At 42.5% G+C, this 71272-nt stretch overlaps 4 protein-coding genes and 3 long non-coding RNA genes across 7 annotated transcripts in view; 3 read left to right on the forward strand and 4 right to left on the reverse strand.

Moving 5' to 3' along the window:
* The first annotated feature begins 1783 nt into the window (after positions 1-1783).
* LOC125885489 (uncharacterized) lies at positions 1784-2633 on the forward strand. The gene is made up of 4 exons (XR_007448905.1): positions 1784-1848; positions 1949-2022; positions 2121-2165; positions 2281-2633. It is a non-coding gene; the product is annotated as an uncharacterized LOC125885489 (long non-coding RNA).
* A 5909-nt stretch (positions 2634-8542) lies between these two features.
* On the reverse strand, positions 8543-26052 carry LOC125883449 (uncharacterized). Its single transcript, XM_049567734.1, has 4 exons — positions 26023-26052; positions 9297-9370; positions 9142-9198; positions 8543-9019 (listed from the first exon to the last, which is right to left on the reverse strand). The coding sequence occupies exons 2-4, from the start codon at positions 9351-9353 to the stop codon at positions 8543-8545; spliced, it is 591 nt and encodes a 196-aa protein (XP_049423691.1). The 5' UTR covers positions 9354-9370; positions 26023-26052.
* An 18291-nt stretch (positions 26053-44343) lies between these two features.
* LOC125885490 (uncharacterized) lies at positions 44344-45199 on the forward strand. Its single transcript, XR_007448906.1, has 4 exons — positions 44344-44424; positions 44513-44586; positions 44685-44729; positions 44845-45199. It is a non-coding gene; the product is annotated as an uncharacterized LOC125885490 (long non-coding RNA).
* Positions 45200-51342: 6143 nt separating this feature from the next.
* LOC125885492 (uncharacterized) lies at positions 51343-52074 on the reverse strand. The gene is made up of 4 exons (XR_007448910.1): positions 51959-52074; positions 51798-51871; positions 51643-51699; positions 51343-51520 (listed from the first exon to the last, which is right to left on the reverse strand). It is a non-coding gene; the product is annotated as an uncharacterized LOC125885492 (long non-coding RNA).
* Positions 52075-53915: 1841 nt separating this feature from the next.
* Positions 53916-71272, forward strand: part of LOC125885483 (collagen alpha-1(XVI) chain-like) — an 18616-nt gene continuing 1259 nt past the window's right edge. The window contains exons 1-8 of the mRNA XM_049571037.1: positions 53916-53966; positions 57068-57114; positions 68550-68632; positions 68724-68795; positions 68885-68983; positions 70804-70896; positions 71127-71147; positions 71246-71266. Of these exons, the coding sequence (XP_049426994.1) occupies positions 68564-68632; positions 68724-68795; positions 68885-68983; positions 70804-70896; positions 71127-71147; positions 71246-71266 (375 nt within the window). The 5' untranslated portion in view covers positions 53916-53966; positions 57068-57114; positions 68550-68563. The remainder of the gene's footprint in view (positions 53967-57067; positions 57115-68549; positions 68633-68723; positions 68796-68884; positions 68984-70803; positions 70897-71126; positions 71148-71245; positions 71267-71272) is intronic.
* Positions 61990-62807, reverse strand: LOC125885484 (uncharacterized). Its single transcript, XM_049571038.1, has 4 exons — positions 62767-62807; positions 62604-62676; positions 62397-62444; positions 61990-62290 (listed from the first exon to the last, which is right to left on the reverse strand). Exons 1-4 carry the CDS (start codon positions 62778-62780, stop codon positions 62006-62008), a joined length of 420 nt encoding a protein of 139 aa, XP_049426995.1. The 5' UTR covers positions 62781-62807; the 3' UTR covers positions 61990-62005.
* On the reverse strand, positions 63205-67685 carry LOC125885482 (salivary glue protein Sgs-3-like). The gene is made up of 4 exons (XM_049571036.1): positions 67651-67685; positions 67491-67555; positions 64182-64244; positions 63205-64054 (listed from the first exon to the last, which is right to left on the reverse strand). The coding sequence occupies exons 2-4, from the start codon at positions 67545-67547 to the stop codon at positions 63374-63376; spliced, it is 801 nt and encodes a 266-aa protein (XP_049426993.1). The 5' UTR covers positions 67548-67555; positions 67651-67685; the 3' UTR covers positions 63205-63373.

Consider the following 71272-nt stretch of genomic DNA (forward strand, 5'->3'; position numbering starts at 1 on the left):
TCTCATCGTCTTCCTAAACGTAGACCATAGCTTTAAGGCAGTGGGAGTAGTGGGGGATGGGTCCAACAAACACCAGCTCTCACCTGGGAGAGCGGTGTTTGCGTCCCCGTAAGATTATAAAGCCAGACCCTGTTCTTTTTTCCTAAACCTAACCACGCATGTTAGTTGTTTGAGGGAAAAAACAACAACATAAATTTGTAGTCTTGTACTGACATAGTGTGTTCATTTTGAAAGAGACCGTATGAGAACCTAACCTATGTAACTTTACTTGCCTAAACTTCTTAAAGTCTGACAGTCAGAAGAAGGCTAAACGGGACAGTGATAGGGCTCGAGCCCAAACGCATGTAAACCTCAGTCAGGCATTCACCAAGTGGAGAAAGCTGAGAGATTTGAAAGGTTTTAAAACTGATCTCGAGTTGGCCCTTTTCCTAATCGACAGGTATGTAATTTTTGTTTTTATTTAGAGAATATACCGCAACTTGTTAGACGTCGTTTCACGTCAATATATGACAACATGGAAGTTATAAGCAAGTTAAATGTAACGTTAGCTGATGTGAACCGCTTTTGTCTAGTAATGTAACAACAAACGCCACAAAATTATCTGTGACTGTGACCATGAACACAAATATACAGCAGGCAGTTGCCCTCAGTTTATAAGAAATTCAGAGCTACACCAGAACATTTATGATTTTCCTCTCGCTCTCCAAAACAAATGCATGCGGTAATTGCCGGTTGCAGTTGAGATTTTACGAATGAAGCCGAATGCCGACTGCATTTGGAATTTTACGACACCAGGCTGTGGGTGTCATACTGCTTCGACCAAAGGGGGCGCTATAATCAATGAAAACGTAAAGTTCCGCACAGCTGCTTTAACCTACCTGACTTCCCTTTCCTTGTTAACCTACCTAATTCTAAGTACCTCTAACGTGACAACGATGACCATGTTTCTTTTCCTAAACCTAACCTACCTAACTTCACTTGCCTTAACTTCAACTACAAAACTTTACGTTAAGTATGTAACATGAAAACGTCCAACCATTTTTCTATTACTAAACCTAACCTATGTTATTTTGTTTAACTATGTTTGTAACTTTTCGTTAAGTATGTCATTTCTTTAAAAAAAAAATTGTACGTAAATTGTAAATTAGTACGCAGGCCTAAGCATGTCAGGTAACACCAACTGAATCAAATTTTGTAGAATTGTAATACTCAACATTACAATTGTACATTTGACTTGTCACACACACATTACTGCTGTATAATTGACCCTGTTACATGAGGACACATTGTTCTGCAACATTAACTGTGAGACTGTGCCATCCATGCAATAAATGACTGCATTAATTTTCAGTGTGACTGAATCTTCATACTAAATAGATAAATAAAAGATACCTTTTAAAGACAGCAGTGATATATATTGCACTGCTATCTGTTGTTGGTGTTGTTTAACTTCGTTGTGTAATGAGTGATAAAGTGTTACTGCTGGGACTGTTGTCAGTGTTGTGGCACAAGAGCTGATCCTGAGACTTATATCTAGTGTTCTGGTTGCACTGGTGCATTTTGGATGTGAGATCAACTGCTGTGCTGATTAAACCAACTGAAGAAAAAACAATACACTGCAACTGAATGCCACATACCATATAATCCAGGTGTGGTTTTTAATCCCTGATCATTAATCAAATCTTGACATGTGGAAGTAGAAGATTTCCTAATGTTTACAGTTTCCCAACATTGCTGTATATCAATGAGGTGACAGCCGCTCCCGTAAGTATATATAAGAAAGGCTCAACATTCAGAGCACAACAACCTCCTCGACCATCTGTGAGACAGTCAGCTCAAGACTAAAAGGTGATTATATTTATATATATATGGTTTCTGCATTTTCTGTGTGAGGATGGTGGTGATTTTGCTGTTGTTAATGAAGTCTTTATTATTTCCTTTTCAACAGGTGGGATCACTGTAACCATGCTGAAGGTAGCACTTGTGCTTGGATGCCTCCTGAGCCTCGCTCTGGCTCATCCTGTAAGTGTAACACTGTCATACTCGATACCAGCGTTCTGACACCACTTTAACTGTGATAGTATAATGTTGGTAATATCAAACTTGTGGATTTTCCACAGATGGTGCACAAAGCAGTTCCTCGGTCTATCTCTCACTCCAGTGAGGTGAGTGCTCTCACTATCCCTCAACATACAACACACCTGAATGTCAGTGACTGTAAAAACCATTTAACATCCTCTTTTGTATATTTGACAATGAATGTTTCTGATTTTCTTGAAGGCTGCCGGGCTACACCCTGCGCCTGCGTCAGCCCCAGGCCCGTCTTTCCGGGCCCTTCTTGATATGCTCACCAAACTAACTCAAACTCCTCCTCCTAAAAAGTAAAATCTGAAATGTAAGCAGAGATTGATGAGTACAGAAAAAACAGTATTTAATGAGACAGATGTTTGACATCAGCTTTGTTTTGTGTCAGTTTGTCAAGTCAACTGTTTTTTCTACCTTTCAAATTGTAAGGATGTTATCTTAACCATGATGTTGTTACACTCATCATTGTAGTTCACTCAAACATGCGGATCCAAATCACTTCATTCTCTGTACTATCTGCACAATAAACTTCATAAATAGAAAACGTGGACCAGATGTGTTTGTGTTTGTTTCTCAAACATGAATGAAGCTGTATAGGAAGGTGTGTATCATACAAATGATTAGATATGTGCATCATAATAAAGCAGCATAAAACAGAGCTCAGGAATCACATCCAGTTTCAACACCTTCACTGTTTCCCAACACCAGTGAGTGTCTGACTCTTTGAAGGACTGTGGTCAGAAGGAGCCACCACATGAACAGGTTTCATCAGATTATATTTGTACAGCACATGTTAGGTTGTTGTTTACTCTCCATTGAACAGAATAAAATCAAGTGTGGGAGGTAAAGCTGACTTTTTTCAGTTATTAGTCCATATAAAGGTCTGTCAATTAATGTCTTTTTATGAGCTGCAACTTGCTTTGAATAATTAAATCAAAAAAATTTGAATCAGTAATTGGGATGGAAGATTATTCACTGATGTTTTATCACATGTCCCATGTAATGTTCAGTGTTTGCCACAAAACGTACAGTTAATCACAGTAAGTGAGAGTACACTGCTGTCCCTTTTCCCTCCCTTGTAGATCTGCCCAGGTGTGCTGCATTACTTAACGAGGTGCAGTGCACCTGGCATGGAGGAGGTGCTTAAGAGCTGCTGTGCCAGCAGCAGAGGAGAGAGGCCTCTGGTGTGGAGACTGCTGGTCCTGCTGCCTCTCAGCCTGGGATTTTTATTGTCTTGTTTGCTTGTTCTACCTGTGATAAATCTCATGGATTTGAGTGTTTTTTGAGGTGTTAATGTGGTTATTTTGGGTCAGTGTTCGAGTTTTGTTCGCCCCATAGGGCCGCCTACGGGTGGTGCTCAACACTTTGGCAGTGACTTGCTGCATCAGACAGGGACGAAAAAAGCCTTGCTTTAACGTAAGCATAATACACTGCTGGTCACTGTTATAGTTTAAGGGCACTCAGTTTCCCAGCTTTTACCTGGGAGAGTGGTGTTTGCGTCCCGTAAGATTATAAACCAAACCCTGTTCTGTTTTCCTCAACCTTACCATGTTCGTTAGTTGTTGGAGGAAAGAAAACATCAATTTGCGGTGTTGTACTGACGTAGTGTGTTTTTATTTTGAAAGAGACAGTACGAGAACCTAACCTACCTAACTTCACTTGCCCAAACTTTAACTACCAAACTTTACGTTAAGTACGTAACATGAAAACATCCAACCATTATTCTATTCCTAAACCTAACTTACATTATTTTGTTTAGCTATGTTTGGAACTTTCTGTGAAGTATGTCATTTTTTTTTAAAAAAATTTTTAATGTGCATTATGGTAGGATATAATATAAACTGTTTGAGTGTAACAAGTGGACTCTAGTGATGTCTGCGTTGTGTAGATACAAACAGGCCCAGACCGTGGATATCTTCAGAGGCGAGAGAGTATGGCAAAATGCCGCCTACCTACTTGTGTTTATACAGAATGCGCCTTTTTTGGGGCAATGGGGGGCGTGAAAAAGTAACAAAACGTGTAGCTCAGCATGTGACGTAAACACTGACATGGGAGGGAAGCCGCGGCTGGTCAGTCCTTCGGTGATTCTCTCGTAAGTTGGCCCGTCCTTCACCGTTCCCGTCATCTGACGGTTAATGGACTCTTCGTTTGCCAGGACAAGGAGGGTGCACAATTCTTTGTCTCCCCAGCTGCTCATCTTTACAGTGTCTGTCAGGGTTGCATTTCCCTCTTGCTACTAGCTGCTCGCTAATTCCTGCTATCAGCTGTTTCCTGTTTATACACCGCCAGTGGGTCCTACGTGCAGCGTCATCAACAGCTCCTCCCACAAGTCATCAACAGCCCCTCCCATTGCGGAAGGCCGCCTTGGGCTTTTTAAACTAAAAGGGTTCTGCCAATGTGACTACCCTACGAGGCGGAAAATTGGGCACCTCAGATCAACTCGCCAATCTGGCTCTGTGCGTCTAAATGCTCGCAGCTTGCCGGCAAAACGCCCCAACATTTGCGGAAAATCTGGCAGTGTAAAAGGGGCTATTGAGCACGGAGGCCTAAGCATGTCAGGTAACACCAACTGAATCAAATTTTGTGTAATTGTAACACTCAACATTACAATTGTACATTTCATAGACAGCGGAACCGAGGGGGCCAGGGGGGCCATGGCCCGGGTAACTTTTGTACTCTGACATAGAGGGCTGCATTGGGACCCAGCGGGACCCAACGCAAAAAGTAATAGTCATTTTGATCCACACTCCACTAGTTGGTGGCGGTAATGGGCCAATTCGCTGTTTGCCAACCGCCATTAAACAGTAGAAGAAGAAGAAGAAGAAGAAGATGTAGCCTAGAGACAGGATGTCAACACAGGAACAGGTGCACATGCATGAGCGTTTCCACTCCATATTTATTCATAAGTGGACGAATATGCCCTGAACCAGCTTTCACACCAGTTTGCCGCTTGCTCCACCTGTCTGTCTGTCTGTCTGTCAGCTCCATCTGTCATGAGACAAACATGAAATAAGATGTGCAGTTTATTGTGTTTCACCGGCGACGAGCTCTCACTACGAACGACTATTACGCACGTCTGTGCGCTCTTTATAACTCACTGTGTGAACCCATGTTGCATAGGCCTAATAAAAATTTGCCCCCTCGTAATTTTTAACCGCTCCCTCAGAAACTTCATCCTGGCGCCTGGCTTGCCTTAACCTCAATCACTGCGTGATTATATAAAGGTAGAAAAACAGCCTAAATAAATACAGAGGAGGAGAATAGAATATGAAACAGCCTTTATTTCATTAAAAACTAAATGAAAACAACGAAATAGGAGCGCTATTCTTGACCAGTGCCTCAAAATACATGCAGGCCACGGAAACGAAACAAACAACCCCATGAATCTCTTTATTAATAGCCTATAAAATGACGTGTTTTCTCCTGCGGGATGGGAGAAGACACAAAATCAATGCGTCTCTGTTATTGTGCGGGCGGGAGCGGGCGGGAGTGGACATACACACTGCGGGAGCGGGCGGTAATGGTCAGAAATTCAGCGGAGCGGGCAGGAGTGTGATGAAGAAAACAGTCCCGCGCAGGGCTCTACTCTGACAAACTATTTTATATGAATAAAAGCCTAAGTTATAGCCTATCTGTGTTTTTACGAGCCAAGTCACCACACACCTTCACTCACTCTCACCAACTGCTGCCGATAAAAAAAAAAAAACTCCCACTGACTGCTGCATATTGATTTGATATTAGTGTGCCTATCAAGTGCATTGTTTATCAATAGCCTACGTCATGCATGAGCGTCGCGAGCTAACGGCGGGCACCCGCGCTGGCTGCATCTGGGAAAATGAAGAGACAGAAGTCGATATCTGATTTTCTTCAAGTAAACAGAAAAAACAAAATGATCAAATTACTCCAGCTTCCACTGTGGCCTCATCTGTGCCTTTATGTGTAAATAGGCTTGGCCTGTTGTGTGTGAATGTTAGAGTGGGATCAGAGGGGTTAATCTGAGCAAGCATGTGTTCGTGTTCATGCGTGTACTGTAGATGTGACTGTGTGGCGTCGAAATAAAAAAAAAGTGCTCCGCAACGTTATTTAATACATCAGTAATATTGTCTGTTTCAATGCATATTCCCCCCCTTGTTCAGATGCGTTCCTCGGTCCATGGTACATTTGACTTGTCACACACACGTTACTGCTGTATAACTGACCCTGTTACATGAGGACACATTGTTCTGCAACATTAACTGTGAGGCTGTGCCATCCATGCAATAAATGACTGCATTAATTTTGAGTGTGACTTAATCTTCTTACTAAATAGATAAATAAAAGATACCTTTCAAAGACAGCAGTGATATATATTGCACTGCTATCTGTTGTTAGTGTTGTTTAACTTCGTTGTGTAATGAGTACAAGAGCTGATCCTGAGACTTATATCTAGTGTTTTGGTTACTCTGGTGCATTTTGGATGTGAGATCAACTGCTGTGCTGATTACATGAAATTCTTTTATCAGGATAACCCCTTGAGATGTACCATCTAATTTTCGAGGGGGTCCTGAACAAAATACCACAAAAACATTACACTCATACAGCCAAGATAAACACAACAGAACAGAAACAAACAACCAACCAACCAAACAACAACAAAACACAAAACAAACAACAACAAAAAGTCTCACAGAGCCTACAGTTACAACATAATAAATAACAGGGAATAATGATCATTAAAAATATAGCCAAGCGTGACTGTAAAATGTAAAATGTCAGTTAAATTGAGTGGTTCAGTAAAGACAGAAGAATGAGAAATGAGATCAAATTGGAAATGAGATCAAATTGGAAAGGTGTTATAGTCTACATGTACAGTTGGTATGAAAATGAGTTGCCAAGGTATGTTTAAACAGTCTGAAAGAAGAAATGGAGCGAATATTTACTGGTAAATTATTCCAGTCAGAAGGTGCTTTAAACATGAAAGCTTTTTTTGATGTGGACTTTGAAACATTAGGTACTGAAAAGAAAAGACTGATTGGGCTTTCCTGCAAATTTGCACAATTCCTATCTAATATGTGGAACGTTTGACACCCAATTTTTGCACCCCTACGTTCACCTCTGGGGGTACCCCACCTATAAAGGGGTGTCTCCCGCCTTGCCTCTCCCCTTTTGCTGTTGCAGTTTATGCTGACATAATCTTGTGTGGCTTAATTTGTGTAGAGGCTGGAGTTTGTATGGTTGTGTTTGACGGAGGATTTTGTTTTTGCCACCTGGAGAGGAATGAACGGAGATCGCCTCTGAAGATATCCACGGTCTGGCCCTCTTTGTATCTACACAACACAGACATCACTAGAGTCCACCAGTTACACTCAAACAATGGTTGATATTATATCCTACCATAATGCACATTAAAAAATGTTTTTTAAAAATGACATACGTAACAAAAAGTTACAAACATAGTTAAACAAAATAACATAGGTTAGGTTTGTTTAGTAATAGAATAATGGTTGGGCGAGCAAAACTCAACACTGACCCAAAATAACCACATTAACACCTCAAAAAACACTCAAATCCATGAGATTTATTACAGGTAGACAAGCAAACAAGACAATAAAAATCCCAGGCTGTGAGGGGCAGCAGGACCAGCAGTCTCCACACCAGAGGCCTCTCTCCTCTGCTGCTGGCGCAGGAGCTCTTAAGCACCTCCTCCATGCCAGGTGCACCACACCTCGTTAAGTAATGCAGCACACCTGGGCAGATCTACAAGGGAGGGAAAAGGGACAGCAGTGTACTCTCACTTACTGTGATTAACTGTACGTTTTGTGGTAGACATTGAACACTACATGGGACATGTTATAAAACATCAGTGAATAATCTTCCATCCCAATTACTGATTCAAACTTTTTTTGATTTTATCATTCAAAGCAAGTTGCAGCTCATAAAAAGACATTAATTGACAGACCTTTATATGGACTAATCTGAGAAAAGTCAGCTTTACCTCCCACACTTGATTTTATTCTGTTCAATGGAGAGTAAACAACAACCTAACATGTGCTGTACAAATATAATCTGATGAAACCTGTTCATGTGGTGGCTCCTTCTGACCACAGTCCTTCAAAGAGTCAGACACTCACAGGTGTTGGGAAACAGTGAAGGTGTTGAAACTGGATGTGATTCCTGAGCTCTGTTTTATGTTGCTTTATTATGATGTACATATCTAATCATTTGTATGATACACACCTTCCTATACAGCTTCATTAATGTTTGAGAAACAAACACAAACACATCTGGTCCACGTTTTCTGTTTATGAAGTTTATTGTGCAGATGATACAGAGAATGAAGTGATTTGGATCTACATGTTTGAGTGAACTACAATGATGAGTGTAACAACATCATGGTTAAGATAACATCATTAAAATCTGAAAAGAGAAAACAAAACAGTTTTTCTGTACTCCTCAATATCTGGTTACATTTCGGCTTTTACTTTTTAGGAGGAGTAGGTGGAGCTGCTAGGCTGGTCAAGAAATCAAAAATGTCCTTGATCAAATCTGGGATGGCCGGGGGGGCCGGAGGGACTGGGGGTGCTGGAGGGGCCGGCGGTGCCGGAGGGGCTGGGGGGGCAAGGGGAGCTACTAGTTTGGTGAGGGCATCAAGAAGGTTCTTGACAAACGCCGGGAGGGCCGGAGGGGCTGGGGGGGCTGCGGGGGCAGAGGGAGCTACTAGTTTGGTGAGGGCATCAAGAAGGTTCTTGACAAACGCCGGGAGGGCCGGAGGGGCAGGGGGGGCAGGGGGGGCCGGGGCCGGCACTGGCACAGGTATTGGCAGTGGCACTGGCCTAGGCACTGGCACTGGAATTGGCACTGGCTTAGGCACAGGCCTAGGCACTGGCACTGGAATTGGCACTGGCCTAGGCACAGGCCTAGGCACTGGCACTGGCCTAGGCCATGGTCTGAAAACCTTTGAGAAAATCAGAAACATTCATTGTCAAATACACAAAAGAGGATTTTAAATTATTTTTACAGTCACTGACATTCAGGTGTGTTGTATGTTGAATTGAAGAGGAAAGTGAGAGCGTTCACCTCATGAGAATACGAGCCAGAGTTAGAGCTAGACCGAGCAACTCGTTTGCGCTCCACCTGTTGTAAATCCACAAGTTTGATATTACCAACATTATACTATCACAGTTAAAGTGGTGTCAGAACACTGGTATCGAGTATGACAGTGTTACACTTACAGGATGAGCCAGAGCGAGGCTCAGGAGGCATCCAAGCACAAGTGCTACCTTCAGCATGGTTACAGTGATCACACCTGTTGAAAAGGAAATAATAAAGACTTCATTAACAACAGCAAAATCACCACCATCCTCACACATAGTCATTATATTAACATAATCACCTTTTAGTCTTGAGCAGAGTGTCTCGCAGATGGTCGAGGAGGTTGTTGTAGTGCTGCTCTGAATGTTGGGCTTTTCTTATATACAGTTACAGGAGCACATGTCACCTCATTAGCATTCAGAATTGTTGGGAATTCCTCTTTCTCCATATTTCAAGGTGTGGCTACTGATCAGAGATGGAAACCACACCTGGATCAAATGATGTGATTCATTTCAGAGCTATTTTAACAATGGCTCAGCACAATTCAACTAAACAGCCAACGTAATTACTTTTGGGAAAAGCAGAAATATCAAGGAAAAATTACTAAATCAACAAAATCAGCAAGTCTACAAAATTGGGCAGGCGAAACGCTGATTTTCTGAAACACTCCTGTCGTGGTTTGATGCTGTGCAGCAGACAGAGTAAAACCTTGTCACAGCTGCACCCAGCAAAATGTCCTTCCTGAAAACAAAAGACTGCAAATGTGTATTTTCCTTCAGCTTTTCAAATTTAGGAAAAGTTTTGTTTTTCGTTTGTTTTTTAATTTTATTAATTCATAATGATTCAGGGGGATTTACTTTACTTTACTTGTTTGTTTTTTCCAAGGAAAATCCTCCATAATCGGCCATATCGTTCAGACTGGAATGTCAATTACCCTTTTCATGCACAAGTATAATCTTGCCCATGTCATCACCTTCTCTTGCCAGAAATGGTCAATAAATATAAAGTTGCCAGAAAACAACAACATGAATTTATAGTACATAATGATCATCACTTTTTAAACTTTTGTCATTTTTAAAACTGCACTCATAATATTAATGACAAGTAAAAATGCCAAGCTGACATCTGATATATTGATTCACAGACTAAGTGGCGACCTGAGATACAGTGTGTGCTGTACAAATACAATATGATGAAACAGTGGTGGCTCATTCTGACCACAGTCCTCACAAGGCTCAGACAGACACTCAGAGGTGTTTGGAAACACTGAAGGTGTTGAAATGATCTATCTATCTATCTATCTATCTATCTACTTCTAGCCCTTTTTAGATAGGAGTTGTGCAAATTTGTAGGAAAGCCCAATCAGTCTTTTTTCAGCATTGGCAGTATAAAAACAAAATCAGGGAGTGCAGCAAAATGCCGCCTACGTACTTTTGTTAACACAGAATGTGCCTTTTTCAGGGCAATGGGGGTGCATGAGCAAGTGACAAAACGTGTAGCTCAGCGTGTGGCGTAAACGGTACTCTCTCGGTTCTCTCATAAGTCGGCCTGTTTTTCACCATCCCCGTCACCTGATGGTTGATGGCCTCTTCATTTGCAAGGGCAAGGAGGGTGCGGAAATAATAAAGATTTCATTAACAACAGCAAAATTACCATCCATACGTTTTCATTGATTATAGCGCCCCCTTTGGTCGAAGCGGTATGACACCCACAGCCTGGTGTCGTAAAATTCTGACTGCAGTCGGCATTCGCTTTCATTCGTAAAATCTCGACTGCAACTGGCAATTACCGCATGCATTTGTTTTGGAGAGCGAGAGGAAAATCATAAATGTTCTGGTGTAGCTCTGAATTTCTTATAAACTGAGGACAACTGCCTGCTGTATATTTGTGTTCATGGTCACAGTCACAGATAATTTTGTGGCGTTTGTTGTAACGTTACTAGACAAAAGCGGTTCACATCAGCTAACGTTACATTTAGCTTGCTTATAACTTCCATGTCGTCATATATTGAAGTGAAACGACGTCTAACAAGTTGCGGTATATTCTCTAAATAAAAACAAAAATTACATACCTGTCGATTAGGAAAAGGGCCAACTCGAGATCAGTTTTAAAACCTTTCAAATCTCTCAGCTTTCTCCACTTGGTGAATGCCTGACTGAGGTTTACATGCGTTTGGGCTCGAGCCCTATCACTGTCCCGGTTAGCCTTCTTCTGACTGTCAGACTTACTTCTGCCTCCAAGTGCCGTATTCTGGTTTGCTGACTTCCGCTGTATCCGACCCGACCGAGGCTACCTAAATAGCCATATAGAGAAAGGCTTTTGTCGCTGTTGGGTTCAAATAAATATGCATCTTCAAGGGAACGAACTAGGGACAGTTTTATAAATGGTAAAAAGTTCCGCACAGCTGCTTTAAGTTTAGGCAAGTAAAGTTACATAGGTTAGGTTCTCATACAGTCTCTTTCAAAATGAACACACTACGTCAGTACAACACCACAAATTTATGTTGTTTTTTTTCCCTCCAACAACTAACATGCGTGGTTAGGTTTAGGAAAAAAGAACAGGGTCTGGCTTTATAATCTTACGGGACGCAAACACCGCTCTCCCAGGTGAGAGCTGGTGTTTGTTGGACCCATCCCCCACTACTCCCACTGCCTTAAAGCTATGGTCTACGTTTAGAAAGACGATGAGAAAGATTTGAAAAGAACATTCCCCCCACACACACACCCCTCCCTCTGTGCTTCATGATCCCTCCCCTCCGATCTCGTGTCCCCCACCCCTCGGAGCCTCGTAACCATAGACGGATTATCATGACCATGGACCCTGGACACAAACTCGTCACAGGCCCCTGCTTACACACGCAAACAGTGCGCGCGCAAAGGCGCTCTTCCCATTACGCACAAATCAACACCAGGCAACACACAACCACACAAAATTACTGTCATTTTAGGTCTGTTTTGTTTGGCAACTGCCATGTACAGGACAATATACATATTTTGAGGGGAGGGACAGCAAGCTCAAATAGCCAGCCAGCCCTTGCAGTATTATGGAGTAAAACACACCTTAATTAAAATATAAGCACCTAAAAAAATCGTCAAAGTAATAAAGGCAACATGAATGAACATCAGTAAAGAGCCACAGCTACGACCACACAAAACCACAGTGTAACAAATGTACTCAACTAAACCACCGGCTTTTTTCTGGCCTTCTTCAAGGAAAAGTCCTTGATAAGGTCATCAAAGTCCAACTCTCGGACCAGTTCGGCCTCTATGGCCATGAGTGACAAACTGTTAAGGCGTCTCTGGGTCATTTTTGTCCGAAGTTCATTTTTATCCTGGCCATTTGAGAAAATGACCGTTCTCCTCGCAGTTTGTGACAGGAAGCGTCAGGTACAGTCTTACGGCAATGTACACATTAGGAAATGTTGACTGTAATCCACAATCAAGTATTGTTTTAAGACATTTCGATGGAGGCACATTCTGTCCGTCTGATCTGATGAAAGATCTGAAGTGAATCAGTTCATTTACAAGATTGCTGTCCAAGTCAGCGGGATAGGCGGAGGCCAGTGTGTTCGCTTTGTCAATTAACTCACGGTCAGATGTGTTCTCCGGCATGAAAAGAACACCAAACAGATCACACAGGTGCTTGTATGCATCAATTCTGTGGCTGAGACAGCTGACTAACTTATCGATAGCCACACTGAATGTTTCTATTTGGAATTTGCTTTTCCCATCAAATACCGCATCTTTTCTGCGCTGTCATCCTCAAATCGTTGCGCTTTCTGGTGCGCTGAAGGTCATATTTGTCGCCTGGCACACGCCTGGCACAGCTAAGGCTTCCTTTTCAAAGTCTGTGAAAAGATCTCTCTGTGCTGATACAAACTCACGCAGAGATCTGAGAAGGCGCACAGCTGTCATGAGCTCTATGTCCGCTTTTTGGAGCTGTAAACTTGTCAGTTGGAAACGAGTCAGAATGGTATTCCAGAAATTAGCCATGAATGCAGTTTCCAGTTTATTTAATTTTACTGTGAGTGTGCTGGCCTCACTGGGTGTCTCTTTTCTCAGTTTCATCTTCAGCTATGCTCTCTAATGCCTCCCTTATTTTAACGTAGTTTTGCCAAAGAGCTTTAGTCGAGTCAGCTCGGCAGCTCCACCGAGTGTTAGACAGTGATTTTAAAGTTAAGTCTATATCAGAGTTCAAAACTCGCTCCCACCTGTGAGTGGAGGCAGCGCAGAATGTGTACAAGGATTGCAGTAAATCAAAATACTGTCCCACTTCTAGACTGCTTGCCTCTATGCCGTTTACACCCACTAAATTTAAAGAATGGGCAGCACAAGGCACATAGTGGATTAATGGGTTTCTTTGCTTCAAATGTGCCTGTAGTCCGTTGTACCGGCCCGACATGTTGCTGGCATTATCAAATGATTGGCCTCTACAATTAGATAAGTCCAGCCCAAGATTCTCCACCATGGCAATTACACAATCTGCCAGACTTTGGCCTGTATGGCTCTGAATTGGCTCAAATGCCAGGAAACGCTCCACTATGTTTTGTTGTTTATTTTAATATGCTCTGCCAGAAATGGGTCAAATTGGGATATTAACTCTAATATCCCCAAATAGTTGCCGTTATGTGGCGATCCAAGGAGCTCGTCATTCCTCTGAGTGCCAGTCCTCTTTCTCCTAAAAACTTGATCACTGCCACTACGTGCAAAACACCCTCCAATATTCCTCGCATCCAAGTTTGCTTTCTCAGGGCTGAGTCGGCGCCAGTTCCACTCATCCTCTGCATCAGTGTCAGCATGTTGGACATGGACTGGGCTCCTCTCATGTTCTGAAATGCGATGTGGATGTTTCCAGTCACAAAACCATCCACAAATGCATTCTTTGTCACCCGAAAAGTTTGCAGGCAAAGCAAAACACATGTCCAGTTGATGGTGAATACACCACCCATTCTCGTGGTGCTAGTTGTCCATTAGGCAGTCGACTGCACATCATGTCATTGGTTAATGAGACCCAACCACCTAGACCGCAGTCTCTTGTCGATGCAGGGTATTTTGCTCTTCTGTTCTGAAATGAAGAGGGCCCTCTTTCAATGAGAACACTCTTTACTTTGTCACTGGATATATTTCCCCACAGCGCAGGATCAGTAACAGTTTCACACCAGGAGTCTTCATCATCATCCCTCTGCTGTACGGCGCTCTCAGGTTCGTTCGGCCGCCAACATCTCATCCTCCGCTGGCGTGAGAGGACTTAGCTCAGGCTGACCTGGCTCGGCAGCCCGGCTGCTGCCCGCCGTAGTACTGCAAGCATTGTCCGCTCACGGTGTCCGTGGGAGGCAGCGCCGCTCCACCACTACTAAACATCTCCGGTGAACTTGAGCTAGCAGTGTTAGCATCCTGCAGGTCATCCCGGTGACTTGTAGTATTGGCACCGCTGCTATGAGCATCATAATCTTGCCCCACTTTTCTGGTGAAAAATGTTGAGATGGATGGAATTTGCTGCACCAAAGCGGCATCTTTGGCTTCTTTTTCTTTCCTTTGTTTTCGTTTAGCTGATCCACTGTGCGCCTGCTTCTCCATTTTGAAAACGCACTGTACGTTTGACCCCCAGCGTACATACGTATGTACGTACGTCATTGTGTCATCAAACATTACTGATTTAATCTTATAATTTCTAAAACATTCAAATGATTTTATCATCATACTACATTTTCAAAACCACATTCATTCCAATATTTTTTTAAATTGTACAAAAAAAAAACAACAACTCTGAAGGCCAAGGGCCCCTATTGGCTCTGGGGCCCTGGGCACACGCCCACTTTGCCCATGCGGTAATCCGTCTATGCTCGTAACGACACATAAACACGCTGATGTGACGATGTGTAAACATGATAGCAATTTTAGCTTACAATGCTAAAAGTAAGGCTAACGTTTCCGTCGAACAAGTAAACAAGTGTTGACAATATTGCAGACAAAAAATGTTTCAACGCCGTCTAACCACACAAAAAATTAATGGCAGCTTTCACAGTCATAAGCCAGCATTGGCATACAGTTATCTATGTCACAACATCTACAATATAAACGAAATATTACCTGCTCAACAAAAACTCCGTTGTATCAGCTTCACTTTTCAGGCCCAGGTCTTGCCGGAGCTTTCTCCATCGGTCAAAGGATGACCTGATGTTTACTCTGCTTTGAGCCCTCAATTTGTCGCATTTCCTCTTCGTTTCTGCCTTTTCAGAGGCAGACTTACGCTTCCTTTTAGCCGTTGCGGGTGGGGCAAGCAGAGGCTGCTTGCTGCTGTCGCTCTCTTTATTTTCCATATCGAAACTCGTGTAGCTGAATCATTCAGGGAGTAGCAGGAGCAAAGCAGTGTCAAAATGGAGCGAGGGGATTGGACGAAGGGTAAGAGAGAGAGAGTGCAAATTTGAACAAGGAGTAACTCCCATGAGGACCAGATGGCTGTGATTGGTCAATTTCTTTGCAGGCCTGCAGCCGCCAGACAGAATGGATTTTTTTGGTTCCTTTTGCTCTTCACATTGTGTAGCTAGCACTATTGGGCCATAACCACCATCTAAATGATGTTAATAATAGTGATCTTTCTAAACGTAGACCATAGCTTTAACTTTTGTTCTTGCCCGACTGTGTTTCCCCCCGATGTCACCGAGCGCTGTCAAACTATAATAGCGACCGGCAGTGTATCATGCTGACATTAAAGCAAGGCTTTTTTCGTCCCTGTCTGATGCCGCAAGTCACTGCCCAAGTGTTAAGCCCCACCCTTAGGCGGCCCTATGGGGCAAACAAAACTCCAACACTGACCCAAAGTAACCACATTAACACCCTCAGAAAGCACTTACAGGTAGAACAAGCAAACAAGACGACAAAAATCCCAGGCTGAGAGGCAGCAGGACCAGCAGTCCCTACACCAGAGGCCTCTCTCCTCTGCTGCTGGCACAGGAACTCGGATTTTGGCTGGCAGTCTGAGAAAGGCCTTAAGCACCTCCTCCATGCCAGGTGCACTGCACCTCATTAAGTAATGCAGCACACCTGGGCAGATCTACAAGGGAGGGAAAAGGGACAGCAGTGTACTCTCACTTACTGTGATTAACTGTATGTTTTGTGGCAAACACTGAACACTACATGGGACATGTTATAAAACATCAGTGAATAATCTTCCATCCCAATTACTGATTCAAACTTTTTTTGATTTAATTATTCAAAGCAAGTTGCAGCTCATAAAAAGACATTAATTGACAGACTTTTATATGGACTGATAACTGAAAAAAGTCAGCTTTACCTCCCACACTTGATTTTATTCTGTTCAATGGAGAGTAAACAACAACCTAACATGTGCTGTACAAATATAATCTGATGAAACCTGTTCATGTGGTGGCTCCTTCTGACCACAGTCCTTCAAAGAGTCAGACACTCACAGGTGTTGGGAAACAGTGAAGGTGTTGAAACTGGATGTGATTCCTGAGCTCTGTTTTATGCTGCTTTATTATGATGCACATATCTAATCATTTGTTTGATACACACCTTCCTATACAGCTTCATTCATGTTTGAGAAACAAACACAAACACATCTGGTCCACGTTTTCTATTTATGAAGTTTATTGTGCAGATAGTACAGAGAATGAAGTGATTTGGATCCGCATGTTTGAGTGAACTACAATGATGAGTGTAACAACATCATGGTTAAGATAACATCATTACAATTTGAAAAGAAGAAAAAACAGCTGACTTGACAAACTGACACAAAACAAAGCTGATGTCAAACATCTGTCTCATTAAATACTGTTTTTTTTCTGTACTCATCAATCTCTGCTTACATTTCAGATTTTACTTTTTAGGAGGAGCAGTTTGAGTTAGTTTGGTGAGCATATCAAGAAGGTCCTGGACAAACGGATGCTGTTGCCCGGCAGCCTTCAAGAAAATCAGAAACATTTGTTGTCAAACACACAAAAGAGGATGTTAAATGGTTTTTACAGTCACTGACATTCAGGTGTGTTGTATGTTGAGGGATAGTGAGAGCACTCACCTCATTGGAGTTAGAGCTGGAGCTAGACCGAGCAAGTTGTGTGTGCTCCATCTGTGGAAAATCCACAAGTTTGATATTACCAACATTATACTATCACAGTTAAAGTGGTGTCAGAACACTGGTATCGAGTATGACAGTGTTACACTTACAGGATGAGCCAGAGCGAGGCTCAGGAGGCATCCAAGCACAAGTGCTACCTTCAGCATGGTTACAGTGATCACACCTGTTGAAAAGGAAATAATAAAGACTTCATTAACAACAGCAAAATCACCACCATCCTCACACAGAAAATACAGAAACCATATAATCACCTTTGAGTCTTGAGCTGACTGTCTCACAGATGGTCGAGGAGGTTGTTGTGCTCTGAATGTTGAGCCTTTCTTATATATACTTACAGGAGCGGCTGTCACCTCATTGACATACAGCAATGTTGGGAAACTGTAAACATTAGGAAATCTTCCACTTCCACATGTCAAGATTTGATTAATGATCAGGGATTAAAAACCACACCTGGATTATATGGTATGTGGCATTCAATTGCAGTGTATTGTTTTTTCTTCAGTTGGTTTAATCAGCACAGCAGTTGATCTCACATCCAAAATGCACCAGTGCAACCAGAACACTAGATATAAGTCTCAGGATCAGCTCTTGTGCCACAACACTGACAACATTCCCAGCAGTAACACTTTATCACTCATTACACGAAGTTAAACACCAACAACAGATAGCAGTGCAATATATATCACTGCTGTCTTTAAAAGGTATCTTTTATTTATCTATTTAGTATGAAGATTCAGTCACACTCAAAATTAATGCACTCATTTATTGCATGGATGGCACAGTCTCACAGTTAATGTTGCAGAACAATGTGTCCTCATGTAACAGGGTCAATTATACAGCAGTAATGTGTGTGTGACAAGTCAAATGTACAATTGTAATGTTGAGGATTACAATTCCACAAAATTTGATTCAGTTGGTGTTACCTGACATGCTTAGGCCTGCGTACTAATTTACAATTTAAGTACAATTTTTTTTTTTAAAAAAAATGACATACTTAACAAAAAGTTACAAACATAGTTAAACAAAATAACATAGGTTAGGTTTAGTAATAGAAAAATGGTTGGACGTTTTCATGTTACATACTTAACGTAAAGTTTTGTAGTTAAAGTTTGGGCAAGTGAAGTTAGGTAGGTTAGGTTTAGGAAAAGAAACATGGTCATCGTTGTCATGTTAGAGGTACTTAGAGTTAGGTAGGTTAACAAGGAAAGGGAAGTCAGGTAGGTTAAAGCAGCTGTGCAGAACTTTACGTTTTCATTGATTATAGCGCCCCCTTTGGTCGAAACGGTATGACACCCACAGCCTGGTGTCGTAAAATTCCGACTGCAGTCGGCATTCGGCTTCATTCGTAAAATCTTGACTGCAACCGGCAATTACCGCATGCATTTGTTTTGGAGAGCAAGAGGAAAATCATAAATGTTCTGGTGTAGCTCTGAATTTCTTATAAACTGAGGACAACTTCCTGCTGTATATTTGTGTTCATGGTCACAGTCACAGATAATTTTGTGGCGTTTGTTGTAACGTTACTAGACAAAAGCGGTTCACATCAGCTAACGTTACATTTAGCTTTCTTAAAACTTCCACGTCGTCATATATTGAAGTGAAACGACGTCTAACAAGTTGCGGTATATTCTCTAAATAAAAACAAAAATTACATACCTGTCAATTAGGAAAAGGGCCAACTTGAGATCAGTTTTAAAACCTTTCAAATCTCTCAGCTCTCTCCACTTGGTGAATGCCCGACCGAGGTTTACATGCGTTTGGGCTCGAGCCCTATCACTGTCCCGTTTAGCCTTCTTCTGTTCATTTTCTTTTAGATGGTGCTCCTTCTTTATCCGCCATGACATCGAAAGTACAACCAAGTCCTTATAGATACATCTGGTAAAACTGTTATGTGTTCAGCAATGTCTGTTGCGTCGCATACTTGAAGAACACACTCTGTAAAGACGGCTCCTTCTTCTTCTCTCAATTTATTGGCGGATTGCAAACAACTTCCAGGTGCATACCACCACCTACTGTACAAGAGTGTGAAATGTGTCCGAAATCATTCACTACTCCCTACTACATGTCATTTAGCCTGTTTCTTAAATCCTACTCGTAAACACGGCTCCTTCTTCTTCTGTGGTTTAATGGCTGCGGGCCGCTGTGGGCGTGCAGACTTACTTCTGCCTCCAGGTGCTGTATTCTGGTTTGCTGACTTCCGCTGTGTCCAACCCAACCGAGGCTACGCTAAATAGCCATATAGAGAAAGGCTTTTTGTCGCTGTTGGGTTCAAATAAATATGTGCATCTTCAAGGGGGGATGATACGAACTCGGGACAGTTTTATAAATGGTAAAAAGTTCCGCACAGCTGCTTTAAGTTTAGGCAAGTAAAGTTACATAGGTTAGGTTCTCATACGGTCTCTTTCAAAATGAACACACTACATCAGTACAACACCACAAATTTATGTTGGTTTTTTTTCCCTCCAACAACTAACATGCGTGGTTAGGTTTAGGAAAAAAGAACAGGGTCTGGCTTTATAATCTTATGGGGACGCAAACACCACTCTCCCAGGTGAGAGCTGGTGTTTGTTGGACCCATCTCCCACTACTCCCACCACCTTAAAGCTATGGTCTACGTTTAGAAAGACGATGAGAAAGATTTGAAAAAAGCATTCCCCCTACACACACACACCCCTCCCTCTGTGCTCCATGATCCCTCCCCTCCGAGCTCGTGTCCCCCCACCCCTCGGGGGAACTGCTCATTGGTCCGACAGCCCATTGGTCCGACCATATTAAACCCATTGTTCCGAATTCTGTTGTTCCAAAATCATCATGATGCCCTGTGGTTAAGGTCTGGTTAGGTTTAGGCACAAAAACCACTTGGTTAGGGTCAGGAAAAGATCATGGTGTGGGTTAAAATGAAAAAGAAAGTGGCAAACACATAAGCCCTGAGCCTGCTTCGCCTCAAGCCTTCCCCAACTGACCCAGAGCCAGTCGCGCTACACCATCAAGGCAGAAATATACCCGCCGGGAGCACCGCGGAGAGCTCCCCACACAACCCCAACCCCAGAGTTAATAACAGGAGGTTATGGTGTTTCACTCTCTTCTCTCTATGACACTTGTATCTCGACCAGTAGCCTACTTTTGTTGCGTTTGCTGATCCTCTATGGTACACAAATACAGTATAGCCTAGTATAATCACATATCTGAACAATGGGACGTCAGACTAATGGGATGTCGGACCGATTGGCTGTCGGACCAATGGCATGGACCCCGCCTCGGAGCCTCCTAACAACACATAAACACGCTGATGTGACAATGTGTAAACATGATAGCAATTTTAGCTTACAATGCTAAAAATAAGGCTAAGGTCTCCGTCGAACAAGTAAACAAGTGTTGACAATATTGCAGACAAAAAATGTTTTGACGCCGTCTAACCACACAAAAAACTAACAGCAGCTTTCACAGTCAAAAGCCAGCATTGGCATACAGTTATCTATGTCACAACATCCACAATATAAACGAAATATTACCTGCCCAACAAAAACGCCGTTGTATCAGCATCACTTTTCAGGCCCAGATCTTGCCGGAGCTTTCTCCATCGGTCAAAGGATGACCCGATGTTTACTCTGCTTTGAGTCCTCAATTTGTCGCATTTCCTCTTCGTTTCTGCCTTTTCAGAGGCAGACTTACGCTTCCTTTTAGCCATTGCTGGTGGGGCAAGCAGAGGCCGCTTGCTGCTGTCGCTCTCTTTATTTTCCATATCGAAACTTGTGTAGCTGAATCACTCAGGGCCTTACAAACCACTCGTACTTTCAAATGCGGAGGGGGGTTGGGACGAGGCGGGACGAGGAGCAGAGGAGTGTCAAAATGGAGCGAGGGGATTGGACGGAGGGTAAGAGAGAGAGAGTGCAAATTTGAACAAAGAGTAACTCCCATGGGGACCGGATGGCTGTGATTGGTCAATTTCTTTGCAGGCCTGCAGCCGCCAGACAGAATGGATTTTTTTGGTTCCTTTTGCTCTTCACATTGTGTAGCTAGCACTATTGGGCCATAACCACCATCTAAATGATGTTAATAGTAGTGATCAATCTTTCTAAACGTAGACCATAGCTTTAACTTTTGTTCTTGCCCGGCTGTGTTTCCCCCCGATGCCACCGAGCGCTGTTAAACTATAATAGCGACCGGCAGTGTATCATGCTGACATTAAAGCAAGGCTTTTTTCGTCCCTGTCTGATGCCGCAAGTCACTGCCCGAGTGTTAAGCCCCACCCTTAGGCGGCCCTATGGGGCAAACAAAACTCCAACACTGACCCAAAGTAACCACATTAACACCCTCAGAAAGCACTTACAGGTAGAACAAGCAAACAAGACAACAAAAATCCCAGGCTGAGAGGCAGCAGGACCAGCAGTCCCCACACCAGAGGCCTCTCTCCTCTGCTGCTGGCACAGGAACTCGGATTTTGGCTGGCAGTCTGAGCAAGGCCTTAAGCACCTCCTCCATGCCAGGTGCACCGCACCTCGTTAAGTAATGCAGCACACCTGGGCAGATCTATAAGGGAGGGAAAAGGGACAGCACAAAACACATATAGCCGTAACACCACCACCAATCAATCAGCTCTGAGTATGTTCAGCCTGAGCACGTTCACAGTGAGCTTATAAAGCCATCATCAGTGGAGTGGAGATGAAATGATTCTCAAGCGCAGTTAAAGGCAGAGCGACGTACTTCACGCCAGCTGAATTAGGCATGCTAATGACTGCATATGCAGAATCAGAACATGTCTTTAGACATCAGTCTAATGCAGCAGCTGCAGCCAAACAGTGTCGGGTGGCATAGGAAAAGTTAACAAAAATAACTGCGTGTCTAATATACAGAAAATATAGAAATATTTTTATATCTTAAAACTGTTCATATATTTTGATATAATTTGCAAAATCCTCTTATTCAGCTGTAATCCAATGGGGCCAAAACGCACTTGGCAGCAACTCAAAATCAAGCACAAAACTTAGGCTGAGGTTAATTGAATTGTTGAATGTCACTGTAGCCAACAGGAAGAAGGCTGAGGCCCTAAAAACAGGTGGTGGGCCACCATCAGCCCCATTCACCCACACAGAGGAGCTGACTCTTTGCCAAAATAGTGGGCGGCCTGTTGCTGAGGGCATCCCAGGGGACAGCTCATCAGAGCCCTTCAGCCCTCAGGATACCAGTGCTTATATAAAGGGTATATTCACTTTTTGCGAGTACATAAGAAACTGTGGGTCCCTTTATCCACTCTGCACAACTTAACCCTGATGGTGACATTTCACCTTTGTTATATTGCAACAGTTCCTGCTGATGGAGCCATTACCCTCCTGGAGCCTCCTGCCACTGCAGATTTTCACATGGTTGTAAGTCAGTGAATATTGCACAGAGTGTGTGTGATGGTTTTGAGTGGCCTACATCAACATTTTTGTTCCTCTTTACCACAGGAGGATGATGGAGTCACAGTGTCCGTAACCACTGCTGTGGGGCTGATGGGCCTTCAGAGGGATACTGTCCATCCTCAATGTCACGTATGACAATTTCTGATTGCTCTGCCCCACATGAAAACTTGTATGGTCTTAAAACAGAGTGTGCCTGGCAATTATAATGAGGAGGAGGAGGGCCCATCAGTCTCCAGAGCACAGTAAGCTGTTATTTGCAGTAATCATTGCCTGTGTGTCCCAATTAAGATTAAGCTTTGGACTGTGGAAATGTCTCAGACTGAACAGTGTCTGTTTTTTGTCTCTCCATAGCTCCCTGTAAAAGGAGCTGTACAGGGTTCACCTGCAGAGGCAAATTGCAAAATGTGACCTACAAATGGACCACATTAAACTCCAAATGACAAAAACCAAACTAGAAATTCAGATACTGGAACACCAGTTAAAAGTTGAGTTAGTTACTGTTGGCAAATCCATGTAATATACAAATATGTAATAATATTAAAGCACCATGCTCTCTATTTGCAGGAAATGGAGAACACAGACAAATAAAATCACATCTGAAAGAAATGATCTGTCCTCAGTTTATTTGAAAGTAGTAAAGAATGCTTAAACAAAAATGCATCTGACAGGGGACTGGTGGGAGGTAACGAGGGGATTACTAAGAAAAATGGTTGCGAGACAGTGCGTCTCACTGCTCGTCCATCCTGCCCATCGGTGGGGTGGAAGAGATGGTCTTCCTCTGGGTCATGCCTCTGTACAGCAGGTTGACGCTCTCCTCTCAATAAAGCTGCGGTGAAGTCGTACAGTTTCTCCTCCTTCCTGCTACACCCTCAGCGGGCGATCAGCCTCAGGCTTTAATGAAGCAAACCTGTGAGCCAGCAGCATTAGTTACTGCACACAAGTATTTATCACACCTAAAACAGTGACCGAACAAAACCTTGTCATCTCAAACAAAAAGAAATCATAACCAAGTTGCTGAGCACAGCGCAAAAACTAGAAAAAACTTGCTGAGGCACCCCAACCCTGACCAGCGTATCAAGACAGCTAACTAACCTCGCTGAAACTATGAATAATGTAATCAAAGAGATTACCTCTACACTCAAACACTTGTTACAAGTGAAACAAGCAAACAAGACAATAAGGGACAGCAGTGTACTCTCACTTACTGTGATTAATTGTACGTTTTGTGGTAGACATTGAACACTACATGGGACATGTTATAAAACATCAGTGAATAATCTTACATCCCAATTACTGATTCAAACTTGTTTTGATTTTATCATTCAAAGCAAGTTGCAGCTCATAAAAAGACATTAATTGACATATGGAGCTACATTAGGGTCAAAAGTTTTGTACTTGAAAAAAATAAAATTTGAAACTGAAAATTCATGTGATTCATCGTTTTGTTGTCACAAAAACGACCCCTTAATGTTTGTTATGATTTCCCAAAACTTAGTTAACATTTCTCACCTGTGTGCTGGCTGTATGGGCTGCAGCAGATTGACCCAACCGACCGGACGCCATCATCGCAAGCAAAATGGACACTTCGCTGCGTTCACAGTGCTATGTGGAAATCGGACATATCAGCACTTAAAATGTGGCTGTTGAACTGCAAAATCTGGCATAATTTATCGCTCTTATACTGCAATTTGTGCTCAGTCCTGTCTAAAACAGATTTCTAAATGGAAAGTTTGTCACTGGCATCAATTTTTACACTGCCAATCACATGAATATGGTGTATATAAGTGTTGAGTCAGAATTTTTTTAGTTCCTACGTTCCCTGAAGGCACTGTCACTCATGATTCCACACCCCTCTCAGTTGATGCCACGCCCCCCAAACCACATCAGGGTCAAAAGTCTGAAACTCAAAAAACAGATTTGAAACTGAAAAAAAAGATCTGAAAGTGAAAAAAAGATTTGAAACTGTAAAAAATAAGATCTGAATCTGAAAAGATAAAACATGCAACTGAAAAAAAGAAGACCTCAAATGTTAAAATACATATGGAAGTGAAAAGTGAAAATAAATTATTCATTCAAAAGAATTACCAAAGTGAATCAAAACTATATTTAACCTGAAAAAACGTTTCATACACTTATTTTTATTTTGAATACATTATTGTATTTTTCAAGATTCAAGATCAGAACATGAATTTTTGGTTTCAAATTTTATTTTTTCAAGTACAAAACATTCGACCCTAATGTAGCTCCATACTGACAGACCTTTATATGGACTGATAACTGAAAAAAGTCAGCTTTACCTCCCACACTTGATTTTATTCTGTTCAATGGAGAGTAAACAACAACCTAACATGTGCTGTACAAATATAATCTGATGAAACCTGTTCATGTGGTGGCTCCTTCTGACCACAGTCCTTCAAAGAGTCAGACACTCACAGGTGTTGGGAAACAGTGAAGGTGTTGAAACTGGATGTGATTCCTGAGTTCTGTTTTATGTTGCTTTATTATGATGTACATATCTAATCATTTGTTTGATACACACCTTCCTATACAGCTTCATTCATGTTTGAGAAACAAACACAAACACATCTGGTCCATGTTTTCTATTTATGAAGTTTATTGTGCAGATAGTACAGAGAATGAAGTGATTTGGATCCGCATGTTTGAGTGAACTACAATGATGAGTGTAACAACATCATGGTTAAGATAACATCCTTACAATTTGAAAGGTAGAAAAAACAGTTGACTTGACAAACTGACACAAAACAAAGCTGATGTCAAACATCTGTCTCATTAAATACTGTTTTTTTTCTGTACTCATCAATCTCTGCTTACATTTCAGATTTTACTTTTTAGGAGGAGGAGATTGAGTTAGTTTGGTGAGCATATTAAGAAAGTCCTGGAAAGACAGGTCTGGGGCCCACACAGACGCAGGCCATTGCCTGGCAGCCTTCAAGAAAATCAGAAACATTTGTTGTCAAACACACAAAAGAGGATGTCAAATGGTTTTTACAGTCACTGACATTCAGGTGTGTTGAATGTTGAGGGATAGTGAGAGCACTCACCTCATTGGAGTTGGAGCTAGACCGAGGAACTGCTTTGTGCACCATCTGTGGAAAATCCACAAGTTTGATATTACCAACATTATACTATCACAGTTAAAGTGGTGTCAGAACACTGGTATCGAGTATGACAGTGTTACACTTACAGGATGAGCCAGAGTGAGGCTCAGGAGGCATCCAAGCACAAGTGCTACCTTCAGCATGGTTACAGTGATCACACCTGTTGAAAAGGAAATAATAAAGACTTCATTAACAACAGCAAAATCACCACCATCCTCACACAGAACATACAGAAACCATATAATCACCTTTGAGTCTTGAGCTGACTGTCTCACAGATGGTCGAGGAGGTTGTTGTGCTCTGAATATTGAGCCTTTCTTATATACTTACAGGAGCGGCTGTCACCTCATTGACATACAGCAATGTTGGGAAACTGTAAACATTAGGAAATCTTCCACTTCCACATGTCAAGGTTTGATTAATGATCAGGGATTAAAAACCAAACCTGGATTATATGGTATGTGGCATTCAATTACAGTTTCTTCAGTACGTTTAATCATCAAGATGGCCGCAGCGTGAGTGAGCCGGTCTGAGTCATGGTCTGCTTGCTATTTTTTTCATCTTAAACCTGTGGCTATGAATTGCTTGATATTAAGTTACATTTAACAAATTAGTAGGACTAACCTAACAAGGCGCGTGACTGTCTTGACAGAGTGACAGATTTACTCCTCATATCTTTAAGGAAATCAAATTGCCAACAACTGATCAAACAATGGATCCAATCCAAATGAAGTCTCTGTACGATACCATCCATCAAGTTAAACAGGATTTAATGACTTACTTTGACACTAAAGTTGATCTGATCTTTGGCACCTTGAGTGGTATGGATAGATCCCTATCCACATTAGGGGGTCATGTGTCGCTACTGGAACAATGTGTCGGAGTAAATGAAGACAATCTGACGGATCTCTCTACCTGGGTCAAACAACTCGAAAATGATAATAAATACCTGGTTGATAAGGTCGAGGATCTCGACAATCGGAGCAGATCTGCAAATCTCCGCTTTCTCTGGATACCAGAGGCCGCAGAGGGCCGCAACATTCTTGGATTTATGGCTGGTCTGATCCCTCAACTCCTGAGCAAAGACAACTTTCCCACACCGCCGGCTATCAAGAGGGCACACCGCACTCCTGTCCACAAAGTCCACTCAAACAAGAGACCCAGTCCTAGGCCTATCCTGATCAAGTTGCTCCACTTTCAAGATAAATTAAAGATCCTTCACCTAGCTCGTGGAAAAATAGATCTGACTTTTATCGGCAGCCGCATCTTCATCTACTCGGACTATAGCGCTAACTTGACGAGGAAATATAAAGCCTTCTACACAGTTAAACGGAGGCTCCGGGAAATGGGTTTCAAATATTCCCTTCATTATCCTTGCACTCTGAGTGTTGTAGTTGATGGAGAAAAACGACTTTTCAGCGACCACAAAGCTGCTGAAGCTGCCTTCATAACATCCATGAACTCCTCCATGAACTCTCCTGTATAGCCTACTGATCGGTAACCTTTTTTGTTGATTGCCTTTCTCTTCCCTCTTTTCTTATTCTGCCACATCGCTTCCGCAGCCATTCTACTATCAACTAATTATGGTTACTGACTTCTTAATTAAAGCATATCTAAAACGTCTTCTCTGTTATTTTGGCTGCTAATCTAAGTTAATGTATGAAGTTGATGCTTACTGGTAGTGTTTGCTGTAAGCTGTCTCGCCACCATAAAACGGAATTGTAGTGTCGTAAAAAGTCGTATTGACTGTACTTTTTTTGTTCTGTTTTTTTACTTGTCTGCAGTGGTCTTCATAGCTTAGCGCCACAAAAGGGTGTAAGCTTCTTGTGAAGATTGATGCACTGTTAATCTTGCAGTCAAGTATTTTATACCCATAATGCGTGGTTGTGACAGTCACCCACCCTCCCTGGAGACTAGCCTAACAGCCTTTATTGGAAAAACTTCCTAATATGAGCCAGAGAGGGCCGTGATACACCAAAGTGTGTCAAGGGGAAAGTAAGGAAACAAGCAAGGGGGAGGGGGCAGGTGCTTAAGTCCTGAGTTATATAGTGACAGTGCATGCGGAGAAGAAGGAGGAAAAACAAACAAACAAATAAACAAACAAACAAAAAAAAACAGGGGAGAAACAGGCAGTGTAGCTGATGTATTGTGGCCTTGAGGTGGTTGTGCTCCATGCAGATTATCAAAAATAAACATATACATGTCTACTATACTGTACTGAAAAACAAAAACAAAAGACAAGTCTATGCTGAACACCAAAAATGTGAGAGTCTTGGTGGAGGGGGAAAGCCCAATTGTAGAGAAGAGTTGCCAGCGCAGTGTGGTAGGTTTGAGAAGCAAGTTGGCCCCTTTGGAGTGATCCCATCAGTTCTTTGCGATGTGTCACGGAGCTGAAGTATCGCACATGCATGCGTATATTTGAACCCTCCCAATGTGTTTATGAAAACCATCACCAGGGTCCAGGGCCAGCCCTGCGGGGGAAGGGGGGCGGTATGGCACCCCAAGACCGCAGGAGCGCCCAGACCCCATGACCAGAGAGCCGCAGAGGCCGCAGGACACCACGCAGGCCCAAGGACCCGGGGCGGCAATGGCCGGCACCCCCAGAGAGCCAGAGACACACCCCAGACAGGCGGGGCAGGAGGGCCCGCCCACCCACCGCCCAACATGGACTGCCCCCACCCCCCCCACCCCAACCACTACCCACCCCCGACCACCCGCCCGCCCCCACCCACGGACGCACCCAAGGACCGCCCCCGACCCAAGGAGCCAGGCACGGGGGCCCAGCCCCGCCCCCGGGGAGAGAACCAGCACCGCACCGGACGGGCCCGCACCAGGCGCCCGCCACCAGCAGACGCCGGACCGGACGGTAGTGAGAGCCCACCCAGGCCCGAGCGGACGAGGGAGACAAGGAGGTGGTGATGCTGCAAGGCGTATGTCCCCGGCACATCGGGAACCAGGGGACCATGAAGGGCCACCTGCCCGAACCCCCCAGGACGGGCCCCCACCAACACACAGGAGAGAGCGGCCCGCCACGAGCAGTCAATCCCCCATCAGGACCCCCTAGCAGAGGGCCCAAAAACCACAGCCGGTCAGGAGGCAGAACCCCGGCAGGAACCCACAGAGCCCCCAGGGTGCCACCCGGCCCACCCGCCACAGGGCCACGGGACCCCCCAGACACCGGGAACCCAGCAACACCACCATGATGTAAATGGGCTCCCGGGCTCCAACCCTCAGCCCAGGAGGGCCGGGCCCCACGAGCCACGCCATGCGTATCTACAGTGTGTGTAAACCCACCACCCCCCTCTTACTATGATTCTCCGATCCCTGACGGAGAAACATTAACCCTACACCGTGAATGTGAATGTGAGTGCCCATAAATGTGATGTGGTGCAATAAAATGGACCGGGGGGCAGCATGGAGGGCTACAGGACACCACTGTCCCATAGCCTGCCCCATCATGAAGCCCCCCAATCCATCAGTGGTCTGCACCTCGAAGAGTGAGTGTATGTGGTGTGGAGTGTATGTGGTGCGGGCCCCCACGCCTGGGAGGCAGATCTTGTTTGCTCCTATTAAGGATTTTCTTTTTGTTTGTCTTTTCTTGATTAAACTTACAAGCATTACATAAAAATATGCATTTTCTATTTGTTTGCATTTATTTTTCCCATCTGTGTGGTCATAAGTAGTACCCTTAATAATTTCAAAATGACCTGCTAAAGGCACCTGACTTAATATATCAGTGCAGGCCAAGCTCAGAAGTGATCTCTTTCATTTCTTTGGTTTACTCACCAAAAAACCTGGGCATGGGGACTTGGGTTAATAGGCTAGTCTTGTGTTTGTTTCCTGTGTGTGTGTGAATCTGTTATGTATTTTGTTGTGTTTTATGTGTCTAATTGTAATGACTATTTATTTAGTAATTTTGAGTCCTACAAATTACTCCCCTTGACTTTTTCAGTTTTACTTTGTCTGATCAGTGGTGTTACTCTCTTAAACTTTAAATATCAAATTGGACGGTGATAAAGGTCTGAAAATAATTCATCTGAACATCAGAAGTCTTCTACCTAAGATTGACATGCTTTGAGCATGGGCTGAACAGTATAAAACTGCTGTTGTTACTTTATCTGAAACTTGGCTCACTAACAAAATATCTAACAATGAAATTGCACTTGAACTTGCTGATTTTGTCTTATATAGGGTTGATAGAGGTGCAAGAGGAAGTGGTGTATCCACATATGTGTCTTCTAATTTAGTCTCAGAGTTAATTATTCCGGGCGGCACAGTGGTGTGGTGGTTAGCACTGTTGCCTCACAGCAAGAGGGTTGCCGGTTCGATCCCAGGTGTGGGATCCCTTCTGTGCGGAGTTTGCATGTTCTCCCCGTGTCAGCGTGGGCTCTCTTCGGGCACTCCGGCTTCCTCCCACAGTCCAGAGACATGCAGATTGGGGACTAGGTTAATTGATAACTCTAAATTGTCCATAGGTGTGAATGTGAGCTGGGATAGGCTGCAACCCTCAAGAGGTTAGATGAGTCAGTTATTCCAGATAATGAACCCCTGTATTTTGAGTGCATTTTTGTAAAAATAACATATAACATATGCATTCGAATAAGTATATAACTATTGGAAATACATATCAACCTCCGTCTGCACCTGCTGAATCTATAAATAACATGATCTCTACCATTAATTCTGTTAAATTCACAAACGAATTTATACTACTAGGTGATTTTAACAAATATTGGCTTGATAAATCTGCTACTAAAGATGAAAATAGTTTTGGAAATCTGAATCTAACCCAGTTAATCAGTGAACTCACCCATGTTCCTAAAATCAGGAATTATGTCTGATTGTTTTAGTGACCATGCAACTGTGTACTGTATATGGAAAATCAAACTGCCTAAATTACCTCCCAAACTAATTATAATTCCACAATACAAAAAACTAAATGTAGATCAATTTATTAATGATATAATTGCAATTAACTGGGATAGGTATCGGTTAATACCAGATGTCCAGGATGTGTGGGATTTTTTGTATTCTGAACTGAATACAGTTATTGACAAACACACTCCTCTGAAAACTACCAAAGTAAAAGGCAGGCACCTTCCCTAGATAAGTGCTGACTTAATTAGTCTTTTCAGGCAGAGAGATGCTGCATGGGCCACATTTCATAAGTCTAAGAATCATGCTGATTTGGATGAAAACAGGAGGCTACAAAATCTAAGTAAAACTATGGCGAGAAATGTCAAGTCTAACTATTACAAAGAATCTCTACTGAAAACTTCAAAAATCCTAAAGAATTCTGGTCTAAGATCAAAACAATAACTAATGCATCTAACAAATCTGTACCTAAGCAAATTAAAGTTAATAATAAAATCTTACAAGAACCACTTTTAATGGCCTAAGCCTTTAATAAGCACTTCTCATCAGTTTCTTCTATAGTGCCTGAATCATCTTTTTGTGGTCTACTAACAGCATATTTTCTTTTAGGACTATTACACCTGTTGAGGTACAGAATGTTATAAATGATCTCAAAATGAGTAGTGGTCCTGGGTTAGATGGCATCGAAGCCAGATTTCTAAAACTATCAGCTCATGTACGTATGTATCCTCCATGTGATCTCTTCAATATGTCTCTGTCCACCTTTGAATTACCCAGTATCTGAAATGTTCCCACGTCACTCCCTTACATAAAGGTGGCGATGTACTAGATCTGAACAACTATAGACCAATTTCTGTCATCTGCTCTGTTGCTAAAGTGTTTGAAAAATTAATTTATAATCAACTGTCATGCTATCTTAATCAAAACAATATCCTGTCACCTTTTCAGTCTGGCTTTCATTCCAATCACTCTACAATTGCTGCACTGCTAAAACTAACTAACGGTATTCTCACTGCTTCGAACACTTCTGAACTAACTGGTGCAATTTTCATTGATTTGACAAAGGCTTTTGACTTGGTTAATCATTACATTCTTCTGGATAAACTTCACGCTATTGACCTTTCACACACTGCATTACTCTGGTTCAACTCATACCTTCACAATAGAAAACAATGTGTTGTTATTAATGGAAACAAATCTGACACTTTAACTCAACAGCATGGTGTGCCTCAAGGATCAATGCTCGGCCCATTTCTTTTCTCCATATTTATTAATGATCTTCCCTCTATTTGTAAGTGTTCTGTTCAGCTTTATGCTGATGATATGGTTATACATACACATCACATACAAATATAGTACAGATTGAAGCAGACTTACAGTCTGATTTTAATAACTTACAACACTGGCTTGCAGTTAATAAGTTACTCCTCAATAAAACTAAATCACATACTATGATTTTTGGCACTCAACAGAATATCAAATCCAAATGCAAAACACATTCATGTCGTATTTCCTGTCTGGTTGGCGCTACATTGCAGAAAGTTGACCACACCAAATACCTGAGCCTATACCTTGATTCTGACCTTTTCTGTTCCAGAAACTGTTTCCCACTTATGGTCAGAAAAAAGATTGCTCTTCAGCTTATATTGCCAATAATGGATTATGCTGATTCTGTGTATTGCATTGTTTCTAATACCTCTCTTGCTCCTCTTACTGTAGTTTATAATAGATTGTGTAGATTTATTCTTAACTGCTCATTCACAACTGATCACTGCACAATGTATGAACTTCCTGACTTGCCCGCACCTGATATAAGAAGACAGATTCACTGGTTGCAATTTATCTTCAAATGTGTTAATTTCAACTATCCTTTTTATTTAAAACAGCATTTGGTTCCTTTTTCCTCCACTCATCACTTAAGACATACTGTGCAGTATGTCGTTTTAGATATGCTTTAATTAAGAAGTCAGTAACCATAATTAGTTGATAGTAGAATGGCTGCGGAAGCGACGTGGCAGAATAAGAAAAGAGGGAAGAGAAAGGCAATCAACAAAAAAGGTTACCGATCAGTAGGCTATACAGGAGAGTTCATGGAGGAGTTCATGGATGTTATGAAGGCAGCTTCAGCAGCTTTGTGGTCGCTGAAAAGTCGTTTTTCTCCATCAACTACAACACTCAGAGTGCAAGGATAACGAAGGGAATATTCGAAACCCATTTCCCGGAGCCTCCGTTTAACCGTGTAGAAGGCTTTACATTTCTTCGTCAAGTTAGCGCTATAGTCCGGGTAGATGAAGATGCGGCTGCCGATAAAAGTCAGGGGCCGTATTTATCAAACGTCTCAGAGTGCCATTTTAGTCTTAAGTGCTGAGAATTTGTGAAATTTAGTCCTCCTCTCAAACTTAAGAATAAAAGCTATTGGTAGCACTTTATAATACAGCCCGTGTTTTACGACGTAACTCCCCGTGTCTTACGGCGTAACTTCCCGTGTCTGACGGCGTAACTCCCCGTGTCTTACGGCGTAACTCCCCGTGTCTTATGGCATAACTCCCCGTGTCTTACGACGTAACTCCCCGTGTCTTATGGCATAACTCCCCGTGTCTTACGACGTAACTCCCCGTGTCTTATGGCATAACTTCCCGTGTCTTACGGCATAACTTCCCGTGTCTTACCATATACTTATTGGGACTTTCATGGTAACTCTCTGACATCTACATGGCATTTTAGAGGAACCTGTTGTGTAGTTTCGCTTGTCTTACAGTAGACCTGCCGGGGTCTTACAGTGGAACTGCTACTGTCTTATGCTGTCACTCCCAGTGTCTTATAATGGAACTTCATGCGTCTTACCTTGCACTTACTGGGACTTCCCGGGTGACTCTCTGACATCTACCATGACATTTTGGGGGAGCCTATATGGTTTAGTTTCACTTATGACTTACAGTGTAACTCGCTATGTCTTACAGTAAAACGTCTTACAGTCCAACTCCTGATGTCTTACCATGTAGGCCTACTTATTAAAACTTATAACTATAAAATCAGATATGATTTACAGTTTTAAAATACACGAAAATCATACTGCAATATGTAACCTGTTTAATCACACAATGACAACTTCAGAGTTATAAAATATCTTTATTCTTTACCACGCAGACACCTGGTACTTACATGCTAAGTGCCCAAGACTTCCTGTAAGTACCAGGACCGGGCTGTATTGTAAAGTGCACACTGTTCACCCTTCCTTACCATGCAGGTACCTAGTACTTACACTCTAAGCACCGTGACTTCAGCTGTACCTACCTGGTACTTTCCCTGTAATTACCAGAGACCTACACTGTACTTATCAGGGACCGGGCTGTATTGTAAAGTGCACACTGTTCGCCCTTCCTTACCATGCAGGTACCTGGTACTTACACTCTAAGCACCCGAGACTGTTTATTTACCACTATGCACTTTGCCTGGTACCAGGTACCTGCATGGTAAGGAAGGGTGAACAGTGTGCAATTTATAATACAGCCCGCTCCCTGATAAGTACAGTGTAGGTCTCTGGTAATTACAGGGAAAGTCCCTGGTAGGTACAGCAGAAGTCTCGGGTGCTTAGAGTGTAAGTACCAGGTACCTGCATGGTAAGGAAGGGTGAACAGTGTGCACTTTACAATACAGCCCGGTCCCTGGTACTTACAGGGGAAGTCTTGGGCACTTAGCATGTAAGTACCAGGTGTCTGCGTGGTAAAGAATAAAGATATTTTATAACTCTGAAGTTGTCATTGTGTGATTAAACAGGTTACATATTGCAGTATGATTTTCGTGTATTTTAAAACTGTAAATCATATCTGATTTTATAGTTATAAGTTTTAATAAGTAGGCCTACATGGTAAGACATCAGGAGTTGGACTGTAAGACGTTTTACTGTAAGACATAGCGAGTTACACTGTAAGTCATAAGTGAAACTAAACCATATAGGCTCCCCCAAAATGTCATGGTAGATGTCAGAGAGTCACCCGGGAAGTCCCAGTAAGTGCAAGGTAAGACGCATGAAGTTCCATTATAAGACACTGGGAGTGACAGCATAAGACAGTAGCAGTTCCACTGTAAGACCCCGGCAGGTCTTAGAGGAGTTACGCCGTAAGACACGGGAAGTTACGCCGTAAGACACGGGGAGTTACGTCGTAAAACACGGGCTGTATTATAAAGTGCTACCAAGCTATTTATCAACCTTCTCAAGTGTAAGAATCACTCCTACTCCCCCAGATATTTAAGAGACCTCCAGAGGTGTCCTAAGTGGTTAGGAGTTGCCAGTAGAGGATGGCACTGAGGCGAGAGAGACATGCGCAAATGTTCCAGGAGCGGAAGGATGTCCTGGCTTTGTTTGTTGACGAGCAGCTGATCAAACGGTATCGTTTGGACAAAGCGGGTATTATTATTGTCACAGATTTAATAAGGGACGTCATCTCATCAGTAACATCATGCAGCAGAGCTTTCACGGCAGAATTAAAGGTCATCACAATGCTTCGATAGGCCTATCTTGCCACTGGAAAAATGCAGCAGTGTAACGCTGATTATTTGGGGCCATCACAACCGTCAATTAGCAAAATTGTTATGGAAACAATAATGGCCCTTACTGCTCCTCACCTTGTCATGCATTTCATTGACTTCCCAACTACACCCCGGGTAATTCAATTGATGGCACACATATTAGGATCATCGCTCCAAGCGTGGACGAGAGCGTTTATGTAAACAGGAAGAGGTACCACAGTATCAACACGCAAGTAGTGTTTGATGCAGACTACAACATCTTGGATGTGGTACCCAAGTGGCCTGGGTCCACCCATGACGCAAGGATCCTAAATGAAAGTGGCCTGAAGCAGCTGTTTGAGAGGCACATTGTGCCACCTGGGTGTCACCTAATTGGGGATAAGGGATATCCCTTACGCCGCTGGCTTCTTACCCCTTATCAGATGCCACAGACACAAGGCCAAATGAACTATAACAGGTTAGCCCAACAAAATGCCTAATTGTTTTAAATTTAAAATGTTTAATTAAGTTTATAGAATATGGTTTAATAGGAGGGTTTATTCTCGTCACAGGGCACACAAAAGCACAATGTTTGTTTGTTTCTCAAACATTAATGAAGCTATATAGGAAGGTGTGTATCATACAAATGATTAGATATGTACATCATAATAAAGCAGCATAAAACAGAGCTCAGGAATCACATCCAGTTTCAACACCTTCACTGTTTCCCAACACCTGTGTCTGACTCTTTGAAGGACTGTGGTCAGAACGAGCCACCACATGAACAGGTTTCATCAGATTATATTTGTACAGCACATGTTAGGTTGTTGTTTACTCTCCATTGAACAGAATAAAATCAAGTGTGGGAGGTAAAGCTGACTTTTTTCAGTTATCAGTCCATATGAAGGTCTGTCAGTATGGAGCTACATTAGGGTCGAATGTTTTGTACTTGAAAAAATAAAATTTGAAACCGAAAATTCATGTTCTGATCTTGAATCTTGAAAAATACAATAATGTATTCAAAATAAAAATAAGTGAATGAAACGTTTTTTCAGGTTAAATATAGTTTTGATTCACTTTGGTAATTCTTTTGAATGAATAATTTATTTTCACTTTTCACTTCCATATGTATTTTAACATTTGAGGTCTTCTTTTTTTCAGTTGCATGTTTTATCTTTTCAGATTCAGATCTTATTTTTTACAGTTTCAAATCTTTTTTTCACTTTCAAATCTTTTTTTCACTTTCAGATCTTTTTTTTTCAGTTTCAAATCTGTTTTTTGAGTTTCAGACTTTTGACCCTGATGTGGTTTGGGGGGCGTGGCATCAACTGAGAGGGGTGTGGAATCATGAGTGACAGTGCCTTCAGGGAACGTAGGAACTAAAAAAATTCTGACTCAACACTTATATACACCATATTCATGTGATTGGCAGTGTAAAAATTGATGCCAGTGACAAACTTTCCATTTAGAAATCTGTTTTAGACAGGACTTAGCACAAATTGCAGTATAAAATTATGCCAGATTTTGCAGTTCAACAGCCACATTTTAAGTGCTGATATGTCCGATTTCCACATAGCACTGTGAACGCAGCGAAGTGTCCATTTTGCTTGCGATGATGGCGTCCGGTCGGTTGGGTCAATCTGCTGCAGCCCATACAGCCAGCACACAGGTGAGAAATGTTAACTAAGTTTTGGGAAATCATAACAAACATTAAGGGGTCGTTTTTGTGACAACAAAACGATGAATCACATGAATTTTCAGTTTCAAATTTCATTTTTTCAAGGACAAAACTTTTGACCCTAATGTAGCTCCACATGTCAATTAATGTCTTTTTATGAGCTGCAACTTGCTTTGAATGATAAAATCAAAACAAGTTTGAATCAGTAATTGGGATGTAAGATAATTCACTGATGTTTTATAACATGTCCCATGTAGTGTTCAATGTCTACCACAAAACGTACAATTAATCACAGTAAGTGAGAGTACACTGCTGTCCCTTATTGTCTTGTTTGCTTGTTTCACTTGTAACAAGTGTTTGAGTGTAGAGGTAATCTCTTTGATTACATTATTCATAGTTTCAGCGAGGTTAGTTAGCTGTCTTGATACGCTGGTCAGGGTTGGGGTGCCTCAGCAAGTTGTTTTTTCTAGTTTTTGCGCTGTGCTCAGCAACTTGGTTGTGATTTCTTTTTGTTTGAGATGACAAGGTTTTGTTCGGTCACGGTTTTGTGTAGGTGAGATAAATACTTGTGTGCAGTAACAAATGCTGCTGGCTCACAGGTTTGCTTCATTAAAGCCTGAGGCTGATCGCCCGCTGAGGGTGTAGCAGGAAGGAGGAGAAACTGTACGACTTCACCACAGCTTTTTGTCACCGCCCCCCGCTGCGGCCGACTGCTCTTGTCTACTTTCCAGGCAAGGCACAGTTCATCTCAAACGAGCCTACTGACTGCAGCCACAAACATTTTGACATCTTGCTCCATGTGATCTCTTCAAGTCTCTTCAAGCCTGCTTTTGTGTAACGTACTAATGTTGGTTCTCATTCTGCAAATGGCCAGGCTCTGTCCATGACTGATGGATTTATCTTGAGTCTACACTGAGCCATAAATTTGCACAGGGTAAATTAAAGTTTGATCTTCCCTCCTCCAATAATTATGGGAGAAAAATGTCAAAATTGTAACCTGTACCTCCACCACTCATGCAGGACAGTATAATGGCATCCTACTTGGTGACAGAGGATACCCCTGCCTGCCCTCTCTGATGACCGCTGACCCTGACCCTGGACCACAGCAACGCTACAAACTGGCTCACTGCAGAACCAGAGCGAGGATTGATGTCCATTGGCATTCAAGACCCGCTTCCAGGATCACGCCAAAGTGAGCATGTGACATTACTGTCGCCTGTGTCACGCTCCACAATATTGCTATATTGAGAGGAGAGCGTCAACCTGCTGTACAGAGGCATGACCCAGAGGAAGACCATCTCTTCCACCCCACCGATGGGCAGGATGGACGAGCAGTGAGACGCACTGTCTCGCAACCATTTTTCTTAGTAATCCCCTCGTTACCTCCCACCAGTCCCCTGTCAGATGCATTTTTGTTTAAGCATTCTTCACTACTTTCAAGTAAACTGAGGACAGATCATTTCTTTCAGATGTGATTTTATTTGTCTGTGTTCTTCATTTCCTGCAAATAGAGAGCATGGTGCTTTAATATTATTACATATTTGTATATTACATTGATTTGCCAACAGTAACTAACTCACCTTTTAACTGGTGTTCCAGTATCTGAATTTCTAGTTTGGTTTTTGTCATTTGGAGTTTAATGTGGTCCATTTGTAGGTCACATTTTGCAATTTGCCTCTGCAGGTGAACCCTGTACAGCTCCTTTTACAGGGAGCTATGGAGAGACAAAAAACAGACACTGTTCAGTCTGAGACATTTCCACAGTCCAAAGCTTAATCTTAATTGGGACACACAGGCAATGATAACTGCAAATAACAGCTTACTGTGCTCTGGAGACTGATGGGCCCTCCTCCTCCTCATTATAGTTGCCAGGCACACTCTGTTTTAAGACCATACAAGTTTTCATGTGGGGCAGAGCAATCAGAAATTGTCATACGTGACATTGAGGATGGACAGTATCCCTCTGAAGGCCCATCAGCCCCCACAGCAGTGGTTACGGACACTGTGACTCCATCATCCTCCTGTGGTAAAGAGGAACAATAATGTTGATGTAGGCCACTCAAAACCATCACACAAACTGTGACTGTTTTGGAGGGAAAACTGGAGGGATTCCTTTGCACATGTGTCGGCGTCTGTAGCTGCCTGCCTGTGCTCTCCCTAACCCGCGATTTTAAACTGATTTATTTTAGTTTTGGAGTGACTTTTAAGCTATCTGCTTGGACATCAGTTGTTTTTATTTTTGTTTTTATTTGTCTCATTTAATCGGACGTTATTTTAATCACTGGATGTCCACTGGGCTTTAACAGCCAGTCACGGCCTGCTTGACAGTTGGGAAAACTTCCGCCAGCATAGCCTATATATGGCTACATCTATGCACGCCGATGTGGACCCCCAGCTTGTAAAAGCAGACAAAAAGATTTCTGACCTGAAAGAGGACATTCGCCGGCTCTCTGGTGAGCTAAACATCAAATCCTCCATGCTGACCGCCCTCCAGCAGGTGGCTCGTGAACAGTCGCTCCAGATCACCTCATTCACGGCGGCCCTCCAGGACACGGTGCACTGGGATCCCAGCGCTTGGCATCCACCGTCCTCCAGCTCAACACCGAGTCGCCGGTGTCCTTGGGTGGAGGTGGTCAGCAGGGGCAAAAGACCATACAAGTTTTCATGTGGGGCAGAGCAATCAGAAATTGTCATACGTGACATTGAGGATGGACAGCATCCCTCTGAAGGCCCATCAGCCCCCACAGCAGTGGTTACGGACACTGTGTCTCCATCATCCTCCTGTGGTAAAGAGGAACAAAAATGTTGATGTAGGCCAATCAAAACCATCACACACACTCTGTGCAATATTCACTGACTTACAACCATGTGAAAATCTGCAGTGGCAGGAGGCTCCAGGAGGGTAATGGCTCCATCAGCAGGAACTGTTGCAATATAACAAAGGAAAAATGTCAACATCAGGGTTAAGTTGTGCAGAGTGGATAAAGGGACCCACAGTTTCTTATGTACTCGCAAAAAGTGAATATACCCTTTATATAAGCACTGGTATCCTGAGGGCTGATGGGCTCTGATGAGCTGTCCCCTGGGATGCTCTCAGCAACAGGCCGCCCACTATTTTGGCAAAGAGTCAGCTCCTCTGTGTGGGTGAATGGGGCTGATGGTGGCCCACCACCTGTTTTTTGGGCCTCAGCCTTCTTCCTGTTGGCTACAGTGACATTCAACAATTCAATTAACCTCAGCCTAAGTTTTGTGCTTGATTTTGAGTTGCTGCCAAGTGCGTTTTGGCCCCATTGGATTACAGCTGAATAAGAGGATTTTGCAAATTATATCAAAATATATGAACAGTTTTAAGATATAAAAATGTTTCTATATTTTCTGTATATTAGACACGCATTAACTTTTGTTAACTTTTCCTATGCCACCCGACGCTGTTTGGCTGCAGCTGCTGCATTAGACTGATGTCTAAAGACATGTTCTGATTCTCATTAGCATGTCTAATTCAGCTGGCGTGAAGTACGTCGCTCTGCCTTTAACTGCGCTTGAGAATCATTTCATCTCCACTCCACTGATGATGGCTTTATAAGCTCACTGTGAACGTGCTCAGGCTGAACATACTCAGAGCTGATTGATTGGTGGTGGTGTTACGGCTATATGTGTTTTGTGCTGCTGTCCCTTTTCCCTCCCTTATAGATCTGCCCAGGTGTGCTGCATTACTTAACGAGGTGCGGTGCACCTGGCATGGAGGAGGTCCTTCAGGCCTTGCTCAGACTGCCAGCCAAAATCCGAGCTCCTGTGCCAGCAGCAGAGGAGAGAGGCCTCTGGTGTGGGGACTGCTGGTCCTGCTGCCTCTCAGCATGGGATTTTTGTTGTCTTGTTTGCTTGTTCTACCTGTAAGTGCTTTTTGAGGATGTTAATGTGGTTATTTTGGGTCAGTGTTGGAGTTTTGTTTGCCCCACAGGGCCGCCTAAGGGTGGGGCTTAACACTCGGGCAGTGACTTGCGGCATCAGACGGGACGAAAAAAGCCTTGCTTTAATGTCAGCATGATACACTGCCGGTCGCTATTATAGTTTAACAGCGCTCGGTGGCATCGGGGGGAAACACAGCCGGGCAAGAACAAAAGTTAAAGCTATGGTCTACGTTTAGAAAGATTGATCACTATTATTAACATCATTTAGATGGTGGTTATGGCCCAATAGTGCTAGCTGCACAATGTGAAGAGCAAAAGGAACCAAAAAAATCCATTCTCTCTGGCGGCTGCAGGCCTGCAAAGAAATTGACCAATCACAGCCATCCGGTCTCCATGGGAGTTACTCCTTCTTCAAATTTGCACTCTCTCTCTCTTACCCTCCGTCCAATCCCCTCGCTCCATTTTGACACTCCTCTGCTCCTCGTCCCGCCTCGTCCCAACCCCCCTCCGCATTTGAAAGTACGAGTGGTTTGTAAGGCCCTGAGTGATTCAGCTACACGAGTTTCGATATGGAAAATAAAGAGAGCGACAGCAGCAAGCGGCCTCTGCTTGCCCCACCAGCAAAGGCTAAAAGGAAGCGTAAGTCTGCCTCTGAAAAGGCAGAAACGAAGAGGAAATGCGACAAATTGAGGGCTCAAAGCAGAGTAAACATCAGGTCATCCTTTGACCGATGGAGAAAGCTCCGGCAAGACCTGGGCCTGAAAAGTGACGCTGATACAACGGAGTTTTTGTTGAACAGGTAATATTTCGTTTATATTGTGGATGTTGTGACATAGATAACTGTATGCCAATGCTGGCTTTTGACTGTGAAAGCTGCTGTTAGTTTTTTGTGTGGTTAGACGGCGTCAAAACATTTTTTGTCTGCAATATTGTCAACACTTGTTTACTTGTTCGACGGAGACCTTAGCCTTATTTTTAGCATTGTAAGCTAAAATTGCTATCATGTTTACACATTGTCACATCAGCGTGTTTATGTGTTGTTAGGAGGCTCCGAGGGGGGGTCCATGTCATTGGTCCGACAGCCAATCGGTCCGACATCCCATTAGTCCGACGTCCCGTTGTTCCGATATGTGATTATACTCGGCTATACTGTATTTGTGTACCATAGAGGATCAGCAAACGCAACAAAAGTAGGCTACTGGTCGAGATACAAGTGTCATAGAGAGAAGAGAGTGAAACACCATAACCTCCTGTTATGAATTCTGGGGTTGGGGTTGTGTGGGGAGCTCTCCGCGGTGCTCCCGGCGGGTATATTTCTGCCTTGATGGTGCGCCGCGACTGGCTCTGGGTCAGCTGGGAAAGGCTTGAGGCGAAGCAGGCTCAGGGCTTATGTGTTTGCCACTTTCTTTTTCATTTTAACCCACACCATGATCTTTTCCTGACCCTAACCAAGTGGTTTTTGTGCCTAAACCTAACCAGACCTTAACCACAGGGCATCATGATGATTTCGGAACAACGGGACTTTGGAACAATGGGTTTAATATGGTCGGAACAATGGGCTGTCAGACCAATGGGCAGTTCCCCCGAGGGGTGGGGAACACGAGCTCGGAGGGGAGGGATCATGGAGCACAGAGGGAGGGGTGTGTGTGTGTAGGGGGAATGTTCTTTTCAAATCTTTCTCATCGTCTTCCTAAACGTAGACCATAGCTTTAAGGCAGTGGGAGTAGTGGGGGATGGGTCCAACAAACACCAGCTCTCACCTGGGAGAGCGGTGTTTGCGTCCCCGTAAGATTATAAAGTCAGACCCTGTTCTTTTTTCCTAAACCTAACCACGCATGTTAGTTGTTGGAGGGAAAAAACAACAACATAAATTTGTAGTCTTGTACTGACATAGTGTGTTCATTTTGAAAGAGACCCTATGAGAACCTAACCTATGTAACTTTACTTGCCTAAACTTAAAGCAGCTGTGCGGAACTTTTTACCATTTATAAAACTGTCCCTAGTTCGTTCCCTTGAAGATCCGCATATTTATTTGAACCCAACAGTGACAAAAAAGCCTTTTTCTATATGGTTATTTAGCGTAGCCTCGGTTGGGTCGGATACAGCGGAAGTCAGCAAACCAGAATACGGCACCCGGAGGCAGAAGTAAGTCTGACAGTCAGAAGAAGGCTAAACGGGACAGTGATAGGGCTCGAGCCCAAATGCATGTAAACCTCAGTCAGGCATTCACGAAGTGGAGAGAGCTGAGAGATTTGAAAGGTTTTAAAACTGATCCCGAGTTGGCCCTTTTCCTAATCGACAGGTACCGCAACTTGTTAGACGTCGTTTCACGTCAATATATGACAACATGGAAGTTATAAGCAAGTTAAATGTAACGTTAGCTGATGTGAACCGCTTTTGTCTAGTAATGTAACAACAAATGCCACAAAATTATCTGTGACTGTGACCTTGAACACAAATATACAGCAGGCAGTTGTCCTCAGTTTATAAGAAATTCAGAGCGACATCAGAACATTTATGATTTTCCTCTCGCTCTCCAAAACAAATGCATGCGGTAATTGCCGGTTGCAGTTGAGATTTTACGAATGAAGCCGAATGCCGACTGCAGTTGGAATTTTACGACACCAGGCTGTGGGTGTCATACCGCTTCGACCAAAGGGGGCGCTATCATCAATGAAAACGTAAAGTTCCGCACAGCTGCTTTAACCTACCTGACTTCCCTTTCCTTGTTAACCTACCTAACTCTAAGTACCTCTAACATGACAACGATGACCATGTTTCTTTTCCTAAACCTAACCTACCTAACTTCACTTGCCTTAACTTCAACTACAAAACTTTACGTTAAGTATGTAACATGAAAACGTCCAACCATTTTTCTATTACTAAACCTAACCTATGTTATTTTGTTTAACTATGTTTGTAACTTTTCGTTAAGTATGTCATTTTTTTTAAAAAAAATTGTACGTAAATTGTAAATTAGTACGCAGGCCTAAGCATGTCAGGTAACACCAACTGAATCAAATTTTGTAGAATTGTAATACTCAACATTACAATTGTACATTTGACTTGTCACACACACATTACTGCTGTATAACTGACCCTGTTACATGAGGACACATTGTTCTGCAACATTAACTGTGAGACTGTGCCATCCATGCAATAAATGAGTGCATTAATTTTGAGTGTGACTGAATCTTCATACTAAATAGATAAATAAAAGATACCTTTTAAAGACAGCAGTGATATATATTGCACTGCTATCTGTTGTTAGTGTCGTTTAACTTCGTTGTGTAATGAGTGATAAAGTGTTACTGCTGGGAATGTTGTCAGTGTTGTGGCACAAGAGCTGATCCTGAGACTTATATCTAGTGTTCTGGTTGCACTGGTGCATTTTGGATGTGAGATCAACTGCTGTGCTGATTAAACCAACTGAAGAAAAAACAATACACTGTAATTGAATGCCACATAGCATATAATCCAGGTTTTGGTTTTAATCCCTGATCATTAATCAAATCTTGACATGTGGAAGTGGAAGATTTCCTAATGTTTACAGTTTCCCAACATTGCTGTATATCAATGAGGTGACAGCCGCTCCTGTAAGTATATATAAGAAAGGCTCAACATTCAGAGCACAACAACCTCCTCGACCATCTGTGAGACAGTCAGCTCAAGACTAAAAGGTGATTATATGGTTTCTGTATTTTCTGTGTGAGGATGGTGGTGATTTTGCTGTTGTTAATGAAGTCTTTATTATTTCCTTTTCAACAGGTGGGATAACTGTAACCATGCTGAAGGTAGCACTTGTGCTTGGATGCCTCCTGAGCCTCGCTCTGGCTCATCCTGTAAGTGTAACACTGTCATACTCGATACCAGCGTTCTGACACCACTTTAACTGTGATAGTATAATGTTGGTAATATCAAACTTGTGGATTTTCCACAGATGGTGCACAAAGCAGTTCCTCGGTCTAGCTCCAACTCCAATGAGGTGAGTGCTCTCACTATCCCTCAACATTCAACACACCTGAATGTCAGTGACTGTAAAAACCATTTAACATCCTCTTTTGTATATTTGACAATGAATGTTTCTGATTTTCTTGAAGGCTGCCGGGCTACACCCTGCATCTGTGCGGGCCCCAGACCTGTCTTTCCGGGCCCTTTTTGATCTGCTCACCAAACTAACTCAATCTCCTCCTCCTAAAAAGTAAAATCTGAAATGTAAGCAGAGATTGATGAGTACAGAAAAAAAACAGTATTTAATGAGACAGATGTTTGACATCAGCTTTGTTTTGTGTCAGTTTGTCAAGTCAACTGTTTTTTCTACCTTTCAAATTGTAATGATGTTATCTTAACCATGATGTTGTTACACTCATCATTGTAGTTCACTCAAACATGCGGATCCAAATCACTTCATTCTCTGTACTATCTGCACAATAAACTTCATAAATAGAAAACGTGGACCAGATGTGTTTGTGTTTGTTTCTCAAACATGAATGAAGCTGTATAGGAAGGTGTGTATCAAACAAATGATTAGATATGTACATCATAATAAAGCAGCATAAAACAGAGCTCAGGAATCACATCCAGTTTCAACACCTTCACTGTTTCCCAACACCTGTGAGTGTCTGACTCTTTGAAGGACTGTGGTCAGAAGGAGCCACCACATGAACAGGTTTCATCAGATTATATTTGTACAGCACATGTTAGGTTGTTGTTTACTCTCCATTGAACAGAATAAAATCAAGTGTGGGAGGTAAAGCTGACTTTTCTCAGATTAGTCCATATAAACGTCTGTCAATTAATGTCTTTTTATGAGCTGCAACTTGCTTTGAATAATTAAATCAAAAAAGTTTGAATCAGTAATTGGGATGGAAGATTATTCACTGATGTTTTATAACATGTCCCATGTAGTGTTCAGTGTTTGCCACAAAACGCACAGTTAATCACAGTAAGTGAGAGTACACTGCTGTCCCTTTTCCCTCCCTTGTAGATCTGCCCAGGTGTGCTGCATTACTTAATGAGGTGCAGTGCACCTGGCATGTGCCAGCAGCAGAGGAGAGAGGCCTCTGGTGTGGAGACTGCTGGTCCTGCTGCCTCTCAGCCTGGGATTTTTATTGTCTTGTTTGCTTGTTCTACCTGTGATAAATCTCATGGATTTGAGTGTTTTTTGAGGTGTTAATGTGGTTATTTTGGGTCAGTGTTCGAGTTTTGTTAGCCCCCATAGGGCCGCCTACGGGTGGTGCTCAACACTTTGGCAGTGACTTGCTGCATCAGACACGGACGAAAAAAGCCTTGCTTTAACGTAAGCATAATACACTGCTGGTCACTGTTATAGTTTAAGGGCACTCAGTTTCCCAGCTTTTACCTGGGAGAGTGGTGTTTGCGTCCCATAAGATTATAAACCAAACCCTGTTCTGTTTTCCTCAACCTTACCATGTTCGTTAGTTGTTGGAGGAAAGAAAACATCAATTTTTAACTACCAAACTTTACGTTAAGTACGTAACATGAAAACATCCAACCATTATTCTATTCCTAAACCTAACTTACATTATTTTGTTTAGCTATGTTTGGAACTTTCTGTGAAGTATGTCATTTTTTTTAAAAAAATTTTTTAATGTGCATTATGGTAGGATATAATATAAACTGTTTGAGTGTAACAAGTGGACTCTAGTGATGTCTGCGTTGTGTAGATACAAACAGGCCCAGACCGTGGATATCTTCAGAGGCGAGAGAGTATGGCAAAATGCCGCCTACCTACTTGTGTTTATACAGAATGCGCCTTTTTTGGGGCAATGGGGCGTGAAAAAGTAACAAAACGTGTAGCTCAGCATGTAGACGTAAACACTGACATGGGAGGGAAGCCGCGGCTGGTCAGTCCTTCGGTGATTCTCTCGTAAGTTGGCCCGTCCTTCACCGTTCCCGTCATCTGACGGTTAATGGACTCTTCGTTTGCCAGGACAAGGAGGGTGCACAATTCTTTGTCTCCCCAGCTGCTCATCTTTACAGTGTCTGTCAGGGTTGCATTTCCCTCTTGCTACTAGCTGCTCGCTAATTCCTGCTATCAGCTGTTTCCTGTTTATACACTGCCAGTGGGTCCTACGTGCAGCGTCATCAACAGCTCCTCCCACAAGTCATCAACAGCCCCTCCCATTGCGGAAGGCCGCCTTGGGCTTTTTAAACTAAAAGGGTTCTGCCAATGTGACTACCCTACGAGGCGGAAAATTGGGCACCTCGGATCAACTCGCCAATCTGGCTCTGTGCGTCTAAATGCTCGCAGCTTGCCGGCAAAACGCCCCAACATTTGCGGAAAATCTGGCAGTGTAAAAGGGGCTATTGAGCACGGAGGCCTAAGCATGTCAGGTAACACCAACTGAATCAAATTTTGTGTAATTGTAACACTCAACATTACAATTGTACATTTCATAGACAGCGGAACCGAGGGGGCCAGGGGGGCCATGGCCCGGGTAACTTTTGTACTCTGACATAGAGGGCTGCATTGGGACCCAGCGGGACCCAACGCAAAAAGTAATAGTCATTTTGATCCACACTCCACTAGTTGGTGGCGGTAATGGGCCAATTTGCTGTTTGCCAACCGCCATTAAACAGTAGAAGAAGAAGAAGAAGAAGAAGATGTAGCCTAGCGACAGGATGTCAACACAGGAACAGGTGCACATGCATGAGCGTTTCCACTCCATATTTATTCATAAGTGGACGAATATGCCCTGAACCAGCTTTCACACCAGTTTGCCGCTTGCTCCACCTGTCTGTCTGTCTGTCTGTCAGCTCCATCTGTCATGAGACAAACATGAAATGAAGATGTGCAGTTTATTGTGTTTCACCGGCGACGAGCTCTCACTACGAACGACTATTACGCACGTCTGTGCGCTCTTTATAACTCACTGTGTGAACCCATGTTGCATAGGCCTAATAAAAATTTGCCCCCTCGTAATTTTTAACCGCTCCCTCAGTAACTTCATCCTGGCGCCGGGCTTGCCTTAACCTCAATCACTGCGTGATTATATAAAGGTAGAAAAACAGCCTAAATAAATACAGAGGAGGAGAATAGAATATGAAACAGCCTTTATTTCATTAAAAACTAAATGAAAACAACGAAATAGGAGCGCTATTCTTGACCAGTGCCTCAAAATACATGAAGGCCACGGAAACGAAACAAACAACCCCATGAATCTCTTTATTAATAGCCTATAAAATGAAGTGTTTTCTCCTGCGGGATGGGAGAAGACACCAAATCAGTGCGTCTCTATTATTGTGCGGGCATAAATTCTGAGTTTTGCGGGAGCGGGCGGGAGTGGACATACACACTGCGGGAGCGGGCGGTAATGGTCAGAAATTCAGCGGAGCGGGCAGGAGCGTGATGAAGAAAACAGTCCCGCGCAGGGCTCTACTCTGACAAACTATTTTATATGAATAAAAGCCTAAGTTATAGCCTATCTGTGTTTTTACGAGCCAAGTCACCACACACCTTCACTCACTCTCACCAACTGCTGCCGATAAAAAAAAAACTCCCACTGACTGCTGCATATTGATTTGATATTAGTGTGCCTATCAAGTGCATTGTTTATCAATAGCCTACGTCATGCATGAGCGTCGCGAGCTAACAGCGGGCACCCGCGCTGGCTGCATCTGGGAAAATGAAGAGACAGAAGTCGATATCTGATTTTCTTCAAGTAAACAGAAAAAACAAAATGATCAAATTACTCCAGCTTCCACTGTGGCCTCATCTGTGCCTCTATGTGTAAATAGGCTTGGCCTGTTGTGTGTGAATGTTAGAGTGGGATCAGAGGGGTTAATCTGAGCAAGCATGTGTTCGTGTTCATGCGTGTACTGTAGATGTGACTGTGTGGCGTCGAAATAAAAAAAAAGTGCTCCGCAACGTTATTTAATACATCAGTAATATTGTCTGTTTCAATGCATATTCCCCCCCTTGTTCAGATGCGTTCCGCGGTCCATGGTACATTTGACTTGTCACACACACGTTACTGCTGTATAACTGACCCTGTTACATGAGGACACATTGTTCTGCAACATTAACTGTGAGGCTGTGCCATCCATGCAATAAATGACTGCATTAATTTTGAGTGTGACTTAATCTTCTTACGAAATAGATAAATAAAAGATACCTTTCAAAGACAGCAGTGATATATATTGCACTGCTATCTGTTGTTAGTGTTGTTTAACTTCGTTGTGTAATGAGTACAAGAGCTGATCCTGAGACTTATATCTAGTGTTTTGGTTACTCTGGTGCATTTTGGATGTGAGATCAACTGCTGTGCTGATTACATGAAATTCTTTTATCAGGATAACCCCTTGAGATGTACCATCTAATTTTCGAGGGGGTCCTGAACAAAATACCACAAAAACATTACACTCATACAGCCAAGATAAACACAACAGAACAGAAACAAACAACCAACCAACCAAACAACAACAAAACACAAAACAAACAACAACAACAAAAAGTCTCACAGAGCCTACAGTTACAACATAATAAATAACAGGGAATAATGATCATTAAAAATATAGCCAAGCGTTACTGTAAAATGTAAAATGTCAGTTAAATTGAGTGGTTCAGTAACGACAGAAGAATGAGAAATGAGATCAAATTGGAAATGAAATCAAATTGGAAAGGTGTTATAGTCTACATGTACAGTTGGTATGAAAATGAGTTGCCAAGGTATGTTTAAACAGTCTGAAAGAAGAAATGGAGCGAATATTTACTGGTAAATTATTCCAGTCAGAAGGTGCTTTAAACATGAAAGCTTTTTTTGATGTGGACTTTGAAACATTAGGTACTGAAAAGAAAAGCTGATTGGGCTTTCCTGCAAATTTGCACAATTCCTATCTAATATGTGGAACGTTTGACACCCAATTTTTGCACCCCTACGTTCACCTCTGGGGGTACCCCACCTATAAAGGGGTGTCTCCCGCCTTGCCTCTCCCCTTTTGCTGTTGCAGTTTATGCTGACATAATCTTGTGTGGCTTAATTTGTGTAGAGGCTGGAGTTTGTATGGTTGTGTTTGACGGAGGATTTTGTTTTTGCCACCTGGAGAGGAATGAACGGAGATCGCCTCTGAAGATATCCACGGTCTGGCCCTCTTTGTATCTACACAACACAGACATCACTAGAGTCCACCAGTTACACTCAAACAATGGTTGATATTATATCCTACCATAATGCACATTAAAAAATGTTTTTTAAAAATGACATACGTAACAAAAAGTTACAAACATAGTTAAACAAAATAACATAGGTTAGGTTTGTTTAGTAATAGAATAATGGTTGGGCGAGCAAAACTCAACACTGACCCAAAATAACCACATTAACACCTCAAAAAACACTCAAATCCATGAGATTTATTACAGGTAGACAAGCAAACAAGACAATAAAAATCCCAGGCTGAGAGGCAGCAGGACCAGCAGTCTCCACACCAGAGGCCTCTCTCCTCTGCTGCTGGCACAGGAGCTCTGAAGCACCTCCTCCATGCCAAGTGCACCACACCTCGTTAAGTAATGCAGCACACCTGGGCAGATCTACAAGGGAGGGAAAAGGGACAGCAGTGTACTCTCACTTACTGTGATTAACTGTACGTTTTGTGGTAGACATTGAACACTACATGGGACATGTTATAAAACATCAGTGAATAATCTTCCATCCTAATTACTGATTCAAACTTTTTTTGATTTTATCATTCAAAGCAAGTTGCAGCTCATAAAAAGACATTAATTGACAGACCTTTATATGGACTAATCTGAGGAAAGTCAGCTTTACCTCCCACACTTGATTTTATTCTGTTCAATGGAGAGTAAACAACAACCTAACATGTGCTGTACAAATATAATCTGATGAAACCTGTTCATGTGGTGGCTCCTTCTGACCACAGTCCTTCAAAGAGTCAGACACTCACTGGTGTTGGGAAACAGTGAAGGTGTTGAAACTGGATGTGATTCCTGAGCTCTGTTTTATGCTGCTTTATTATGATGTACATATCTAATCATTTGTATGATACACACCTTCCTATACAGCTTCATTTATGTTTGAGAAACAAACACAAACACATCTGGTCCACGTTTTCTGTTTATGAAGTTTATTGTGCAGATGATACAGAGAATGAAGTGATTTGGATCTACAATGATGAGTGTAACAACATCATGGTTAAGATAACATCATTAAAATCTGAAAAGAGAAAACAAAACAGTTTTTCTGTACTCCTCAATATCTGGTTACATTTCGGCTTTTACTTTTTAGGAGGAGTAGGTGGAGCTGCTAGGCTGGTCAAGAAATCAAAAATGTCCTTGATCAAATCTGGGATGGCCGGGGGGGCCGGAGGGACTGGGGGTGCTGGAGGGGCCGGCGGTGCCGGAGGGGCTGGAGGGGCCGGGGGTGCTGGAGGGGCCGGCGGTGCCGGAGGGGCTGGGGGGGCAAGGGGAGCTACTAGTTTGGTGAGGGCATCAAGAAGGTTCTTGACAAACGCCGGGAGGGCCGGAGGGGCTGGGGGGGCTGCGGGGGCCGCGGGAGCTACTAGTTTGGTGAGGGCATCAAGAAGGTTCTTGACTAACGGCGGGAGGGCCGGAGGGGCAGGGGGGGCAGGGGGGGCCGGGGCCGGCACTGGCACAGGTATTGGCAGTGGCACTGGCCTAGGCACTGGCACTGGAATTGGCACTGGCTTAGGCACAGGCCTAGGCACTGGCACTGGAATTGGCACTGGCCTAGGCACAGGCCTAGGCACTGGCACTGGCCTAGGCCATGGTCTGAAAACCTTTGAGAAAATCAGAAACATTCATTGTCAAATACACAAAAGAGGATTTTAAATTATTTTTACAGTCACTGACATTCAGGTGTGTTGTATGTTGAATTGAAGAGGAAAGTGAGAGCGTTCACCTCATGAGAATACGAGCCAGAGTTAGAGCTAGACCGAGCAACTCGTTTGCGCTCCACCTGTTGTAAATCCACAAGTTTGATATTACCAACATTATACTATCACAGTTAAAGTGGTGTCAGAACACTGGTATCGAGTATGACAGTGTTACACTTACAGGATGAGCCAGAGCGAGGCTCAGGAGGCATCCAAGCACAAGTGCTACCTTCAGCATGGTTACAGTGATCACACCTTTTGAAAAGGAAATAATAAAGACTTCATTAACAACAGCAAAATCACCACCATCCTCACACATAGTCATTATATTAACATAATCACCTTTTAGTCTTGAGCAGAGTGTCTCGCAGATGGTCGAGGAGGTTGTTGTAGTGCTGCTCTGAATGTTGGGCTTTTCTTATATACAGTTACAGGAGCACATGTCACCTCATTAGCATTCAGAATTGTTGGGAATTCCTCTTTCTCCATATTTCAAGGTGTGGCTACTGATCAGAGATGGAAACCACACCTGGATCAAATGATGTGATTCATTTCAGAGCTATTTTAACAATGGCTCAGCACAATTCAACTAAACAGCCAACGTAATTACTTTTGGGAAAAGCAGAAATATCAAGGAAAAATTACTAAATCAACAAAATCAGCAAGTCTACAAAATTGGGCAGCGCTGATTTTCTGAAACACTCCTGTCGTGGTTTGATGCTGTGCAGCAGACAGAGTAAAACCTTGTCACAGCTGCACCCAGCAAAATGTCCTTCCTGAAAACAAAAGACTGCAAATGTGTATTTTCCTTCAGCTTTTCAAATTTAGGAAAAGTTTTGTTTTTCGTTTGTTTTTTAATTTTATTAATTCGTGATGATTCAGGGGGATTTACTTTACTTTACTTGATTGTTTTTTCCAAGGAAAATCCTCCATAATCAGGCCATATCTTTCAGACTGGAATGTCAATTACCCTTTTCATGCACAAGTATAATCTTGCCTATGTCATCACCTTCTCTTGCCAGAAATGGTCAATAAATATAAAGTTGCCAGAAAACAACAACATGAATTTATAGTACGTAATGATCATCACTTTTTAAACTTTTGTCATTTTTAAAACTGCACTCATAATATTAATGACAAGTAAAAATGCCAAGCTGACATCTGATATATTGATTCACAGACTAAGTGGCAACCTGAGATACAGTGTGTGCTGTACAAATACAATATGATGAAACAGTGGTGGCTCATTCTGACCACAGTCCTCACAAGGCTCAGACAGACACTCAGGTGTTTGGAAACACTGAAGGTGTTGAAATGATCTATCTATCTATCTATCTATCTATCTATCTACTTCTAGCCCTTTTTAGATAGGAGTTGTGCAAATTTGTAGGAAAGCCCAATCAGTCTTTTTTCAGCATTGGCACTATAAAAACAAAATCAGGGAGTGCAGCAAAATGCCACCTACCTACTTGTGTTAACACAGAATGCACCTTTTTCAGGGCAATGGGGGGGCATGAGCAAGTAACAAAACGTGTAGCTTAGCGTTTGGCGTAAACAGTACTCTCTCGGTTCTCTTGTAAGTCGGCCTGTTTTTCACCGTCCCCGTCATCTGACGGTTAATGGCCTCTTCATTTGCGAGGACAAGGAGGGTGCGCAATTCTTTGTCTCCCCAGCTGCTCATCTTTACAGTGTCTGTTCCCTCTTGCTACTAGCTGCTCATTCCTGCTATCAGCTGTTTCCTGTTTATCCACTGCCAGTGGCTCGCACGTGCGGCGTCATCAGCAGCTCCTCCCACAAGTCTTCAACAGCCCCTCCCGTGGCGGAAGGCGGCCTAGGTCTGTTTAAACTAAAAGGGTTCCGCCAATATGTCTACCCTACGAGGCGGAAGACTGGGCACCTCGGATCAACTCGCCAATCCAGCTCTGTGTGTCTAAACGCTCGCAGCTTGCCGGCAAAACGCCCCAACATTCACGGAAAATCTGCAGTGTAAAAGGGGCTTATCTATCCACCTATCTACCTACCTTACCTGCCTACCTAAGAATACAGATACACATCTTTCTACACATCTCCATTAATGTTTCTTACATTTGAATTTGAAGAAAACCCAACATTTTTCTTCCTTGTTTTCCATTTTGAAGTGTATTTATTAAATTGTCTTTGATCCACATGTTAGATTCAATTAGAATGAAACCTATGACGTGCAATACTGGTTTTCATTTACTTATTACATTTTAGATTTTATTGTGTATTGTGTCTTCTCCAGGTCTGTTTTGGTCTCCCCACTTTCCTCTTACCCTGTGGATTCCAGTCCAGTGCTTGTCTTGTGATGGTATCGGCTGGTTTGCGTAAGGTGTGTCCAATCCACCCCCACTTTCTCTTCTTCACATCCTGGCTAATGGGATTCTGATATGTTTTCTCCCACAGGCGGGCATTTGAGATCTTATCAGGCCACCTGATGTTCAGGATGTGTCTAAGGCAGTCAGTGACCATCAAGAATATTGTTGGACTTCCCGCTTGATTAATGATCAGGGATTAAAAACCACACCTGAGTTGTATGTAATGTGGTATTTGTTTCCAGTGTGGGCTTTTTTTTTCTTCAGTTCTTTTAATAAGCACACAAGTCTAATGCACCAGTGCAACCAAAATACTAGACGCAAATCTCAGGGTCAGTGCAATAAATAACACTGCTGTCTTTGAAAATGTATCTTTTATTTATTTACACTGAACAAAAATATAAACGCACCACTTTTGTTTTTGCTCCCATTTTTCATGAGCTGAACTCAAAGATCTAAAACATTTTCTATCCACAATAAAGACTATTTCCTCACAAATATTGTTCACAAATCTGTCTAAATCTGTGTTAGTGAGCACTTCTCCTTTGCCGAGATAATCCATCCCACCTCACAGGTGTGGCATATCAAGATGCTGATTAGACAGCATGAATATTGCACAGGTGTGCCTTAGGCTGGACACAGTAAAAGGCCACTCTGAAATGTGCAGTTTTATCACACCGCACAATGCCACAGATGTCGCAAGTTTTGAGGGAGCGTGCAATTGGCATGCTGATTGCAGGAATGTCCACCAGAGCTGTTGCCTGCGAATTGAATGTTCATTTCTCTACCATAAGCCGTCTCCAAAGGCGTTTCAGACAGTTTGGCAGTACATCCAACCGGCCTCACAACTGCAGACCATGTACAACCACACCAGCCCAGGATCTCCACATCCATCATGTTCACCTCCAAGATCGTCTGAGACCAGCCACCCGGACAGCTGCTGCAACAATCGGTTTGCATAACCAAAGAATTTCTGCACAAATTGTCAGAAACCGTCTCAGGGAAGCTCATCTGCATGCTCGTCGTCCTCATCGGGTCTCGACCTGACTGCAGTTCGTTATCGTAACCAACAGTGGGCAAATGCTCACATTCGATGGCGTCTGGCACGTTGGAGAGGTGTTCTCTTCATGGATGAATCCCAGTTTTCACTGTTCAGGGCAGATGGCAGACAGCATCTGTGGCGTCGTGTGGGGGGGTGGTTTGCTGATGTCAACGCTGTGGATCGAGTGGCCCATGGTGGCGGTGGGGTTATGGTATGGGCAGGCGTATGTTATGGACAACGAACACAGGTGCATTTTATTGATGGCATTTTGAATGCACAGAAGGAGATGCGCCTGGTGGTCACACCAGATACTGACTGGTTTTCTGACACACCCCCCCCCCCCCCCCAATAAAGCAAAACTGCACATTTCAGAGTGACCTTTTATTGTAGCCAGCCTAAGGCACACCTGTGCAATATTCATGCTGTCTAATCAGCATCTTGATATGCCACACCTGTGAGGTGGGATGGATTATCTCGGCAAAGGAGAAGTGCTCACTAACACAGATTTAGACAGATTTGTGAACAATATTTGTGAGGAAATAGTCTTTATTGTGGATAGAAAATGTTTTAGATCTTTGAGTTCAGCTCATGAAAAATGGGAGCAAAAACAAAAGTGGTGCGTTTATATTTTTGTTCAGTGTATTTTGCATGAAGATTCCATCACATTAAAAATACTACAGTTATTTATTGCATGGATTGTGCTGTCTTACAGTTAATGTTACAGAACAATGTGTCCTCATACAGCGGTTCATATTATATCTTACAATAATGCAAATAAAAGAAAAATAGTTTCTTCACATTACATACTTAACATAAAGTTACAAACATAATACAAAATTATGTAGGTTCGATTTAGGAATAGAATAATAGTTGGGGCGTTTTAATGTTACAAACAAAAAGTTTCGTAGGTTAGGTTAAGGCAAGTAAAGTTAGGTATGTTAGAAGGGAGAGTAAAGTTAGGTAGGTTAGGTTTAGGAAAAGAAACATGGACATTGTTGACACGTTAGGTACTTAATGTAAAATTACCTGGATACTAGGGAAAAAAAATACTGTTGGGCATCATCATGTGACATACTTAACGTCAAGTTACGTAAGTCAGGTTTAGGCAAGTAAAGTTTGCTAGGTTAGGACAAAAAGGAAAGGTAGGTGGGTTAGGTTTAGGCAAGTAAAGTTACGTAGGCTAGGGTTAGGAAAAGAAAAACTGTTGGGCATCATCATGTGACATACTTAACGTAAATTTACGTAGGTCAGGTTTTGAAAACTAAAATTATGTGGGTTAAGTTTAGGAAGAGAAATACGGTGACGACATACCTTAAAATAAGACAAAGTTTACTTGTTTTCACACGCAACACCAACATCAGTCTCCTGGAGTAAAGTCCTGTGTTTGTTTGACCCATCCACCATCCCGACCTACCACCTTAGGCAGACTTTTGCTGCTTCCTACTTCCTTTGTTACTCCCATCAGTGCATTGGTTAGGTGATTGCAGCTTTCACAAGCTGGTTATAATAACTAGCTCGTGATTATTATAATGATTATGTGGGTGGTATATGAATTCTGGTGCATAACTGTTTTTTATACATACAAACAGTGTATGAGAACAGCCTGGACAAAATGAGTCAGAAATGCTGCAGTATGCTTCAAATACTTTTTTCTAGTCGTTTGCCATTTTGCTTTCAGTGACTCCAAGTGCATGACATGAAACTTAAAGATGAGGTGTGTAAGATTTAGGGGGATTTGGTGGTGTCTAGCAGTAACTTGCAGACTGCAACAAGCTGACACTTCTCCAGGCTAGAATTCCTTCAGTTTCATGTTATACATTGGTGTAATTCCAGCACTGCTCATTGCAGCTGGGCTTCTAACTACTGCAGCTGATGCAAAGATGCAAAAACGTGCGCGTCCACAGACATTAGCCAGTGCTAGCTAGCAAGTTCTTTTGGCTTGCTTTAGACAATGGAGAAAGATGACACAAATGGTGCATTCAGAAAAACTCCTTTCAAATGTTGCAGTGCACTCTGGCACAAACTGTACTATTCTTAATTCTTAACTTTGTCTGAATGTATCATTTGGTTTTCCAGAGCAGCACACTCTTGGAGTCTGGGGAGATGGAGCAGCAGAGCACCAGGTAGAGTGAATGTGTGATTAACTTAATTATTTGTTAATTCATCTAGAAATATAACGCTCCATTTCTTTGACCAACAGGGCTCTCATTTTAGTGTAGAGCATCAGACTGAATTTACAGACCATGTCAGGTCACTCACTCTCAGGGGCCGCGAGTGTCACTTGAATAAGTAAACACTGACCGGACTGGCCGACCCATATGCTCTCACTCAGTGGATGGATGACTTGACAGGATTGCTGAAGGTCGCATGGCCGGCTTTGTGGTTGATTACTATGCCAGTCTTTCAAAGGAAGACGACATTTGAACTGTTTCCACCAGTTTGTTTTGCTATCAAAGTTAACGTTAGCTAATGCGCCAAAAACTAAAAATATTCCTCTTAATCCCCCCCAGTTTCTGGTGAGGTGGACACGATAACCCTTAATACACATGATGTTTTTTTTGTCCCTACAACAAGAAGTACTTGTTCCCTAACCTGATATGAAGTGTGCGCTGCTCATGGGAACATTTTTGATGATCCCCCCCCTTCCACTCCTTTCGTCTTCTCGCATTTAACTATAGTTGTCTTTGTTTTTGTTGATGGTCAGTGGTGGCTGGTATCGTTCAAATATAAGTTTTGAGCCATTACTCCTATTCTAATACCCAATAACACAACAAGATGACATTTTAAGACTCCAGTGTAGCCTACAGCCCTGTGGTGGCAAGTCGTGTTTTGCCTCCAGCGAACAAACTGACGTCATTGTGACGTCGGCCCTAAAAGGATCTACTGGAGCCAGTTTTTGGTTTGCCTATTCTGGGCTGCTGCAGAAGCATGGCAGTGCAACATGGTAACCTCTATAAATGAGGTCTAGCTCGCTATGTAGCTATAAACAGCTCATTTTAAGGCAAGGAGAACACAACAATTCTTATTTTCAAATGATAATACACTAAAGAAAACATAGGTATTGCATTATAGTCCCCTAACTCCACTGGCCCTTTAAGTATCTCCAGTGATGCAATACAAGATACATGTTCACTAGACATATTTGTAGAGGATTGCTACAGACAGAAACACAACATTGCAAGTCAACCCAGTCAACTGCATTTGGCCACAGGCTCTCATCAACATCACACCTTATGTGCGGTCTTGCAATAATACATTTGGGAAATAATTCTTTGACAAGACTGATCCATCCCAGGCAATTTTCTGAAGATCTGTCCAGACATCAAGTATGTATTGCATCCAAGAGGGTCATCTGATCTTGTGGCTAGTGGTGAGGAAAACAGGAAGAAAACAATTCCTCTATGGGTCTGAGGAATGGTGAATAAGGTGGAAGGATAAATTACACCATCCTGGGATGGGCTGTAAACCACTCTGTTGCAAAACAAAGAAACACCACAGAGTTCCATACAATTACAAAATGCCCCCTTTCACAACCTGGCACAAGTCTTTCATACCATAGGAGTCATCACGAAATGAAAAAAGGTGCTCAGTGTCCTAATTAGGAATTTATGCATTTTAATTTTCATAAACATTGTATATTAAGGTACACATAGTCACCAATGACTAGTTGCTTATCAGCATGCATCTTAGTAGCATATTGACTCTTTATTAGACATTATAAAGCACTTATTAATGCCTTATTCTGCTTGATCATTTTCTACAACTACTAGGTCAATCACTCAACTAAACTAAAATTGTCAATAGTCAATAACCTACACGTCATTGATAATAAGTAAGGAAGTTGTTGTATATGAATCACAATCGTAATATGTTTTGCCCAGTATGGGCGTCACAAGGTGGTAGTACCACAAGAATAGTCATTGCCCCTTAACTGTCTCTTCTTATCTAAGAAAGCACAAAACTGCAAGTGTGAACAGTATCCAAATAACTAAATATAAATAAATAAAGTCTTTCTAACTCAGAGTATGTTTCCCATTCTAAGGTGAAGTCTTGCTCATAACTCTGTTTTGCTCATAAGTGTTTTCTTACTCACCACTGGGCCTCTGAAAATCTTGGGGTGGCAACCAAAACCAACTGACTAACTGAATTTCAGGAACTCTTTCATGCTGTTGAAGTATATAGATAGTTGGAAACTACTTCATTATGGACAGTTATGGAATCACATACTGCTATAATTTGGTTTCTTATTGTACATTTAATATTACTAATCATCTGATGTGCGTAGACTAAACTAGTACAGTTAACATTTTGAGTTCCACAACAATCCTGATTTAATGTGTTATGTATCTGTACATGTTAGGTGATTCATTGTTTCTCAAATAAAGACGGATATACAGCTGTAGAAGGAGTACATTAATTGTAACCAACAAAACATTTACTGGGAACAAGCTTTCTCAAGTTCAGGGTAGACACATGGATACCCACAGAACTCATCAGAGGGACCCCTTTGAAAATGGCCATGCCAGTTGTTCTCTCACCAAAATTTAGCCCAGATTTAGAGCATTATATAGCCTCTTTCGGACAAGCTATGCCTACACAACCCGGTCTCATTCCAAAATTGTTGAATACCAGCATGTGGGCAGTGACTTCCGCATCAGATACCAACAAAAAAATGCCGTCCTTTCTAGGGTGACCATATTTTGATTTCCAAAAAAGAAGACACTCGGCCGGCCACGACATAGCCTACTTAAATGATACTTGCAGTTTACTCAAAGATGCCTTATAATTTTAATATATTTAAAATTTATATGTATGGATAGAAAATTCCGTTATATTACAAAATAATATCTCTAAAAGACAGAAATTCAGATAGGCCCCAATAGGGGACACATACACACACTAGAGTGTGGCAATCTGAGCCTGATGGTACCCGACGGGTTGGCCTGGGTTTGGTCAAAAATGTAGCTATAAATTGTATTCGGGCTCGGGTCGGATTCGGTCAGCTTTCAGTGAAAATGTAGTGTAAAAATAAATAAAATCCTATTGTCTGTCCTGTTTATTGTTTGGGCACCGTTATTTACGTGACAACACCTGAACATAACACACACAGACACACATTGGCTGTTTGTTTCTACCTCTCCCCTCTCTGGAAGTCTCGGACCTCCAGCCACCTGCCTCCGCCTATATTTAATGCTGAAAATAAAACACATGCACTCTGCCGCACTCTAACACACACACACAAACACACGGAAAACCGGACATTATCATCAGTTTATAAAAACGCCCCGGACGCCCCGGACGGGACGTGAAAAGTGGACATGTCCAGGCAAAAGAGGACGTTTGGTCAGCCTAGTCCTTTCACACTGCCATGATACACAACTGGGTACCATCAGTGTGTAACAGCACCTAATGGCGTCAGGGGGAAATGTCGCAGGACAACAGCTTAGATTGTAGGGGTGAAAAGTCCAAGTAGGGTGAGTGGCAGGGGTGGTCCAGCAATCACCAACTTTCAATCCAAGGCAAGTGTTCGCTTCTCGTAAGATTGTAAATCCAAACCTTGTTCTTTTTTTCAAAACCAAACAACGTGCTTTTGTTGTTGAAGAAAAAAGGTGTCGGCTGGCGGTGTTGTACCGACGTAGTACATGTATTTTGAAAGAGACTGCATGCAAACTGTACTGTACCTTTCCTGGGAGAATGGAAGTGTATTTTGAAAAGGTAAAATGCATGTAACAGGCCGAAGCTGAAACAGCATCCCAGAACATCAACAACAGACCCACCCAGGCTACTTTGCACATAGGTCAGAGTGAGAATGTGTTGGCCTACATTGTTTGTACTAATGGATAGTCTAGGTTGGCTAGTTTCACAAGATACTACTAACACCTTTGTGCTAGCTTAAAAATAACTAGCGCACCACAGCCTCTCAAAGACAGTAATGTCGGTCTCCAATTATTTTCGTGGAGGGGCAGCAATTGACCTATGGCTAAGTCCCGACCTCAAACGCGATGAGCCAATCACAGTGCGTATAGCCATTCCCATACACTCGGACATTCTCTGCCTGGACGTTCATTGAAATGCATTACAGAAAGTCAGTTTTGTTCAGTTTTTTTTGAGGTTTTTCGGAGATTTGAAGTTTAAAAATGGTCAAATGGTGTGCATGGGGTACATGTTACTCCGACACAAGGTATCCTGAGAGGCTGGACGACGAAGTGTATTTTTTACACTTTAAACCACATCTCAACCGTGAAAAGTGCCTTTGGATAAAGTTATGCGGTAACTTAGACCACAACATTAGCTCAACGTGAATAAGATTAACAGTGATGTCTATATCTGTTCTAAGGTAAGTCAACATTGTGTTTGAGGCAACATATTGTCACTTTGCTGGAAAGAAATATAAAGTTATCTTTAACATCTCTAGCTAATGTTAGCTAAAGTTAGCCTAACGTTAGCTCCTACCTACGTTGTTCAACATGTCACCTTGTTTGCTGGGAGTTCATTAGCCTATTTTATTCCAGTTTTGTACTTTTGTGATCGTACATCATTGTTATCTGTTGTCCAAAGGGCTCTAGTTAAGCTAACGTTAACTTCTGGAGCTTAGCTTCATTAACTTATCTGTAATCGAGATAACAAAGGTTGGCAAACGTTATGCTGAATGATTCAATGTAAATACTGTAGCACCAAACTAAGGAAGAGACACTCTTGGTAAAGGTGGTAAAAAGGCCGTTATCCTTTTCTCATATTCTGAGCCAAAAACCTTAACTTCAGTGGCACTCTTATTTTATCAGCAACTATAAACTCATCATATGTGCTGACTTGAACATTTTATTCTCAAACAGCTGGGACTTTCTTCACAGTTGTTCTCTTAATGGATGAAAAAAATCTTCTGAAGTTAAAAACAAAACACATAGAAGTCATTCATTCATTCACACTTTGCTTTAATAATCATTTATTACATTTTAAGACAATGTTCATAATGCACACTAAAGTCAGGTTTCCCCAGTCAGCAGGTTGTCTGTGTCATTTTCCGATTGGAGGGATGATAGGTGGGATAGGTGGGATCGGTGGGATGACAGGTGGGACGAGAGGTGGGATAACAGGTGGGATGACAGGAGGGATAGGTGGGATGACAGGTGGGATGACAGGAGGGATGACAGGAGGGATAGGTGGGATGACAGGTGGGATGACAGGAGGGATAGGTGGGATGACAGGTATAGGGAACGCAAAAGGCCGTGGATATGGCACTGGAATGGGGATCTGAATTTGCTGGTACTGATACTGAGGCTGCATGTAGTTCTGATTCATCTGGGGGAAAAAATACAGTGAAGAAATGAATTCATACAGAGATGCATTCTGGAGGGTATGTGATTATTTTGGCAGTGGGTCAGAGCATGCGTTCAGATATACTGACCTCATCGCTGTCATCTGAGCGTTTAACTCGTATCCTCTCCTCAGACACCTTAAAATACAAATTACCGCACATCAAAAATTGGTAGGTCTCAATTAACCACATTAAGTATTTAAAACAAAACCACTAACACCCACACAGCAATTAAAAGAACATGTGACTCAGAGATGGATTTTAAGATTGTTGTCACTGTTGGTTTGCGATACTTACAGGGGTGGAGGAACACAATACTGTGAAGCACAAAATCAGAACCAGCAGTTTCATAGCTGAGACAGGTGTGATCCTTTGTGGAGAAAAATGCAAAAAGGACTCGAGTTCAGCTACTAATTTAACACACACAAAAAAAACAACAAGAGCAAGGAAATGATCTTACCTTGAGTCAAACATTAAGGGTTTTAATAGCAGCCACAGAGGGGTGTCTAATTTTGCAGTGGTCCTCTATCAGTCCAGGTCCACTTTTTAAAGACATTTTTACCCCTCAGCCATCCAATCAGCTGTCAAGGTGGGCTGTGATTTTGTATTTCTATTAATGGCATGCTATCTGATGAAACGTGTTAATGTGGTGGCTCCTTCTGACCACAGCCGCCACAAGAGTAAGACACTCACAGCTGTTGGGAAATTGTGACCGTGTTGAGACTTGATGTGATGCAAGAGCTCTGTTTTAAGCTCCATTAATATAACATAGATATCTAATAACTTATGTGATATACACCTTTCTGCACAGCCTCATTAAAGCTTCTCAAACATATGAACATTAAGAAAAACAAACATCTGGTGCACGTTTTACATTCACGGAGTTTATTTGGCAGATACTACAGAGACTGAAGTGTTTTTTATCCACAGGTTTGACTGAACTACAATGATGTGTGAAAAATGGTTGCCATGACAAACTGACACGAAACAAAGTGGATATAAAACAGATCGATGTCATTCAGTGCTGGTTTTCATTCACTCATTGATCTCTGGGTAAATTCCAGATGTTACTTAGTAGTAGTAGGTGGAGCAGGCGTAGTGGTAGGTTTAGCTGTAGTTGGCTTGGCAGTAGTAGGTTTGGCAGTAGTAGGTTTGGCAGTAGTAGGTTTAGCAGTAGTTGGTTTAGCAGTGGTAGGTTTAGCAGTAGTTGGTTTGGCAGTAGTAGGTTTAGCAGTAGTTGGTTTAGCAGTGGTAGGTTTAGCAGTAGTTGGTTTGGCAGTAGTAGGTTTAGCAGTAGTTGGTTTAGCAGTGGTAGGTTTAGCAGTAGTAGGTTTAGCAGTAGTAGGTTTAGCTGTAGTAGGTTTAGCAGTAGTTGGTTTGGCAGTAGTAGGTTTAGCAGTAGTAGGTTTAGCTGTAGTAGGTTTAGCAGTAGTTGGTTTGGCAGTAGTAGGTTTAGCAGTAGTAGGTTTAGCAGTAGTTGGTTTGGCAGTAGTAGGTTTAGCAGTAGTAGGTTTAGCTGTAGTAGGTTTAGCAGTAGTTGGTTTGGCAGTAGTAGGTTTAGCTGTAGTAGGTTTAGCAGTAGTAGGTTTGGCAGTAGTAGGTTTAGCTGTAGTAGGTTTAGCAGTAGTAGGTGCTTTAGTGGGAGTAGTAATTCGTTGATTGAAGAATCTAGCCCACAGTTTCAAGATGTTGAGCCAGTTTTGAGCAATAGGCTGTTGGTGATAGGTGGGATACCATGGCCTGTAAACCTTCAAGAAAATCGGAAACATTCATTGTCAAATACACATAAGAGGATTTTTTTAAAAATGATTTTTACAGTTATTGACATTCAGATGTGTTGAATGTTGAATTGTAGAGGATAGAGAAAGCACTTACCTCATTGGAATTTGAGTCAGAGCTATCACCAGAGTAAGACCGGGCAAGTCGTTTGCGCTCCATCTGTGGAAAATCCACAAGTTGTATATCACCAGCGTTATGCTATCACAGTTAAAGGGATAGTTCGGGTTTTTAGACATGAAGTTGTGTGAAATGCTGACCATCTGTAGCTCTCATGTGACGGTGTCACTACTCTCAACGAGCCTCCTGCTCTGAGAAATGGCCCGTAGCTTACCGGAGAAAAAGTAGTTCTGAAGATATACGGGGGACACGTAACCAAAAGGTTTTAAGCTACAAAAAAGTATGCATGTGTTTTGTTAGACTATTTCAATAATTTTAAAACATCCCCGCATTACGTCAGACCTTGCTATCAATTGGGACTATTTTCTGGCCAGTGTCACTCCGCCGTGCAGGCCTGCAAGACAGCACGGCAACAGAAATCAATCAGACAGTTTATCACCACGCCGTGCAGGTGCGCAGGATAGCAACGGCTAACGAAAACTTCATCGGCTGTTTCCAACAGAGAACCAGCAGGCTATTATTAGTGAGGAAAAAGATGTACTAGCCCTATATATACCTACTACTACAGCGCAAACACCGGCTCAGGCTCACGACACACCCTCGTCAGCTGCTGTAGGTAAACAGGAATACCAAAATGGTGTGAACTTGTGATTTCCCCAGCTGTGGGAATAAAAACATCGCCGGCTCCCAATTCCATCGGTTTCCTGTTACAGATGTAACCCGTAGGCAACTTGGGCTCGTGTCAATTGGGATGAACCTCGTTACCAAGCCGGCAAGGGTGAAGCAACTGCGCGTATGTCAGGCTCATTTCAGCTGCCCACAGATCCCGACGGACAGAGAAAATGCAATTTCCGCACTGCTGTGCCCAAAGAGAGATATATTACCTAATACCAGTCTATATAACGATGTCTGTAGCTGACTGTCTGTAAAACAAAATGTTTGATTGAACTAATAGCCTGTTGTGTTGTGGAGAGTACATTATACGCAACCTCGTTTTACCGTCGGCATTTAGTTTATTATATTAGGCGAACTGCTAAATCCATGACATGAGTAATCAATCACATAGAAATGTGAATTCATATGTGATTATGACCAGTCTCTGCTTTGTTCTGGTGGTGGGTTAGCCAAAGTTGCCTACGGGTTACATCTGTAACAGGAAACCGATGGAATTGGGAGTTGGCGATGTTTTTATTCCCACAGCTGTTTGCACCATTTTGGTATTCCTCTGTTTACCTACAGCAGCTGACGAGGGTGTGTCATGAGCCTGAGCCGGTGTTTGCGCTGTAGTAGTAGGTATACAGTACAGGCCAAAAGTTTGGACACACCTTCTCATTCAATGTGTTTTCTTTATTTTCATGACTATTTACATTGTAGATTCTCACTGAAGGCATCAAAACTATGAATGAACACATGTGGAGTTATGTACTTAACAAAAAAAGGTGAAATAACTGAAAACATGTTTTATATTCTAGTTTCTTCAAAATAGCCACCCTTTGCTCTGATTACTGCTTTGCACACTCTTGGCATTCTCTCCATGAGCTTCAAGAGGTAGTCACCTGAAATGGTTTTCCAACAGTCTTGAAGGAGTTCCCAGAGGTGTTTAGCACTTGTTGGCCCCTTTGCCTTCACTCTGCGGTCCAGCTCACCCCAAACCATCTCGATTGGGTTCAGGTCCGGTGACTGTGGAGGCCAGGTCATCTGCCGCAGCACTCCATCACTCTCCTTCTTGGTCAAATAGCCCTTACACAGCCTGGAGGTGTGTTTGGGGTCATTGTCCTGTTGAAAAATAAATGATCGTCCAACTAAGCATAAACCGGATGGGATGGCATGTCGCTGCAGGATGCTGTGGTAGCCATGCTGGTTCAGTGTGCCTTCAATTTTGAATAAATCCCCAACAGTGTCACCAGCAAAACACCCCCACACCATCACACCTCCTCCTCCATGCTTCACAGTGGGAACCAGGCATGTGGAATCCATCCGTTCACCTTTTCTGCGTCTCACAAAGACACGGCGGTTGGAACCAAAGATCTCAAATTTGGACTCATCAGACCAAAGCACAGATTTTCACAGGTCTAATGTCCATTCCTTGTGTTTCTTGGCCCAAACAAATCTCTTCTGCTTGTTGCCTCTCCTTAGCAGTGGTTTCCTAGCAGCTATTTGACCATGAAGGCCTGATTCGCACAGTCTCCTCTTAACAGTTGTTCTAGAGATGGGTCTGCTGCTAGAACTCTGTGTGGCATTCATCTGGTCTCTGATCTGAGCTGCTGTTAACTTGCGATTTCTGAGGCTGGTGACTCGGATGAACTTATCCTCAGAAGCAGAGGTGACTCTTGGTCTTCCTTTCCTGGGTCGGTCCTCATGTGTGCCAGTTTCGTTGTAGCGCTTGATGGTTTTTGCGACTCCACTTGGGGACACATTTAAAGTTTTTGCAATTTTCCGGACTGACTGACCTTCATTTCTTAAAGTAATGATGGCCACTCGTTTTTCTTTAGTTAGCTGATTGGTTCTTGCCATAATATGAATTTTAACAGTTGTCCAATAGGGCTGTCGGCTGTGTATTAACCTGACTTCTGCACAACACAACTGATGGTCCCAACCCCATTGATAAAGCAAGAAATTCTACTAATTAACCCTGATAAGGCACACCTGTGAATGAACTATGAATGAACATGTGTTCATTCATAGTTTTGATGCCTTCAGTGAGAATCTACAATGTAAATAGTCATGAAAATAAAGAAAACGCATTGAATGAGAAGGTGTGTCCAAACTTTTGGCCTGTACTGTATATAGGGCTAGTATATCTTTTTCCTCACTAACAATAGCCTGCTGGTTCTCTGTTAGAAACAGCTGATGAAGTTTTCATTAGCCATTGCTATCCTGCGCATCTGCACGGCGTGGTGATAAACTGTCTAATTGATTTCGGTTGGCGTGCTGTCTTGCAGGCCTGCACGGCGGAGTGATACTGGCCAGAAAATAGTCCCAATTGATAGCAAGGTCTGACATAATGCGGGGATGTTTTAAAATTATTGAAATAGTCTAACAAAACACATGCATACTTTCTTGTAGCTTAAAACCTTTTGGTTACTTGTCCCCCGTATATATCTTCGGAACTACTTTTTCTCTGGTAAGCTACGGGCAATTTCTCAGAGCAGGAGGCTCGTTGAGAGTAGTGACACCGTCACATCAGAGCTACAGATGGTCAGCATTTCACACAACTTCATGTCCAAAAACCCGAACTATCCCTTTAAAGTGATGTCAGAACACTGGTATTGAGTGTGTTACACTTACAGGAAGAGCCAGAGTGAGGCTCAGGAGGCATCCAAGCACAAGCGCTACCCTCAGCATGGTTACACCTGTTCAAAAGAAATAATAAAGTCCTTATTGGTATCAGCAAAATCACCACCAACCTCACACAGGAGAGACAGGAGCAGAAGATTCGTATAATCACCTTCAGATCTTCACAGCTTCAGCAGACAGTCTTAGGAGGTTGTTGTAGTGCTGCTCTGAATGTTATGCTTTTCTTATATACAGTTACAGGAGTGGACGCCATCTCATTAGCAGACAGCATTGCTGGGAAATTACAGATGTTAGGAAATCTTCCACTTCACATGCCGAGGTGTGGCTAATGATCAGAGAGGGAAACCACACATGGGTTGTATGGTTCATTAAATAGCTCACATCGTAAAGAATGTGCCACAGTCCATTGGATTTGCCTGACATTGAGATCTAAGTATCAGTTTTAGTCAGAGAGCTCTTTTATTACCACTGCTATGTGGGTTCTTTATTCTCCACCCTTCTACATTGGCAAATCTGGAAACAGATATCACACATGGAAACACCCAACACCTGGTCTTAAAATTACAAATCAGCTGACTTAGTGGCTTTGGCAGGTAACAGGCAACACCCAGTGAAGTATGCATTCTTGGCTCCTTTTGTTTTTGGAAATTAGTTGCTGCTATTCTCGCCTCTACACATAGAAGTATGTACAGAAGGTGCATTTAAAGCAATCTAAAGAGGTTTTCTATTTCCAGTTCTATTTAAATAATTAATCATCGCTGCCGGTCATCACGTGCTATCGTCATGCGCTGTTGCTACAAAAAGGGATCATAGTCAACTAAGAAATTATTAACAAACAATGTGTGGGGTAATGGCAGTTTGCACATAATTAGGCGTGACTAAGTTTGAAGAAATATGTGGTGTTTCTCAATGTCCGATGACTGCTATAAGTATCAATGTACAAAGGGCCAAACATATACCTAAACAGCACAGGTGAGTGTACTATACAGAAAACTTGCTGGGAAATGTCTGGTTTGTTTTAAGGCACTAACATCTAACATTTTCTTGCAGGTTCTTCAGACACAATGCAGCACTTGTGTATTGCAGCTTTACTTTTGTCAGCTGTCACCGCTCAGCTGGATGCAGACCCTAAGGTAATGCGGAATAGACATGCATAGACACACAGGTACAGATTTGTTTTTACCATCTGTGAAGTTTTTCTCATTGAATTACCTGTTTGTGTAGCTGGGTGACAGCAAGAAGCCGGTGACAGAAGCCCAAGAACACGGGTCTGACTGGGACGCTGGCCACCCATGGGTACGTGTTTCAAGTCGTATAGTTGTTAAGTAGTAGTGGTGACTTGGTGGCGGGAGATAATCAGTGGTATCTTCTCGTGTTTGGGGTAGCTTCTTGAGATGCCCCCTTGGCTCCCAAACCAGCAAGCTAGAAGACCAGGAAATCCCCGCAGACCTGTGGAAGGGACTGATGGGCGACCTTCTCAAAAAGTATTTACATGAAGCTCTCAATTGTTATTGAGTCTCATTAAAGGACAAGTTGAACTAGCTGTACTTTTATTTGTTGTGTGTCTGAGAGTTTAGTTTCTTTATTCCACAAACAATAGTATGAACTCTTCAGTTTTATGGGAGATTATGTGCTGCAACAGCCAGGCATAGGGACTTCCCAGTCTTGTTGCCTAAGTAAGGTTGCCAGTTAACTTTACAGGTGCTGATATGTGAAACCCGTCTCTTAGAAGGTAAGTTTCTATGTTCCTAAACTGCTTTTTAAATTATGTCACTGCAGCAGTTTGGATTAGGCTCAGAGACAATGTTTCTAACTGGTGACGAAATGCTATACTGCTCAGTCTTCAGTTGGAGGTGGTTGGGGAGAATTGCGAGCGCACAAAGAGCAGGACCTTGACTTGACAAAGGGAAAGATCAGGATTTCACTTAAATGTTAATATATTAAGTGTCAACATTTTTGCGACTTGCAAGGTACGTTAATTAGCAACATTATTTGCTCAGCATTACATTTCTCTCAGAACTTATTTGCAGTTTCCGAGTAGTTTTACGTGAACAAAATTTCTAGGAGGCTGGAAATGTATATCTTTTAACTTTAGAGAGCACCAGACTTCCTGTTTTCTCTTCTTCCAGTATTGTAGTTTCTGTTTAGAAAAGTACTTGTAGATAAATACATTTTGCTTTCATGCTTTACAGCTTTAATATAGTGGGAACTAAAATGCAGGCACTACATAGTGATAAGGATATAGAATAAACCCCATGAAACCCCTTGAATTATATGAATTTTACCTTTGACTCAGTTACAATAAGCTAAAGAGAAACCAAAATGTCAAGCTATTTCATTAACATTAACAATATACACCAGTCAGCCAAAACATTAAAACCACTGACGGGTGAAGTGAATAACATTGATCATCTTGTTACAATGCAATGTTCTGCTGGGAAACCTTGAGTCTTGGCATTCATGTAAATCCTACCTGATGTGCTCCACCCATCCAAACACTGTTGCAGACCAAGTAAACCTTCTTATGGCAATGGCACTTGTCGATGGCAGTGGCCCCCCAGCAGGACAATGCACCATGTCACATCATAAAAACTGCTTAGAAATGACCCGAGGAACGGGACAAAAAGCTCAAGGCGTTGACCTGGCCTCCAAATACCCCAGATCCCAACCTGATCAAATATTGGAGGGACATGCAGGTACCCCAGAGGTACCCCCGATCCACAGTGGGTCCTCCTTGGACCGGACTTGGCTCTGATCTGTTAAGACATGAACACACCTTTGGAGGGTGTCCTGTAGTGTCTGGCACCAACGCATTGGCTTCAGAACTTTTGGGTCCCATGGGTTGTGAGGTGGGGTACCAGCATGTCCCACAGATGTTTGATCAGATTGGGATTTGGGGAATTCAGAGGCCAGGTTGATGCCTTGAGCTATTTGTCACATTCCTTAGGCCACTCCTGAGCAGTTTTTGTGGTGTGGCATAACACACCGTCGTGCTGGGGGGCCACTGCTACTGAGGGGTGCCATTGTCATGAGGGGGGTACCAGGTCTGCACTGGTGTTTAAGTGGGTGGAGCGTGTCAGGTGGCATCCACACCAAAGTCAGAACCCAAAGTTTCCCAACAGAACATTGCATTGTAACAAGATGATCAATGTTGTTCACTTCACCTGCCAGTGGTTTTAATGTTTTGGCTGATCGGTGTACAATAGTGGTTATCAAGTCACACTACAACATACTATACTGCACCGACACCTGACCGTTTATTAGACATTTACTTTACACAGCACTTTATCTGTGCTTCACACAGGGTCCTGATTTCATGCCTGGTGAGCGTGGAGTCCCTTCTCCTGGGATACTCAGTGGACCTTCAGGGGTCAGGAGGCCCAACAGGAGACCAATGGTACGTTCACAATGACAATATATCTGTACTCTGATGAAAAAAAATGTTGGGGTTTGTGGAGTTGGGGTTTGCTAAAACTTCTTCTATTTCTTTTCCTTTTATGTCTGTTGCTGCAAAATTTGATGCCTGCATTTGAAGGCTGGTTTAAAATCTTCACTACTGAACTGAAACATCAGCATTATTTTGGTTCATGACAAAACATGACAATTATTATTTCTTTCTTTTTGTAGGAGCTTTCTCCTGTGTTCAAGGTAGGCCTGCTGTCATCTCCAAATGTAATTTATACACATTCAAATTCACCAGGACAGCTGTCAAAAAAGATTTTCTTTTGTTATTAATTCCTTTTCAGGTTGACGGCGTGACGTTTCAGGTGAGA

This window comes from Epinephelus fuscoguttatus, linkage group LG3 (assembly GCF_011397635.1).
Source record: "Epinephelus fuscoguttatus linkage group LG3, E.fuscoguttatus.final_Chr_v1".
NCBI classification, from domain to species: Eukaryota; Metazoa; Chordata; class Actinopteri; order Perciformes; family Serranidae; genus Epinephelus; species Epinephelus fuscoguttatus.

Excerpts from the sequence above, each read along its gene's own strand:
- LOC125883449 (XM_049567734.1), bottom strand. The coding sequence starts at position 9,353 with ATGCTGAAGGTAGCACTTGTGCTTGGATGCCTCCTGAGCCTCGCTCTG. Across the intron at positions 9,199-9,296 it reads GCCTCGCTCTGGCTCATCCT|GTGGAGCGCAAACGAGTTGC; the intron begins GTAAGTGTAACA and ends GATTTACAACAG. Across the intron at positions 9,020-9,141 it reads CTGGCTCGTATTCTCATGAG|GTTTTCAGACCATGGCCTAG; the intron begins GTGAACGCTCTC and ends ATTTTCTCAAAG.
- LOC125885484 (XM_049571038.1), bottom strand. Across the intron at positions 62,445-62,603 it reads TATTGTGTTCCTCCACCCCT|GTGTCTGAGGAGAGGATACG; the intron begins GTAAGTATCGCA and ends TTGTATTTTAAG. Across the intron at positions 62,291-62,396 it reads GCTCAGATGACAGCGATGAG|ATGAATCAGAACTACATGCA; the intron begins GTCAGTATATCT and ends TTTTTCCCCCAG.
- LOC125885482 (XM_049571036.1), bottom strand. The coding sequence starts at position 67,547 with ATGCTGAGGGTAGCGCTTGTGCTTGGATGCCTCCTGAGCCTCACTCTG. Across the intron at positions 64,245-67,490 it reads GCCTCACTCTGGCTCTTCCT|ATGGAGCGCAAACGACTTGC; the intron begins GTAAGTGTAACA and ends GATTTTCCACAG. Across the intron at positions 64,055-64,181 it reads CTGACTCAAATTCCAATGAG|GTTTACAGGCCATGGTATCC; the intron begins GTAAGTGCTTTC and ends ATTTTCTTGAAG.